General features: G+C 46.0%; 1 protein-coding gene across 1 annotated transcript; it reads right to left on the minus strand.

The window, feature by feature from the left end:
- Positions 1-8,538: 8,538 nt before the first annotated feature.
- Positions 8,539-44,733, minus strand: LOC122935583 (antileukoproteinase-like). The gene is made up of 3 exons (XM_044291346.1): positions 44,584-44,733; positions 10,244-10,399; positions 8,539-8,948 (listed from the first exon to the last, which is right to left on the minus strand). Exons 1-3 carry the CDS (start codon positions 44,672-44,674, stop codon positions 8,806-8,808), a joined length of 390 nt encoding a protein of 129 aa, XP_044147281.1. The 5' UTR covers positions 44,675-44,733; the 3' UTR covers positions 8,539-8,805.
- Positions 44,734-72,089: the final 27,356 nt, after the last annotated feature.

Genomic DNA, 72,089 nt, shown 5'->3' on the forward strand with positions numbered 1-72,089 from the left:
GATTTTTGCAATAGCAGAGGCCAGGTACTAATTTGGCAAGCCAGGGCCCACTACTGGAGGACGAGGAGGAGGAGGATGAGGAGGAGGATGGGGGTGAAGCATGTTCACAGCGGGGTGGCATCCAACGCAGCTCGGGCCCATCACTGGTGCGTGGCTGGGGGGATACGGAGGACGCTGGCGATACGCCTTCCACAGAGGACAGCTTGTCCTTACCTCTGGGCAGCCTGGCACACACGAGCGACTACATGCTGCAGTGACTGCGCAACGACAGCAGAGTTGCCCACATTTTAATGTGTGCTGACTACTGGGTGGCCACCCTGCTGGATCCCCGTTACAAAGACAATGTGCCTTCCTAAATTCCCTCACTAGAGCGTGATCGGAAGATGCGCGACTACCGGCGCATGCTGGTAGACGCACTTCTAAGAGCATTCCCGACTGACGCTGGGGGGCAAGTGGAAGCACAAAGCAAAGGCAGGGAAGGAGGAAGAGGTCACCAACGCAGCTGTGTCAGCGCCAGCACCTCAGAAGGCAGGGTTAGCATGGCCGACATGTGGAATAGCTTTGTCACCTCGCCGCAACAACAGGCCCCAACTGCTGATATGGAGCGTGTTAACAGGAGGCAGCATTTGAACAACATGGTGGAACAGTACCTGTGCACACGCCTACACGTACTGACTGATGGTTCTACCCTATTCAACTTCTGTGTCTCCAAATTGTCCACATGGCCAGAGCTTGCCCTGTATGCCTTGGAGGTGCTGGCCTTCCCTGCAGCCAGTGTATTCTCTGAACGTGTATTTAGCATGGCAGGAGGCGTCATTACAGACAGACGTAGCCGCCTGTCCACAGCCAACGTGGACAAGCTCACGTTTATTAAAATGAACCAGGCCTGAATCCCACAAGACTTGTCTGTACCTTGTGCAGAATAGACAATTCTAACAGCCTCAACCATCCATCCTTGTACTCAAGTGCACTTATTCCTTTTTATATATTTTTTATATGTCCCAATATTTTGGGGGATACCCCTATGTAAAAATGCTAAATAACACACATCTGTGTTGGCTACCTATTCCTCCTTCGCCATCCTTGCTTCTACCTAGACTGCCACGTGAGCCTACACGGCCACATCCACCCATTTACCGCCTCCTCAACCTTATCCTCCTAAATCATTCCTAATTATTATTTTTTTTAAGGTCTTTTATATTTTTTTTTATTAATTTCCCTATCCGCATTTGCCATGTTCTTAAGCACATGTTGCTGCCTTTTGCAGCCCTCTAGCTCTTTCCATGACATTTTTACAGCCAATTTAGTGCTCAAAAGTTCGGGTCCCTATTGACTTCAATGGGGTTCGGGTTCAGGTTCGGGGTCAAGTTCGGGTCAAGTTCGGGTTCCGAACCCAATTTTTTTTTTCAAGTTCGGCCAAACCTGCCGAACCCGAACATCTAGGTGTCCGCTCAACTCTACCCAGGTGCATTATCTTGCATCAATTTTAGTTGCCAGATTTTTGACCATTCTTCTAGTGTTCTTAAATCCTTTTCCATTTGGTGTATCCCTCCAGGAACAACAATCCTGTTACAAATCTTTGTGTCATCAGCAAAAAGACACACCTTACCATCGAGGCCTTCTGCAATTTCGCTGATAAAGATATTAAACAATATGGGTCCCAGAACAGATCCCTGAGGTACCCCACTGGTAACAGGACCTTGGTCTGAATATACTCCATTGACTACAACCCTCTGTTGTCTGTCCCTCAGCCACTGCCTAATGAATTCAACAATATGGGAGTCCAAGCCCAAAGACTCTAATTTATTGATAAGCCTTCTATGTGGGACAGTATCAAAAGCCTTACTAAAGTCTAGATAAGCAATGTCTACTGCACCTCCGCCATCTATTATTTTAGTCACCCAATCAAAAAAATCAATAAGATTAGTTTGACATGATCTCCCTGAAGTAAACCCATGCTGTTTTTCATCTTTCAATCCATGTGATTTTAGATATTCCACAATCCTCTCCTTAAGTATGGTTTCCATTAATTTCCCCACTATTGATGTCAGGCTTACTGGCCTATAGTTGCCCGATTCCTCCCTACTACCTTTCTTGTGAATAGGCCCAACATTTGCTAATTTCCAATCTTCTTGGACGACTCCTGTTACCAGTGATTGGTTAAATAAATCTGTTAATGGTTTTGCTAGTTCACCGCTAAGATCTTTTAATAGCTTTGGGTGTATCCCATCAGGCCCCTGTGACTTATTTGTATTAATTTTAGACAGCTGACTTAAAACCTCTTCCTCTGTAAAGACACATGCATCAAAAGATTCATTAGTCTTCCTCCCTAACGGAGGTCCTTCTCCTTAATTTTCCTTTGCAAAAACTGAACAGAAGTATTCATTGAAATACTTCCAGTCATTCTTGCTTCTGGAGTTAAATTGCAGTCTGTTGGTATTTGCTCTTTTTTCCTTGCAGTTTCTTTTAATTTACTGCATGTCGGACAGACAGGTGCCAGGCCCTTCTAATGGAACAGACAGTGGCCAAAATGTTTCTGGAGCAGGCAAAAGTACATAGCAGCAGAAGAATGGGTGGTGGCAGCAGAAGAATGGGTGGTGGCAGCAGAAGTTGCAGTAAGAGGCCTGAGCTGCCAGTGTCATTTAGCAGTCGTGTCTTGACCAGACACCCAACCGTCCTTGAATGGTTGACTCGGTCTTCTAATTTGTCGTAAGTTACATCAGACATCCCTAGCCAGGAGTCGGTGGGTTTCTCTGACACAAAGCTTAGTTGACATGGCCCAGAAACAAGCTCTATCCCCTCACCTGTCCTGAACCTTCCTCTGTCATTTTCAGTTCCCTCAGTGTGAGAAGTATCATATGCCATCAGCTCGGCTCGAATTTTTAGCGAGGATGAGATTCTAGAAGACAGTCAGCAGCTACTGCCCAGCCAAGATCTGGAGGAGACATCCAGTGTGATTGTGAGTGGTAAGGCACGCAGCACTGAGGCTGCTGAGGGTGACATCAGTGACGTTCAGACAGTCGTGCACGATGATGTGGCCTATCGAACGTGGGAGCTGGGTGAAGAGAGGGCTTCATTATCATCAACAGAAGAAGAGGGTGGCAGCTTGCACATTAGGTTGAGCCAGCAGGATGGTAGCGTGGCCATGAGTCAGCAGGGTGGTCGGGAGCCAAACGTGCCCAGGCTAGACAGCCCGCTATGCAGGAGCCTACCTGTCTTGAAAGAATTAGCTGTGCAGGGGCTCACAGAGGCAGCGGTAGCAGGAAGTCAGCGTGGAGAGGTGGGGAAAAATGTCATACTCAGCAGTGTGGCAATTTTTTATCAAGCCACTGGAGAATTGCAATGCCCCAGAGATGCATTACCACCTTTTGAGCCTCATCACTATCTCCAATTGTTAACCTAATGTCACCTTTACATTTATTTCATATTTTACAAAATGTATGTATTTATTTCAATTCAACTGTTGTATTAAATGTAATGTGCCTGGTTCACCAGCAGATGGCTGCATATACGGCAGAGCTAGTTTACATAGAATGGAACCTTCCCTTCCCTTCCAGCCCTCTTTAGTTAGGGGGAGGATTTCAGTTAGTGAAGGTCAGTTCAGGAGTGCCCCCTGCAGAGGGAGGTGGTGCTGTAGGAGCTCATCCATTCTGGACAAGACCTGTTTAGGCCAGCAGAGCACCATCAGCTCTGCCGGATCAAGAGGTTCCAGCTACAAGCCTCTGGAGCCAGGAGTAAAGTTACCTGGGTAAAGAGAAAGATAAAGACAAAGCCTGACTACAGAAAGCTGAGTTACAGCATACAGCAGAGAGGAAAAGTTCTTAAAGGCGTTATCCGACTTAAATAAATCTATTCTAATTGCTTTTATTGTAGACCAGTGAATGATTCTTAAAATCACTTCCATGACCTATCTATCACTATTTGGCCAGTTCAGCTCTGGGTCATGTGACCCCCGACGTCAGCAAGCCTGCTCTGCTGATGACGTTTCGTTTACAGGCTTCTCCTGCTTGAGGGAGTGTCCAGGCTCTGTAACCGAAACGTCAGAGCCTCTGGTGCCCTCCCCCTCCAGCTCTCCTCACTGCCTCGGCTCTGGTATGCGATCGCTCATGCGCAGTACATACCAGAGCCGAGGTGATCTCTTCTCCGGCAGCAGGGGATGTCATTCCCTCCTGCATTCACTGGGGCTAGAGGTGGCATTTTGTAAACGTTCCCCTCTGCATCTGGGGATCGTTATTATAGCCCTGTCCCCCCTGTCCCCCCACTAGTACACATTGAACACCCCCTGGGAAATATAAATAAATTATTGGCCATCATTATTATCATCATCATCATTATTATTCAGTTATATAAAATCCTCATCTGCCACCAATATATGTATTTATCTAAGCAATATCCATATTGAATATATATTTGAATAATATAGATATTGCTTAGATACAGATAATGCTAATGATATTTTCACACTAGCGGCAGGACGTATCCGACAGGCTGTTCACCCTGTCGGATCCGCCCTGCCGCTATTTGCCCGTGCCGCTGGACGGATCCGTTATTGCAATTCATTTCTAGACGGATCCGCACCTGGATCCGTCTACAAATGCTGTCCGTTGTCACACTGAGGCTACTTTCACACTTGCGTTCGGAGCGGATCCGTCTGATGTCTGCACAGACGGATCCGCTCCTATAATGCAAACGTTGGGATCCGTTCAGAACGGATCCGTTTGCATTATAGTTCAGAAAGAAAGTGTAAAAGTTAGTCAGACGGATCCGTCCAGACTTTACATTGAAAGTCAATGGGGGACGGATCCTTTTGAAATTTCACCATTGTGTCAACTTCAAACGGATCCGTCCCCATTGACTTACATTGTAAGTCTGGACGGATACGTTTGGCTCCGCACGGCCAGGCGGACACCCGAACGCTGAAAGCTGCTTTTGGATGTCCGCCTGCTGAGCGGAACGGAGGCCAAGCGGAGCCATCCTGATGCATTCTGAGCGGATCCGCATCCACTCAGAATGCATTGGGGCTCTACGGATTCCGTCAAACGGAACTCACAAGCGGAACCCCCGAACGCAAGTGTGGAAGTAGCCTGATCGGCGGATCCAGCAGGCACGCAGCTCCGACAACGGAGCTGCCTTGCGGATCCGGCATTGCAAAACAACTGAAGGACGGATCCGTCCTTCCGGTCTGCGCATGTACAAACCGGGAATACTGTGAAAAAGACTGACAGAGGGATCCATCCGCATGACAAGCGGATAGACGGATCCGTTATTGCAATGCATTTCTAGACGGATCCGCAACTGGATCCGTCTACAAATGCTGTCAGTTGTCACACTGATCGGCGGATCCAGCAGGCACGCAGATCCGACGATGGAGCTGCCTTGAGGATCCGTCCTTCCGGTCTGCACATGCACAAACCGGGAATACTGTGAAAAAGACTGACAGAGGGATTCTGGACTCCCATTTATTTCTTCATCTCACAATTCAATTCCCCTTTTCTGTAATGACTACAACGCTTGGGGTTTTCCAGAATATCCAGGTAGGAGCAACGTGACAAGTGCTACACCACTAAGGGACATTAGGCCCCCGTACACCACTCTGGCATTCATACCCTGGGTACCCATCACCAATACCATCTACTTAGGGGGACTCCGTCCCTCAAAAAACGACAAAAACTCTCATAACACCTAATATGGGTCCCCTAGCCCATAGTGCGGATGACGCAGAATGTCAACAAGACCAGTTTTTTCTGGCCACCTGCTTCTGCCACTATTCAGATGTTGACATCCGCCTAATTCCACACACGTGCTGCCATGTATTCCTACTGCCACCCACCATATTGTGCTGTTACTGCCAATGTTTTTGCTCCCCACCCTCCTCACTCCGTCACTGGGCCACTGTGTTGACTCCTCATGCGGTTGCCACCTCACCACTTTGTGATATCATGTGTCATCTCTCTTTTGGATCCCTTCCTGTTTTTTTTTTTGCCCTTAGAAGTAGCTGATGGATTACTGAGCAAATGCTGACCGAGTGAAGGCGGATGCTCCACAGACAGGATCAGTTTATTGTGGTTTATTGTAGTGAGGGATCAGAGGAAGGGCAAAATAATCAGTGACGTCAACACAAACTTACTGCTGACACCCTCTCCACTCTGTCGGGGGGGGGGGGGGGGGCTCTACTTGTATAAGTGTTTAATAGAACAGGTTCTGTAGACATCTATGTGGAATCAGCTGACGAGGGTGTAAAAGGAGTGCGCTTCTTCTTGGCCTCTAACATCGACCTGTAAGGCTGAGTTCACCCGTGAGTTATTTGGTCAGTTTTGGCCCCGTGACTGCCCTAATAAGTGAACTGTGCAGTGATTCTAAGAGCGACGCCTGTCATCTGCATGTCATACGGACTCACAGTATTGTTTCACCGCCACAGCAGACTCTCTATGTGTGTTACTGCAAGGCACAGTGTTCTACACAATTATACAGGCGCAGTGTTCTAAACCACTATACAGGCACAGTGCTCTACACCACTATACAGGCACAGTGCTCTACACCACTATACAGGCACAGTGTTCTACACCACTATACAGGCACAGTGTTCTACAGCGCTATACAGGCACAGCGTTCTACACCGCTATACAGGCACAGCGTTCTACACTGCTATACAGGCACAGCGTTCTACACCGCTATACAGGCACAGCGTTCTACACCGCTATACAGGCACAGCGTTCTACACCGCTATACAGGCACAGTGTTCTACACCGCTATACAGGCACAGTGTTCTACACCGCTATACAGGCACAGTGCTCTACACCACTATACAGGCACAGTGCTCTACACCACTATACAGGCACAGTGTTCTACACCACTATACAGGCACAGTGTTCTACACCACTATACAGGCACAGTGTTCTACATCACTATACAGGCACAGTGTTTTACACCACTATACAGGCACAGTGCTCTACACCACTATACAGGCACAGTGCTCTACACCACTATACAGGCACAGTGTTCTACACCCTATACAGGCACAGTGTTCTACACTATACAGGCACAGTGTTCTACACCACTATACAGGCACAGTGTTCTACACCACTATACAGGCACAGTGTTCTACACCACTATACAGGCACAGTGTTTTACACCGCTATACAGGCACAGTGTTTTAACACCGCTATACAGGCACAGTGTTTTACACCGCTATACAGGCACAGTGTTTCTACACCGCTATACAGGCACAGTGTTCTACACCCTATACAGGCACAGTGTTCTACACCAGCTATACAGGCACAGTGTTCTACAACCGCTATACAGGCACAGTGTTCTACACCGCTATACAGGCACGTGTTCTACACCATATACAGGCACAGTGTTCTACACCACTATACAGGCACAGTGTTCTACACCCCTATACAGGCACAGTGTTCTACACCACTATACAGGCACAGTGTTCCTACACCGCTATACAGGCACAGTGTTCTACACCGCTATACAGGCACAGTGTTCTACACCTATACAGGCACAGTGTTCTACACCGCTATACAGGCACAGTGTTCTACACCGCTATACAGGCACAGTGTTCTACACCGCTATACAGGCACAGTGTTCTACACCGCTATACAGGCACAGTGTTCTACACCGCTATACAGGCACAGTGTTCTACACCGCTATACAGGCACAGTGTTCTACACCGCTATACAGGCACAGTGTTCTACACCGCTATACAGGCACAGTGTTCTACACCGCTATACAGGCACAGTGTTCTACACCGCTATACAGGCACAGTGTTCTACACCGCTATACAGGCACAGTGTTCTACACCGCTATACAGGCACAGTGTTCTACACCGCTATACAGGCACAGTGTTCTACACCGCTATACAGGCACAGTGTTCTACACCGCTATACAGGCACAGTGTTCTACACCGCTATACAGGCACAGTGTTCTACACCGCTATACAGGCACAGTGTTCTACACCGCTATACAGGCACGTGTTCTACACCGCTATACAGGCACAGTGTTTTACACCGCTATACAGGCACAGTGTTTTACACCGCTATACAGGCACAGTGTTTTACACCGCTATACAGGCACAGTGTTCTACACCCCTATACAGGCACAGTGTTCTACACCGCTATACAGGCACAGTGTTCTACACCACTATACAGTCTCTCTGCAGCCCGGAAATAGACGTTTTTTTAAACACTATTCGTCACAAATAAATTTGGATCAAATATTTTTGTGAAATTTGTTGAACCATCTCTAGTGATGTTATCCAGTCACTGTATGGCGGTGTTATATAGTCATTGTATGAAGGTATTAGTATCTGTTCTGGGCTGTTTTCCAGATACTTGTACATTGTGCTCCGTCTGTATTTACCGATTCAGCACATGAGTCTGGTTGAGCGCAGTCCTCACCTCTGACCACCAGGACCTCGCCCGCTCTAGACTGCAGTGTCTAATGTCAGGGTCAATGAGCAGGAATTACATTTCTCGGCCACCAGTAATAATTTGATGCCTCACAATGGACGGTCAATGATACATCTCAGTCTCATTTTTCATCTTCTGCTTTATTACATTGATAAATGTCACTATGATCGCTGAGAAGGAGGAGAAATCTGGCTATAATGGGGGTGTATTCAGACTGAGCACCTGGGGCAGCGGATCCGGCCCTGAGTGTCTTCACCGCTGTCACCTCCCAGGGTTATCTGCAACTAGAGAAGGAAAAGCCTCGAGAAGAGAGAATTACTGAGGCTGATCGGCGATGTGTCCTCCGCTGTGAGGGACGGAGATGCATCCAGCCGCCTCACATCACTTATTACACATCGATGCACTGTTGTCTACATTTTATGTTACAGCATTTCCTGTTTCCTGTACAATCACTGTCCACAGTACATATTTTAAATGGCACATCATCATGTGGGCACACGAACCAGGGTGATGGGCATGTCCCGGGCTTCTCTGGAGAAAGAAAAGGTTATTGAATTAGATTTCCAGATGTAACTATAGAAAGACTTTTCCTAAAGTAACAACACTACATATCCTGAGTGACTGGAAGAGCAACATCAATGACACTGATATCAAGATAACGGCAGAATAGTGAGTGCAGCTCTGGAGTATAATACAGGATGTAACTCAGGATCAGTACAGGATAAGTAATGTAATGTATGTACACAGTGACTGCACCAGCAGAATAGTGAGTGCAGCTCTGGAGTATAATACAAGATGTAACTCAGGATCAGTACAGGATAAGTAATGTATGTACACAGTGACTGCACCAGCAGAATAGTGAGTGCAGCTCAGGAGTATAATACAGGATGTAACTCAGGATCAGTACAGGATAAGTAATGTATGTACTCAGTGACTGCACCAGCAGAATAGTGAGTGCAGCTCTGGAGGATAATACAGGATGAAACTGAGGATCAGTACAGGATAAGTAATGTATGTACACAGTGACTGCACCAGCAGAATAGTGAGTGCAGCTCTGGAGGATAATACAGGATGAAACTGAGGATCAGTACAGGATAAGTAATGTATGTACACAGTGACTGCACCAGCAGAATAGTGAGTGCAGCTCTGGAGGATAATACAGGATGTAACTCAGGATCAGTACAGGATAAGTAATGTATGTACACAGTGACTGCACCAGCAGAATAGTGAGTACAGCTCTGGAGTATAATACAGGATGGAACTCAGAATCAGTACAGGATTAGTAATGTAATGTAAGTACACAGTGACTGCACCAGCAGAATAGTGAGTGCAGCTCTGGAGTATAATACAGGATGTAACTCAGGATCAGTACAGGATAAGTAATGTATGTACACAGTGACTGCACCAGCAGAATAGTGAGTGCAGCTCTGGAGTATAATACAGGATGTAACTCAGTATAAGTACAGGATAAGTAATGTATGTACACAGTGACTGCACCGGCAGAATAGTGAGTGCAGCTCTGGAGTATAATGCAGGATGTAACTCAGGATCAGTACAGATTACATAATTTATGTGCCTAAAAGAAATGTACTTATTGACACTAGAAACATTACTTCTACATGAGCACAGAGAACCTTGTGGAGCTATCATATGATGACACCAGTGAAGCAGAATAGACCTCTGAGATGTGTTTGTATGAAATCAGGTTTTGACAGATCAGGTGGAGCTGGTCAGTTACCCACAGCTCTGTCAGACTCCTGCACCAGGTGCCAAATCCTGTCTAATAATCTGCTGCATCCACTTGGTTTGGTTTCTATTGTACTCACCAATGATGGGATCAATGATGGGAGCCGTGCAACTTTTATTGCATCCCTGCCTGCAGCACTTCAGGTTTCCGTCACATTCTTTGTCCGAGTTGCAATCATAAGGAGGAGGTGGATTACAAAATATTTGTTTAGATAGTGGGCATCTTCCTGGTTTCTCTGTAATTAAAGAAGTTGATGTGTCACAAGCTTTTCACACAGTTACGGACCTCATACCAACTAGGTTCAAAGAGTGAGATATTTCAGCTATCAGTTCGCTGGTCAGATTGTCTCTTCTGTGACCGGCTTTTCCTCTGGTGGAAAGATTTTCCTTCTATGGACAGAACTGTCTCCTCCAGAAGGATCCTAATTATAACAACGAAACCAAAACCTGAAGATCATGCTGTTTACATTTAGGACAGTAGACACCCCATAGCTTTGTCTATATGGCTTCCAACAACCACTGAACCCTCACCCTACTATGAAAGTGCTGGTTGAATATACATGTAATTCACTGACTTTCTCTTCTCTTGGATTGTACATGGGGCCATCAAGTGCACTAGTTCTGAGCAATGACACACTTGGTATATGGAGGGGAATAAAAAGAACTTTTGAATGCTGGTGTCCATTACTCCTGCTCCATAGGGTTTATTATGTCTGGAGTTAAAGGGCATGAATGTGTTGGCAGATGTCCACCACTAGGAATGTGACATCTACACATTTACATATGTCCTCACTGTTATTTCTCAGCATGTCTACCCTCTCCGTCTAAACTTTAACATGGTTATTATCTCAGTCTCCTCTAGTTGGAAAAGGCATGTGGGAATGAACAAGTGAGAAGACATACTGAAAAATATTGACCGTGACGTAGAACAGGTTGTCTATCTGTGACGGACCCAGCATATCAATGCTTTAGAAGGAGTGAGTATTGACTTTAATGACCAAGTGTGATGTTTCAGTTTCTTTATTTTTTATTTTTTTTTTAACAACTTTATTTCTGAATATAAGTTGATACATAAGATTATGCATAATAAAGTACAATGAGCGAACAAAGTCGAACAAGAACAAATACAGTATATAGGTAGATGTCACAGTCGTTCGAATACATACGAACAATTCGGCCAACATAAAAGTGATATGTATGACAGGAATAAAAGGAAACATTCCTATTTGAAGTTTCTATATCTTTCCCAAACCAACCAGTTGCTTTTAAATCTTGAATGGGATCTGTTTTCCCAGGCAGCAATCTCCTCAAATCTATAGATAGTATCTACTTTGTTTATCCAGAAATCTTCAGGGGGAGCATCTGGGGAAAGCCAAAACCTAGGAACCAAAAGGCGTGCAGCCATGATCAGTTTGTTAAATAGAAAGGGGGTCTTAACTGGTTTGCCACCTGTGTGACTACCCAGGAGGGCAATTTGGGGAGACATTGGAATGTTTGAATTGCATATCTTATTGCTTTTCATGAAGATCCCCTCCCACCATTTCTGTATAATTGGGCACGTCTACCAAATATGGTAGAAGGTACCCTTCTCCTGACTGCAACGCCAGCAGGTATCCAAATTTCCCTCTCCATATCTACATGTTATGTCTGGAGTCTTGTACCACCTAGTCAATACCTTATACCCATTTTCTTGAATCCTCACGCAGCGGGAGGAGGAGTGGGGAGCAATAAGAATGCGAGCTTGTTCACTGGAGGAGAAGCTACATTTAAGATCTTTCTCCCACAAATTAATGAAAGCTGGTTTTGGTGGTAAAATCGGTGAGTTAAGCTTTTTATAAAGTTGAGAAATGGTTTTAACAGTGGAGGATTGAGACTGGATCATATGTTCAAACCACGTGAGAGGTCTAAGTAGAGAGTGGTAAGGGATGAGTTTAATAATATGGGTCCTTAGGAAAGAGATAATGAGAGGATTAATGTGGGGGGAATTCAGGGCCAACAAAAGATCCTCACCTTCTAACAAATTCTCTGATTCAGAGAACAAAGAGATGATGGGGGTGACTGAAAAGCGAAGGGCTGTAGGAATATGTTGTTTCAGCTCTTTTGATGCAAAACCTAGCACATCTCTGATCTGTACAATCGGAGAAGGAGTGGGAATGCCCAAGTTGGAGTCCTGGAACCATTTCCATGCATCCAATGTAGCTTTAACAGAGGGACTAGCAGTTTGTTTCGGGGTAGGATAGCTGGGAGTATCCACTAAGAGACCTCTAAATGAGTATCCCGATTGGGACGTTTCCATACCCACCCATGATTTGTGGGGAGGTTGTCTAAACCAATCCAGGGCTCTCGCCAGAAGAATAGCTCTGTTATAAAGAAGCGGATTTGGGAGGCCAATTCCTCCGCAAGTTCTATGTCTCTGAAGAACTGACATGGAAATCCTTGACTTCTTTTTATTCCAAATGAAGGATCTAATTGCTTTAGTTAAGGAGATGTAATAATTTTTTGGAATAGGGACAGGGAGGACTTGCTGTAGGTAATTGAGTCTGGGGATGACAAGGGACATCACCATATTCTTACGGCCAAACCAGGATAAAAAGGGTGAGTGTAAATTGGTAAGTTGGTCTTGTATAGATTTAAGAAGTGGGATATAATTGAGGGAGTATAGTTTATCCACGTCATCTGATATTTTGATGCCTATATAAGAAAGGAAAGGGGTGTCCCAGTTAAAAGGGGAAATTTTAGCCAGTTTCAGTTTGACTGATGGCTTTATACCAATGGCTAGAACGTTGGATTTTTTTTAAGTTAACCTTGAAATTAGAGAGTAGGCTAAAGGTTTCTAGTATTTTATAGACAATGGGTAATGATGTTTCAGGATTTGTTGTGGTAATCATAAGATCGTCGGCAAATGCGGCAACTTTATGATCTTGACCCCCTAACTTGATGCCTTTTATTTTGTTTTCTTGGCGAATAGTTTGGAGAAGTGGTTCCATGATTAAAACAAACAAAAAAGGAGAGAGGGGACATCCCTGTCTTGTTCCATTCTTAATAGGAAAGGGAGAAGAAAGGGAGTTATTAACTAATACTGCTGCTGAAGCCTTAGTATACATTGAATTGAAAGGATTGCAGCTATATACTCTGGGGGTAGGCCAAATTTTCCCAACGTAAGGGTCATAAAGTCCCACCTGACCCTGTCAAATGCCTTCTCAGCGTCGGTGCTGAGAAGGACAAGGGGAGTAGAGTGTTTTTTGGCGTAGAACAGGGCATTTATTAGTCTAGCTGAATTGTCTTTACCTTCTCTCCCACTAACGAAGCCAGTTTGGTCTCTATGAACTAGCAGAGGGAGAAGCGGAGACAGGCGGTTGGCCATCATTTTTGCTAGGAGTTTTAGATCTAGATTCAGGAGGCAAATGGGGCGATAGCTTGAACAGAAGGCAGGGTCCTTCCCTTCTTTGGGGATGATAGTTATATGAGCTTTAGTCATTTCTGGGGACAGCGGGATATTCTGTAAGGACATATTACATATTTTTAATAAGTGGGGGGATAGAGTTTTACCAAAGATGCGGTAGTAGATGGCAGGGAGGCCATCTGGACCAGGTGCTTTGTTCTTAGGGAGGTTTTTAATAGTTGAAAGTAGTTCTTCCAGGGCGAAAGGGGCGTTCAACTTTTCTCTTTGGAGGTCATCTAGTTGAGGAAGAGGGATTTGGTCCAAGAATTGTTTAATTGGATGGGAGGGTGATGTGGGATCTACATCACAATTTGTTTGTGGGATATTATATAAGGCTTCATAATATTCTTGAAATTGTTGTGCAATCTCTTTAGTTGATATGGCTTGGCCTCCGTCTGCCTTGGTGATTTTATTTATATAATTAAGGGCTCTTCTCTTTCTAATCCTGTTCATCATGAATTTAGATGTTTTGTCGCCGTGTGCGAAAAATTTATATTGGGAGTGCAAATAAAACTTGGCTGATTGTGTGTTAAGGTAGTTTTTTAATTCTGCTCTCAGTTCACTAAGCCTAGACAACTGGGAGTCTTGGAGAGATTTCTTGTGAAGGGTTTCTAGTTTGCGGATCTCTAGCAAGAGAAGGTCCATATGTGCTTTCCTTTTCTTTTTAAGTATGGAACCAGCCCTGATAAACTGGCCTCTCACATAGGCTTTATGTGTGTCCCAAACTACGTGTGGGTAGGTTTCTGGGAGGGCGTTTAAAGTAAAGAATTCCTCCATGGATTTCTGTATGTCCAAAATCTGCTCTTTTGAGGATAAAAGTTGCTCATTGAGCCTCCAGTTGAAGGTTTTGGGGGACATTTGAGGTGTGGATATGATAGCCATCACAGGGGAGTGGTCAGATAAGTGGATAGAGTCAATCCAAGCTTTAGAGCAAAGGTGAATGTGCTCCCTAGATATCATGATATGGTCTATTCTGTGGTATGACCCGTGGACATGAGAGAAAAAGAAATAGTCTTTAGACTCTGGATTCAGGGATCTCCAAACATCCATAAGATCTAGATTATGGAACTGTTTTTTAATGGACACTAAAGCCTTGTGAGAAAGGGCTGATTTATGGGAGGTTGAATCCATCAAAGGGTCTAGGCTTAGGTTAAAGTCTCCGCCCATTATAGTAACGCCTTCTTTAAAGGAATCAATAATTGGGATGAGACTTTTAAACCAGTTCTGTTGGTTAATATTTGGGGCATAAATATTGATAAGCGTGTACATTTGATTAGCAATATAGCCCTTGATTAGGATGTAGCGGCCATCTGGGTCTTGTATATGGGAGCTTAACTGAAAGGGCACATCTCCCCTGAAGCCCACACTGACACCCCTGGAAGCTGAGGAGTTTGAGCCACAGTGGAACCACACTGGAAACTTTGAGTGGGATAGGTTCGGATAATGATTAAATTTAAAGTGCGTTTCCTGCAGCATCAGAATGGAGCACTCTTTTTTTTTGAGGAATGAGAGGATCTGGCATCTTTTGGAGGGCGCATTAAAGCCCTTCACATTATATGAGACTACAGTTAAATCTGCCATCTCCCTTCCATATTAATGAAGCTGCTAATTCTATTATCAAAATTGGGAAGGCTAGGGACCAGGGGAATAGATGTGCCCACCAGAGTACATTGACCACCCCGTCATCTGTAATCTTAGAAAGATATGTTACCAAGGTAGAGACAGCAGGACATCTACTCATACTGAGAACAAATATGAACATGAAACAACAGTACCACAATCTCATATGCTTTACATTCAGCATAATGGACAAGTGGTAGAAAATAAAAACAAAAATGTAAGCAAAAAGGAAACTAACATATAAAATGTGAAGTACTCCCGGAAGGACCGTGAGTGGGAAATGGGTAATTGGAAAGCAAGAAAGTATGGTTAGGGGGGAAAACAAGGAACTGTTTCAGTGCCCTTATTACATGATAAAGGTCCATATAGACCAGAAGGGGGTATATATGATAGAGGCAGGGAGAAGGGGATGGGATAGGATAAGGTGAATCTGGCGAAGGTGTTAGAGAAATATTTCAGAGAGAGGAGAGACAAAGAACATACGTGACATAATAAACGTCAGTGAGTTGGAATTTCACTCTCCCAGAGGAAGTCTTCTTGGAGTTGTTTTCAGGTTGCCTCTTCTGGATTTTTGCTGCTTGGGCGTGTGTTGTTTATCCCATGATTCAGCAGGGGGGAGAACAGGTAGACCGCAAAGCTCTTGTACTGGATCCCAGTCCTGTATATCCAGAGGGGCAATATTCAGGTGTTCATAAACTGGGTCTAAGTCCAGATATGAGGAGATGGTCATCCTGCGTCCCTCATAGACAAGCGAGAGGCCAAAGGGAAAGGTCCATCTGTACATGGTGTGGTTTCTCCTGAGCCAATCTGTTAGCGGTTTGAGAGCTCTTCTTTTCCTGAGCGTAGATTGTGCCAGGTCTTGAAATACTAGGACGTCATGGTCATCCCACTTCACTGACTGCATATCTCTGGCTTTTGTCATTACCGCTTCTTTCACTGGATAGCTCAGAAATTTAACAATGACATCTCTGGGTGGCGCTGTAGGTGCCGGCTTGGGCTTCAGGGCTCTGTGAGCTCTCTCTAAAAGAACCTCATGCACCGAATCGGGACCCAGTATGTTAAGGCAGATTTGCACTATAGTATTAGGGATGTCTCCCTGGGCGACCGTTTCTGGTATCCCTCTAAAGCGGAGGTTATTGCGGCGACCTCTGTTTTCCTGGTCTTCTATCGCGTTATATAGCGAATTCAGGTTTAGCTGGACTGCTTGCAATTTTTGCGTAACTGCCGCTTGGTGATCTAACAGGACGATTTGTGTGTCTTCTAGGGCCTCAACCCTGCGACCAATGTGACGGACATCCTGTTTAATCGTGCCTATGTCAGCACTTATTGGCTCTAACTAGAGTTGAGCGAACACCTGGATGTTCGGGTTCGAGAAGTTCGGCCGAACATCCCGGAAATGTTCGGGTTCGGGATCCGAACCCGATCCGAACTTCGTCCCGAACCCGAACCCCATTGAAGTCAATGGGGACCCGAACTTTTCGGCACTAAAAAGGCTGTAAAACAGCCCAGGAAAGAGCTAGAGGGCTGCAAAAGGCAGCAACATGTAGGTAAATCCCCTGCAAACAAATGTGGATAGGGAAATGAATTAAAATAAAAATTAAATAAATAAAAATTAACCAAAATCAATTGGAGAGAGGTTCCATAGCAGAGAATCTGGCTTCCCGTCACCCACCACTGGAACAGTCCATTCTCAGATATTTAGGCCCCGGCACCCAGGCAGAGGAGAGAGGTCCCGTAACAGACAATCTGGCTTCATGTCAGCAGAGAATTAGTCTGCATGTCATAGCAGAGAATGAGGCTTCACGTCAGCCACCACTGCAACAGTCCATTGGCATATATTTAGGCCCAGCACCCAGGCAGAGGAGAGAGGTCCCGTAACAGACAATCTGGCTTCATGTCAGCAGAGAATCAGTCTGCATGTCATAGCAGAGAATCAGGCTTCACGTCACCCACCACTGCAACAGTCCATTGTCATAAATTTAGGCCCAGCACTAGTGTTGAGCGGCATGTCCCATATTCGAATTCGCGAAATTTTGTGAATATTCGAAAGAATATTCGTAAAATATTCGCGATTATTCAAATTCGTTATTATTTCGCATATGCGATAATTCGAATTATCGCATAATACATATGCTATGCAAAATTCACATGTGCGCTAATGAAATCGCCTTACGAAGATTCGCAACTCAATTCAATCACTAATGTATGAATGCAATGCCCTTTGCCTCTGTTCTGGGACAAGTGTAGATATTCGCATGTGCGCTAATAAAATCGCCTTACGAAGATTCGCACCTCAATCACTTTCTAGGGAATGTGAGACTTTTGGGAATCAATCGAGATACAGTGGGGGGTGATGACAGTAGTTGACAGAGTACAGATCAATGTAATCTGTAAGGTGGAAAGTAAAATAAAAAATACGAATTTTCGTTAATCGAATTTTACGAAGTTCTACGTATTCGCGAATATGGTGCTATACTATATGAATGCACAGGCCTTTGCCTCTCTGTTCTGGGGACAAGTGTAGATATTTGCATTTGCGTTAATAAAATCGCCTTACGAAGATTCGCAGCTCAATTCAATCACTAATGTATGAATGCAAAGCCCTTTGCCTCTGTTCTGGGACAAGTGTAGATATTCGCATGTGCGCTAATAAAATCGCCTTACGAAGATTCGCAACTCAATTCACTAATGTATGAATGCAAAGCCCTTTGCCTCTGTTCTGGGACGTGCCGATATTCGCATGTGCGCTAATAAAATCGCCTTACGAAGATTCGCGCCTCAATCACTTTCTAGGCAATGTGAGTAAGATCTGAGCTGTTGGACCTTTGGGAAACAATCAATTATATGTGTACTGTAATTTTGTGGGGGGGGGGGGGAAAAACAAAAAACGAATATTCGTTTTTACGAATATATAGCACTATATTCGAAATATTCGCGAAATCGCGAAGTTGCGATATTCGCGAAAAAAATTTGCTTTTCGAATATTCGCTCTCAACACTACCCAGCACCCAGGCAGAGGAGAGAGGTCCCGTAACAGACAATCTGGCTTCATGTCAGCAGAGAATCAGTCTGCATGTCATAGCAGAGAATGAGGCTTCACGTCAGCCACCACTGCAACAGTCCATTGGCATATATTTAGGCCCAGCACCCAGGCAGAGGAGGGAGGTCCCGTAACAGAGAATCTGTCTTCATGTCAGCAGAGAATTAGTCTGCATGTCATAGCAGAGAATGAGGCTTCACGTCAGCCACCACTGCAACAGTCCATTGGCATATATTTAGGCCCAGCACCCAGGCAGAGGAGGGAGGTCCCGTAACAGAGAATCTGTCTTCATGTCAGCAGAGAATTAGTCTGCATGTCATAGCAGAGAATGAGGCTTCACGTCAGCCACCACTGCAACAGTCCATTGGCATATATTTAGGCCCAGCACACACACAGGCAGAGGAGAGAGGTCCCGTAACAGAGAATCTGGCTTCATGTCAGCAGAGAATCAGTCTGCATGTCATAGCAGAGAATCAGGCTTCACGTCACCCACCACTGCAACAGTCAATTTTCATAAATTTAGGCCCAGAACCCAGGCAGAGGAGAAAGGTCCCGTAACAGACAATCTGGCTTCATGTCAGCAGAGAATCAGTCTTCATATCATAGCAGAGAATCAGGCTTCACGTCACCCACCACTGCAACAGTCCATTGGCATATATTTAGGCCTAGCACACAGGCAGAGCAGAGAGGTCCCGTAACAGACAATCTGGCTTCATGACAGCAGAGAATCAGTCTGCATGTCATAGCAGAGAATGAGGCTTCACGTCAGCCACCACTGCAACAGTCCATTGGCATATATTTAGGCCCAGCACCCAGGCAGAGGAGGGAGGTCCCGTAACAGAGAATCTGTCTTCATGTCAGCAGAGAATTAGTCTGCATGTCATAGCAGAGAATGAGGCTTCACGTCAGCCACCACTGCAACAGTCCATTGGCATATATTTAGGCCCAGCACCCAGGCAGAGGAGGGAGGTCCCGTAACAGAGAATCTGTCTTCATGTCAGCAGAGAATTAGTCTGCATGTCATAGCAGAGAATGAGGCTTCACGTCAGCCACCACTGCAACAGTCCATTGGCATATATTTAGGCCCAGCACACACACAGGCAGAGGAGAGAGGTCCCGTAACAGAGAATCTGGCTTCATGTCAGCAGAGAATCAGTCTGCATGTCATAGCAGAGAATCAGGCTTCACGTCACCCACCACTGCAACAGTCAATTTTCATAAATTTAGGCCCAGAACCCAGGCAGAGGAGAAAGGTCCCGTAACAGACAATCTGGCTTCATGTCAGCAGAGAATCAGTCTTCATATCATAGCAGAGAATCAGGCTTCACGTCACCCACCACTGCAACAGTCCATTGGCATATATTTAGGCCTAGCACACAGGCAGAGCAGAGAGGTCCCGTAACAGACAATCTGGCTTCATGACAGCAGAGAATCAGTCTGCATGTCATAGCAGAGAATCAGGCTTCACGTCAGCCACCACTGCAACAGTCCATTGTCATAAATTTAGGCCCAGCACCCAGGCAGAGGAGAGAGGTCCCGTAACAGAGAATCTGGCTTCATGTCAGCAGAGAATCAGTCTTCATATCATAGCAGAGAATCAGGCTTCACGTCACCCACCACTGTAAGAGTCAATTTTCATAAATTTAGGCCCAGAACCCAGGCAGAGGAGAAAGGTCCCGTAACAGACAATCTGGCTTCATGTCAGCAGAGAATCAGTCTTCATATCATAGCAGAGAATCAGGCTTTACGTCACCCACCACTGCAACAGTCAATTTTCATAAATTTAGGCCCAGAACCCAGGCAGAGGAGAAAGGTCCCGTAACAGACAATCTGGCTTCATGTCAGCAGAGAATCAGACTTCATATCATAGCAGAGAATCAGGCTTCACGTCACCCACCACTGCAACAGTCCATTGGCATATATTTAGGCCTAGCACACAGGCAGAGCAGAGAGGTCATGTAACAGACAATCTGGCTTCATGACAGCAGAGAATCAGTCTGCATGTCATAGCAGAGAATCAGGCTTCACGTCAGCCACCACTGCAACAGTCCATTGTCATAAATTTAGGCCCAGCACCCAGGCAGAGGAGAGAGCTCCCGTAACAGAGGATCTGGCTTCATGTCAGCAGAGAATCAGTCTGCATGTCATAGCAGAGAATGAGGCTTCACGTCACCCACCACTGCAACAGTCCATTGGCATATATTTAGGCCTAGCACACAGGCAGAGCAGAGAGGTCCCGTAACAGACAATCTGGCTTCATGTCAGCAGAGAATCAGTCTGCATGTCATAGCAGAGAATGAGGCTTCACGTCACCCACCACTGCAACAGTCCATTGGCATATATTTAGGCCTAGCACACAGGCAGAGCAGAGAGGTCCCGTAACAGACAATCTGGCTTCATGACAGCAGAGAATCAGTCTGCATGTCATAGCAGAGAATGAGGCTTCACGTCAGCCACCACTGCAACAGTCCATTGGCATATATTTAGGCCTAGCACACAGGCAGAGGAGAGGTTCATTCAACTTTGGGTAGCCTCGCAATATAATGGTAAAATGAAAATAAAAATAGGATTGAATGAGGAAGTGCCCTGGAGTCCAATAATATATGGTTATGGGGAGGTAGTTAATGTCTAATCTGGACAAGGGACGGACAGGTCCTGTGGGATCCATGCCTGGTTCATTTTTATGAACGTCAGCTTGTCCACATTGGCTGTAGACAGGCGGCTGCGTTTGTCTGTAATGACGCCCCCTGCCGTGCTGAATACACGTTCAGACAAAACGCTGGCTGCCGGGCAGGCCAGCACCTCCAAGGCATAAAAGGCTAGCTCTGGCCACGTGGACAATTTAGAGACCCAGAAGTTGAATGGGGCCGAACCATCAGTCAGTACGTGGAGGGGTGTGCACACGTACTGTTCCACCATGTTAGTGAAATGTTGCCTCCTGCTAACACGTTGCGTATCAGGTGGTGGTGCAGTTAGCTGTGGCGTGTTGACAAAAGTTTTCCACATCTCTGCCATGCTAACCCTGCCCTCAGAGGAGCTGGCCGTGACACAGCTGCCTTGGCGACCTCTTGCTCCTCCTCTGCCTTGGCCTTGGGCTTCCACTTGTTCCCCTGTGACATTTGGGAATGCTCTCAGTAGCGCGTCTACCAACGTGCGCTTGTACTCGCGCATCTTCCTATATCGCTCCAGTGCAGGAAGTAAGGTGGGCACATTGTCTTTGTAGCGTGGATCCAGCAGGGTGGCAACCCAGTAGTCCGCACAGGTTAAAATGTGGGCAACTCTGCTGTCGTTGCGCAGGCACTGCAGCATGTAGTCGCTCATGTGTGCCAGGCTGCCCAGGGGTAAGGACAAGCTATCCTCTGTGGGAGGCGTATCGTCATCGTCCTGCCTTTCCCCCCAGCCACGCACCAGTGATGGACCCGAGCTGCGTTGGGTGCCACCCCGCTGTGACCATGCTTCATCCTCATCCTCCTCCACCTCCTCCTCATCCTCGTCCTCCTCGTCCTCCAGTAGTGGGCCCTGGCTGGCCACATTTGTACCTGGCCTCTGCTGTTGCCAAAAACCTCCCTCTGAGTCACTTCGAAGAGACTGGCCAGAAAGTGCTAAAAATGACCCCTCTTCCTCCTCCTCCTCCTCCTCCTCCTCCTGGGCCACCTCCTCTTCCATCATCGCCCTAAGTGTTTTCTCAAGGAGACATAGAAGTGGTATTGTAACGCTGATAACGGTGTCATCGCCACTGGCCATGTTGGTGGAGTACTCGAAACAGCGCAACAGGGCACACAGGTCTCGCATGGAGGCCCAGTCATTGGTGGTGAAGTGGTGCTGTTCTGTAGTGCGACTGACCCGTGCGTGCTGCAGCTGAAACTCCACTATGGCCTGCTGCTGCTCGCACAGTCTGTCCAGCATGTGCAAGGTGGAGTTCCACCTGGTGGGCACGTCGCATATGAGGCGGTGAGCGGGAAGGCCGAAGTTACGCTGTAGCGCAGACAGGCGAGCAGCAGCAGGATGTGAACGCCGGAAGCGCGAACAGACGGCCCGCACTTTATGCAGCAGCTCTGACATGTCGGGGTAGTTGTGAATGAACTTCTGCACCACCAAATTCAGCACATGCGCCAAGCAAGGGATGTGCGTCAAATTGGCTAGTCCCAGAGCTGCAACGAGATTTCGCCCATTATCACACACCACCAGGCCGGGCTTGAGGCTCACCGGCAGCAACCACTCGTCGGTCTGTTGTTCAATACCCCGCCACAACTCCTGTGCGGTGTGGGGCCTGTCCCCCAAACATATGAGTTTCAGAATGGCCTGCTGACGTTTACCCCGGGCTGTGCTGAAGTTGGTGGTGAAGGTGTGTGGCTGACTGGATGAGCAGGTGGAAGAAGAGGAGGAGGAAGCCGAGAAGGAGGAGGTGGCAACAGGAGGCAAAGAATGTTGCCCTGCGATCCTTGGCGGCGGAAGGACGTGCGCCAAACAGCTCTCCGCCTGGGGCCCAGCTGCCACTACATTTACCCAGTGTGCAGTTAGGGAGATATAGCGTCCCTGGCCGTGCTTACTGGTCCACGTATCTGTGGTTAGGTGGACCTTGCCACAGATGGCGTTGCGCAGTGCACACTTGATTTTATCGGATACTTGGTTGTGCAGGGAAGGCACGGCTCTCTTGGAGAAGTAGTGGCGGCTGGGAACAACATACTGTGGGACAGCAAGCGACATGAGCTGTTTGAAGCTGTCTGTGTCCACCAGCCTAAATGACAGCATTTCATAGGCCAGTAGTTTAGAAATGCTGGCATTCAGGGCCAGGGATCGAGGGTGGCTAGGTGGGAATTTACGCTTTCTATCAAATGTTTGTGAGATGGAGAGCTGAACGCTGGCGTGTGACATGGTTGAGACGCTTGGTGACGGAGGTGGTGGTGGTGGTGTTGGTGGTACATCCCCTGTTTGCTGGGCGGCAGGTGCCAACGTTCCTCCAGAGGCGGAGGAAGAGGCCGAGGCGGCAGCAGCAGAATAGGCCGAGGCGGCAGCAGCAGAAGAGGTAGCAGGGGGAGCCTGAGTGACTTCCTTGGTTTTAAGGTGTTTACTCCACTGCAGTTCATGCTTTGCATGCAGGTGCCTGGTCATGCAGGTTGTGCTCAGGTTCAGAACGTTAATGCCTCGCTTCAGGCTCTGATGGCACAGCGTGCAAACCACTCGGGTCTTGTCGTCAGCACATTGTTTGAAGAAGTGCCATGCCAGGGAACTCCTTGAAGCTGCCTTTGGGGTGCTCGGTCCCAGATGGCGGCGGTCAGTAGCAGGCGGAGTCTCTTGGCGGCGGGTGTTCTGCTTTTGCCCACTGCTCCCTCTTTTGCTACGCTGTTGGCTCGGTCTCACCACTGCCTCTTCCTCCGAACTGTGAAAGTCAGTGGCACGACCTTCATTCCATGTGGGGTCTAGGACCTCATCGTCCCCTGCATCGTCTTCCACCCAGTCTTGATCCCTGACCTCCTGTTCAGTCTGCACACTGCAGAAAGACGCAGCAGTTGGCACCTGTGTTTCGTCATCATCAGAGACATGCTGAGGTGGTATTCCCATGTCCTCATCATCAGGAAACATAAGTGGTTGTGCGTCAGTGCATTCTATGTCTTTCACCGCTGGGGAAGGGCTAGGTGGATGCCCTTGGGAAACCCTGCCAGCGGAGTCTTCAAACAGCATAAGAGACTGCTGCATAACTTGAGGCTGAGACAGTTTCCCTGGTATGCATGGGGGTGATGTGACAGACTGATGGGGTTGGTTTTCAGGCGCCATCTGTGCGCTTTCTGCAGAAGACTGGGTGGGAGATAATGTGAACGTGCTGGATCCACTGTCGGCCACCCAATTGACTAATGCCTGTACCTGCTCAGGCCTTACCATCCTTAGAACGGCATTGGGCCCCACCATATATCGCTGTAAATTCTGGCGGCTACTGGGACCTGAGGTAGTTGGTACACTAGGACGTGTGGATGTGGCAGAACGGCCACGTCCTCTCCCAGCACCAGAGGGTCCACTAACACCACCACGACCATGTCCACGTCCGCGTCCCTTACTAGATGTTTTTCTCATTGTTATGGTTCACCACAACAACAAATATATTATTTGGCCCAATGTATTGTATTCAAATTCAGCGGGATATAAATTTGAGGCCTAGTATTTAGGCGCTGGGTCACCGGTATGGATTTAGTGACAGAATTAGACTTGGAAATGCACAGAAGCGTGTGTGTGAAGTTATTCTGAATGACCCTATGTGCACCTTGAATATTATATACCCTTTTAGGGATAGATTTCAAATAGCTCTGATATAGCAGGAACCACTAAATTATGAAATTGCTAAATTGGGAATTGTACTTCAACCCAGAACAAAAAATGTGCTTTGACGGGCACTAAATAACTTTCCCAGCTACAACAGGACAACGGTAACGAGAGATTTAGAGGGATTTAAATTTGAGGCCTAGTATTTAGGCGCTGGGTGACAGGTATGGGTTTAGTGACAGAATTAGACTTGGAAATACACAGTAGCGGGTGTGTGTGAAGTTATTCTGAATGACCCTATGTGCACCTTCAATATTATATACCCTTTTAGGGATAGATTTCAAATAGCTCTGATATAGCAGAAACCACTAAATTATGAAATTGCTAAATTGAGAATTGTACTTCAACCCAGAACAAAAAATGTGCTTTGACGGACACTAAATATCTTGCCCAGCAACAACAGTACAGCGGTGGGTAACGAGAGATTTAGAGGGAATTAAATTTGAGGCCTAGTATTTAGGCGCTGGGTCACCGGTATGGATTTAGTGACAGAATTAGACTTGGAAATACACAGTAGCGGGTGTGTGTGAAGTTATTCTGAATGACCCTATGTGCACCTTCAATATTATATACCCTTTTAGGGATAGATTTCAAATAGCTCTGATATAGCAGAAACCACTAAATTATGAAATTGCTAAATTGGGAATTGTACTTCAACCCAGAACAAAAAATGTGCTTTGACGGACACTAAATATCTTGCCCAGCAACAACAGTACAGCGGTGGGTAACGAGAGATTTAGAGGGATTTAAATTTGAGGCCTAGTATTTAGGCGCTGGGTCACCGGTATGGATTTAGTGACAGAATTAGACTTGGAAATGCACAGAAGCGTGTGTGTGAAGTTATTCTGAATGACCCTATGTGCACCTTCAATATTATATACCCTTTTAGGGATAGATTTCAAATAGCTCTGATATAGCAGAAACCACTAAATTATGAAATTGCTAAATTGAGAATTGTACTTCAACCCAGAACAAAAAATGTGCTTTGACGGACACTAAATATCTTGCCCAGCAACAACAGTACAGCGGTGAGTAACGAGAGATTTAGAGGGATTTAAATTTGAGGCCTAGTATTTAGGCGCTGGGTCACCGGTATGGATTTAGTGACAGAATTAGACTTGGAAATGCACAGAAGCGTGTGTGTGAAGTTATTCTGAATGACCCTATGTGCACCTTCAATATTATATACCCTTTTAGGGATAGATTTCAAATAGCTCTGATATAGCAGAAACCACTAAATTATGAAATTGCTAAATTGAGAATTGTACTTCAACCCAGAACAAAAAATGTGCTTTGACGGACACTAAATATCTTGCCCAGCAACAACAGTACAGCGGTGGGTAACGAGAGATTTAGAGGGATTTAAATTTGAGGCCTAGTATTTAGGCGCTGGGTCACCGGTATGGATTTAGTGACAGAATTAGACTTGGAAATGCACAGAAGCGTGTGTGTGAAGTTATTCTGAATGACCCTATGTGCACCTTCAATATTATATACCCTTTTAGGGATAGATTTCAAATAGCTCTGATATAGCAGAAACCACTAAATTATGAAATTGCTAAATTGAGAATTGTACTTCAACCCAGAACAAAAAATGTGCTTTGACGGACACTAAATATCTTGCCCAGCAACAACAGTACAGCGGTGGGTAACGAGAGATTTAGAGGGATTTAAATTTGAGGCCTAGTATTTAGGCGCTGGGTCACCGGTATGGATTTAGTGACAGAATTAGACTTGGAAATACACAGTAGCGGGTGTGTGTGAAGTTATTCTGAATGACCCTATGTGCACCTTCAATATTATATACCCTTTTAGGGATAGATTTCAAATAGCTCTGATATAGCAGAAACCACTAAATTATGAAATTGCTAAATTGGGAATTGTACTTCAACCCAGAACAAAAAATGTGCTTTGACGGACACTAAATATCTTGCCCAGCAACAACAGTACAGCGGTGGGTAACGAGAGATTTAGAGGGATTTAAATTTGAGGCCTAGTATTTAGGCGCTGGGTCACCGGTATGGATTTAGTGACAGAATTAGACTTGGAAATGCACAGAAGCGTGTGTGTGAAGTTATTCTGAATGACCCTATGTGCACCTTCAATATTATATACCCTTTTAGGGATAGATTTCAAATAGCTCTGATATAGCAGAAACCACTAAATTATGAAATTGCTAAATTGAGAATTGTACTTCAACCCAGAACAAAAAATGTGCTTTGACGGACACTAAATATCTTGCCCAGCAACAACAGTACAGCGGTGGGTAACGAGAGATTTAGAGGGATTTAAATTTGAGGCCTAGTATTTAGGCGCTGGGTCACCGGTATGGATTTAGTGACAGAATTAGACTTGGAAATGCACAGAAGCGTGTGTGTGAAGTTATTCTGAATGACCCTATGTGCACCTTCAATATTATATACCCTTTTAGGGATAGATTTCAAATAGCTCTGATATAGCAGAAACCACTAAATTATGAAATTGCTAAATTGGGAATTGTACTTCAACCCAGAACAAAAAATGTGCTTTGACGGACACTAAATATCTTGCCCAGCAACAACAGTACAGCGGTGGGTAACGAGAGATTTAGAGGGATTTAAATTTGAGGCCTAGTATTTAGGCGCTGGGTGACAGGTATGGGTTTAGTGACAGAATTAGACTTGGAAATACACAGTAGCGGGTGTGTGTGAAGTTATTCTGAATGACCCAATGTGCACCTTCAATATTATATACCCTTTTTGGGATAGATTTCAAATAGCTCTGATATAGCAGGAACCACTAAATTATGAAATTGATAAATTGGGAATTGTATTTCAACCCAGAACAAGAAATGTGCTTGAACGGACACTAAATAACTCGCCCAGCTACAGCACTAGGGACAGATTTAGCTGGATATAAATTTGAGGCCTAGTATTTAGGCGCTGGGTGACAGGTATGGGTTTAGTGACAGAATTAGACTTGGAAATGCACAGTAGCGGGTGTGTGTGAAGTTATTCTGAATGACCCAATGTGCACCTTCAATATTATATACCCTTTTTGGGATAGATTTCAAATAGCTCTGATATAGCAGGAACCACTAAATTATGAAATTGCTAAATTGGGAATTGTATTTCAACCCAGAACAAGAAATGTGCTTGAACGGACACTAAATAACTCGCCCAGCTACAGCACTAGGGACAGATTTAGCTGGATATAAATTTGAGGCCTAGTATTTAGGCGCTGGGTGACCGGTATGGATTTAGTGACAGAATTAGACTGGGATATGGCCAAAAAATAAACAGACTATTGCTGGTTAAATGCACTTGGTGTGACAGCTTCACCCTGATGTAGGCTTTAGCCAAAAAACAACCACACCATTGAGGGTTAAATGCACTTGGTGACAGGCGCAGCTTGCCCCTGATTTTGTATATGGCCAAAAAATGAACAGACTATTGCTGGTTAAATGCACTTGGTGTGACAGCTTCACCCTGATGTAGGCTTTAGCCAAAAAACAACCACACCATTGAGGGTTAAATGCACTTGGTGACAGGCGCAGCTTGCCCCTGATTTTGTATATGGCCAAAAAATGAACAGACTATTGCTGGTTAAATGCACTTGGTGTGACAGCTTCACCCTGATGTAGGCTTTAGCCAAAAAACAACCACACCATTGAGGGTTAAATGCACTTGGTGACAGGCGCAGCTTGCCCCTGATTTTGTATATGGCCAAAAAATGAACAGACTATTGCTGGTTAAATGCACTTGGTGTGACAGCTTCACCCTGATGTAGGCTTTAGCCAAAAAACAACCACACCATTGAGGGTTAAATGCACTTGGTCGCAGCTTGTGCTGGCGCACCACAAGACACAAAATGGCCGCCGATCACCCCAGAAAAATGAGACTGACAAACGGTCTGTGCAGCCTAAAAACAGTGAGCAATTGAGGATCAGCAGCTCAATGATCCACAGCTGCAGATCGATCAGTTAATCAAGTCCTTTGGAGGAGTTAATCTGCCTAATCTCGCCCTACTGTCGCAGCCGCAACCTCTCCCTACGCTAATCAGAGCAGAGTGACGGGCGGCGCTATGTGACTCCAGCTTAAATAGAGGCTGGGTCACATGGTGCTCTGGCCAATCACAGCCATGCCAATAGTAGGCATGGCTGTGATGGCCTCTTGGGGCAAGTAGTATGACGCTTGTTGATTGGCTGCTTTGCAGCCTTTCAAAAAGCGCCAAGAAAGCGTCACAAAAGCGCGAAGAAAGCGACGAACACCGAACCCGAACCCGGACTTTTACGAAAATGTCCGGGTTCGGGTCCGTGTCACGGACACCCCAAAATTCGGTACGAACCCGAACTATACAGTTCGAGTTCGCTCATCCCTAGCTCTAACGCCATCGCTAGAGAGGCGGTCAGAGTGTCTCTGAGGTAAGAGCGGGATATCGGGAGGGAGTCAGATTCATCCTCACCTCCCTGAGCTCCAAGAGAAGGTTCTCCCTGTTTTCGGCTGGCAGCATGTGGAGACGCCGGCGCCATCTTGGCCTCCCTGCTAGCGTAGGTGGCAGCAGCCTTTTTTATAAATTTATCCATAGCGCCGCTTGAAGTGGATGTTTTCGGATGAGCGGCAGGTTCCCCCGCTTTAGAGCCTCCGATTTTCACCATTCCGGACCTGTTCAGGCAGAAATCCAAGCTGTAAGGGCACTTTTCAAACGGAGCTCCTGCTTCACACAGCCATTCAGCTCGTCCGCAGGCTCCGCCCCCCATGTTTCAGTTTCTTTTGACAGTGAAGTTATACAATAGATCTGCACACTTGCGGTGAGGTTCTCTTGTAGATGACAGCGGATCACTGAGGGTCCAAACAGGTTATTTGAGATTCTTCTAACATGAAAGTATTGTTGAATAGTGATATCCCGAACTATTCGCCGGCGAATAGTTCCTGGCGAACATAGCTTGTTCGCGTTCGTCGATGTGATGTTCGGTCCGCCCCCTATACATCATCATTGAGTAAACTGTGACCCTGTACCTCACAGTCAGCAGACACATTCCAGCCAATCAGCAGCAGACCCTCTCTCCCAGACCCTCCCACCTCCTGGACAGCATCTATTTTAGATTAATTCGGAAGCTGCATTCTTAGTGAGAGGAGGGACAGTGCTGCTGCTGCTGCTGCTGATTCAATAGGGAAAGCGTTAGCTAGGGCAGTGTTCTGTGTCCACAGACTCATCTGCTGTAAGGACAGCGTCCTGACAGCACCTCAAATATCCCTTTTCAGGGCTGGTACATCAGTCTGCTTTTTTTATTTGTATATATATATATACTATATATATACAGGGAGTGCAGAATTATTAGGCAAGTTGTATTTTTGAGGATTAATTTTATTATTGAACAACAACCATGTTCTCAATGAACCCAAAAAACTCATTAATATCAAAGCTGAATATTTTTGGAAGTAGTTTTTAGTTTGTTTTTAGTTTTAGCTATTTTAGGGGGATATCTGTGTGTGCAGGTGACTATTACTGTGCATAATTATTAGGCAACTTAACAAAAAAACTAATATATACCCATTTCAATTATTTATTTTTACCAGTGAAACCAATATAACATCTCAACATTCACAAATATACATTTCTGACATTCAAAAACAAAACAAAAACAAATCAGTGACCAATATAGCCACCTTTCTTTGCAAGGACACTCAAAAGCCTGCCATCCATGGATTCTGTCAGTGTTTTGATCTGTTCACCATCAACATTGCGTGCAGCAGCAACCACAGCCTCCCAGACACTGTTCAGAGAGGTGTACTGTTTTCCCTCCTTGTAAATCTCACATTTGATGATGGACCACAGGTTCTCAATGGGGTTCAGATCAGGTGAACAAGGAGGCCATGTCATTAGATTTTCTTCTTTTATACCCTTTCTTGCCAGCCACGCTGTGGAGTACTTGGACGCGTGTGATGGAGCATTGTTCTGCATGAAAATCATGTTTTTCTTGAAGGATGCAGACTTCTTCCTGTACCACTGCTTGAAGAAGGTGTCTTCCAGAAACTGGCAGTAGTACTGGGAGTTGAGCGTGACTCCATCCTCAACCCGAAAAGGCCCCACAAGCTCATCTTTGATGATACCAGCCCAAACCAGTACTCCACTTCCACCTTGCTGGCGTCTGAGTCGGACTGGAGCTCTCTGCCCTTTACCAATCCAGCCACGGGCCCATCCATCTGGCCCATCAAGACTCACTCTCATTTCATCAGTCCATAAAACCTTAGCAACTTGAGATATTTCTTGGCCCAGTCTTGACGTTTCAGCTTGTGTGTCTTGTTCAGTGGTGGTCGTCTTTCAGCCTTTCTTACCTTGGCCATGTCTCTGAGTATTGCACACCTTGTGCTTTTGGGCACTCCAGTGATGTTGCAGCTCTGAAATATGGCCAAACTGGTGGCAAGTGGCATCTTGGCAGCTGCACGCTTGACTTTTCTCAGTTCATGGGCAGTTATTTTGCGCCTTGGTTTTTCCACACGCTTCTTGCGACCCTGTTGACTATTTTGAATGAAACGCTTGATTGTTCGATGATCACGCTTCAGAAGCTTTGCAATTTTAAGAGTGCTGCATCCCTCTGCAAGATATCTCACTATTTTTGACTTTTCTGAGCCTGTCAAGTCCTTCTTTTGACCCATTTTGCCAAAGGAAAGGAAGTTGCCTAATAATTATGCACACCTGATATAGGGTGTTGATGTCATTAGACCACACCCCTTCTCATTACAGAGATGCACATCACCTAATATGCTTAATTGGTAGTAGGCTTTCGAGCCTATACAGCTTGGAGTAAGACAACATGCATAAAGAGGATGATGTGGTCAAAATACTCATTTGCCTAATAATTCTGCACTCCCTGTATATTGCAGTTGCCTGGCTGCCCGTGTGTGAGAGGCTGCGGGCTCAGTCACAGACAGCATTCATACAGGGTGAGACAGAAAATCCATTGCAGATAAAAACAAAATTATATTTAATATTTTTCTGTGATCTAATCACATCAGCAAGTCCGTGTGTGTCAGGCCCACACATACTGTATACTGCTAGAGGCTAGGCCTGCACTCATACCGTTACAGGGTGTCTGTCACGGCTGAGGATGGGGGAAACCCTCAGCCGTGCGATGCCCAAATGATGCTAGGCTGCTAGGCCAGGAGAACAGGATTAGGGAGCAGGTCATCTCCTACAGCGTCCCTAACCTGACCCTAACTCCTACCTGCATGGGCCGACCTTGATGGTAGGAGGACCCATGCTCAGGAACCTCGGAGCCCTGACTTACCCTCCGCAGATCCCTGAGCTAGGAGCTGAGTAGACACCCTGTTCCTCCTGGATACGGACGGACAGGGGTCTCAATGGCCAAGCTGCTGGGAAATTAACATGAACCGCCTATGGATATGGCAGGAGGCTGAAGAAAACTTCCACACCTACCTGCCACAGACACACAGACTGATCCCGTGCAATACAGCAAGTGTCCACACCCAAACACCAGTGGACACAGCACACACACAAACACACAGGAACCCAGATCCATAGGTGCAAAACATAACAGGGAAAAGATCAAGTGGACATAACATAAACTAGAGAATCACAGATTGTTTATGACCACAGGGGTGGCTCTCACTGGCAGGTAGCATGCACAGGAGGCTGCTCCAGCAAAGCATGACTGAAGCAACCTCCTGAGCCATGCCAAACACCAAGGCTATATAGGCCTAAGTGGCCACACCCACAAAGACACACCCAGTGTCTCACACACACACTGGGAAGGGAGTTAACCCTTCCAGCACCAAAGAAGGGAAAAACACCACTAAAAGGGAAGTGCACACAATAAATAAAACACAGTTTACACCATACACACACACCGAACATAAAGGAAGTCAGGTGAGACCGCACGCCAAAGCAGCAAGCTGCCTAGCACCGCTCAGACTGCTCTGCTGACAATTAAGAACACAACTAGTTGCCCGCGGCAACCACAAGTGAGGCCCCAAACAGCGACCCTCACCTATGGTTGAACACACAAACTAAACCGCAGGCAACCGCATGCAGTAAGGAGTCACGGACATAGCCATGGCCGTGACAGTTTCATTCACCCAAATACCTTTCAGAAAAAAATATTCTATTTAAAATTTAACTGTGATCTAATCACATTTGCAAGCCCGTGTGTGTCAGCCAGGCCCACACAGACTGTACTGTGCCCACTGCCCACCACTTATATAGAGTGGCACAGTACCTTGCACGCATAGTAACACTTATCTAATAAAAAATGACAGGCAGAGGCAGGCCACACCGCAGGGGCCGTCGTGTTTGTGGTGCTGAGATTTCCACTGGCCCTGGACTAATGCCCAGTGTTCAGAGGCCACGTACCCTGAACCCAAAAAATTCTGAGAAAATAGTTGACTGGCTTACACAGGACACCCAATCTTCAACAGCTTCAGCTAAGAACCTTGACGTACCATCCTCCTCCAGCTCAGCTTTGGTCACCTGCTCTCAAGTTATTACTCTCCCGCCGCCACCACCACCACTACAACCACAGCCACCACAGCCGCTTCACTTGATCCCTCAGAGGAGTTATTTACACATCAGCTGGATGAAATTAGTGATGCACAACCATTATTGCCAGGGGATGTAGATAACAGGGATATGCCTCAGTCAGGCAGCATTACACACATGGACGTACAGTGTGATGATGATGATGATGATGTTGTACCCGCTGCTGCTTCCTTTGCTGAAGTGTCAGATACAAGTGAAGCCGTTGATGATGATGATGTCTCCGTAAATGCCACGTGGGTGCCTGCTCGAAGAGAAGAAGACGAGGGGGAAAGTTCAGAAGGGGAGACAGAGAGAAGGAGGAGACGATTTGGAAGCAGGGGAGGTCGTCGCAAGGAGCTAGTGGCACAGTCAGACAGCATGTATCGGCACCCGGGGTCAGCCAGACATCACGACAATCAACGCATGCTGTTGCCACCACCAGAATGCCGTCATTGCAAAGCTCAGCAGTGTGGCATTTCTTTTATGTGTCTGCCTCTGACAACAGCGATGCCATTTGCAACCCGTGCCAAAAGAAACTGAGTCGTGGGAAATCCAACACCCACCTAGGTACAACTGCTTTGCGAAGGCACATGATCGCACATCACAAATGCCTATGGGATCAACACATGATGACGAGTAGAAGCAGCACACAAGCTCAAAGCCACCATCCTCCTCTTGGTCCAGCATCTTCAGCCACGTCAACCACTGCTGTCCTCCTTGCCCCCTCTCAACCACCCGCCACTCCGCCTCTCACCTTGAGCAGTTCCATCTCATCTGCCAGGTGTCTGTAAAGGAAATGTTTGAGCGTAAGAAGCCAATGTCACAGAGTCACCCCCTTGCCCGGCGTCTGACAGCTGGCTTGACAGAACTCTTAGCCCACCAGCTTTTACCATACCAGCTGGTGGAGTCTGAGGCCTTCAAAAAATGTGTTGCTATTGGAACACCACAGTGGAAGGTACCCGGACGAATTTTTTTTTCTAATAAGGCAATCCCAAACCTCTACTCGGTGATTGAAAAGGAAGTCATGGCATCTCTGGCATACAGTGTTGGGGCAAGAGTCCATCTGACCACTGATACCTGGTCTGCAAAGCACGGTCAGGGCAGGTATATCACCTACACTGCGCATTGGGTCAACCAGCTGACGGCTGCCAAGCATGAAATGCGTGGCTCTGCAGCGGAGTTGGTGACACCGCCACGACTTGCAGGCAGGTCTACTGCCACCTCCTCTACTCCTCCTACTCCATCCTCTTCCATAACCTCCTCGGCTGAGTCCTCTTCTGCTGCGGCGTCTGGCTGCACATCAACTGAACCCCCCCAGCTCCCCAGGGGCTATTTTACATCCCGGATACGACAGTGTCACGCTGTCTTGGAGTTGACTTGCCTTAAAGCAGAGAGCCACACCGGACCAGCACTACTGTCCGCCCTGAACACACAGGTGGATCAGTGGCTGACCCCGCACCAACTGGAGATCGGCAAAGTGGTGTGTGACAATGGAAGCAATTTGTTGGCGGCATTGAATTTGGGCAAGTTGTCACATGTGCTATGCATGGCACATGTGTTGAATCTCATCGTACAATGCTTTGTGTCTAAGTACCCAGGCTTACAGGACGTCCTCAAGCAGGCCAGGAGGGTGTGTGGCCATTTCAGGCGTTCCTACGCGGCCATGACGCACACATTCAGCGCTGAAACAACATGGCAGTGAGGCGCTTGATTTGCGACAGCCCGACATGTTGGAATTCAACACTCCTAATGTTCGACCGCCTGCTCCAACAAGAAAAAGCCATCAACGAGTATTTGTATGATCGGGGTGCAAGGACAGCCTCTGCGGAGCTGGAATTTTTTTTGCCACGTTACTGGACGCTCATGCGCAATGCCTGTAGGCTCATGCGTCCTTTTGAGGAGGTGAAAAACCTAGTCAGTCGCACCGAAGGCACCATCAGCGACCTCATCCTATTTGTTTTCTTCCTGGAGCGTGCCCTGCGAAGAGTACTGGATCAGGCCGTAGATGAGCGTGAAGAGGAAGAGTTGTGGTCACCATCACCACCAGAAACAGCCTTGTCATCATCGCTTGCTGGACCTGCGGCAACGCTGGAAGAGGAGTGTGAGGAAGAGGAGTCAGAGGAGGAATGTGGCTTTGAGGAGGAGGAAGACCAACCACTGCAGGCATCCCAGGGTGCTCGTTGTTGTCTCCTATCTGGGACCTGTGGTCTTGTACGTGGCTGGGGGGAAGAACAGACCGTCAATGACATCAGTGAGGAGGAGGAATGGGAAATGAGTAGCTCGGTATCCAACCTTGTGCAAATGGGGTCTTTCATGCTGTCATGTCTGTTGAGGGACCCTCGTATAAAAAGGATGAAGGAGAACGACCTGTACTGGGTGGCCACGCTACTAGACCCCCGGTATAAGCAGAAAGTGGCGGAAATGTTACCAAATTACCGGAAGTCAGAAAGGATGCAGCAGTTCAAAACCAAACTACCTGATCAATACAACATCATACCTGATCGAATACACACACTGGATGTTTTAAACCACGTTGTTCAAAAAAAACATTGGATTGTTAGGTGATTTATGCCCTTTATGGATTAAAATCCAACTCTGCGTCAACTATGTAATTTTCCATGGGAGTTTTGCCATGGATCCCCCTCCGGCATGCCACAGTCCAGGTGTTAGTCCCCTTGAAACAACTTTTCCATCACTATTGTGGCCAGAAAGAGTCCCTGTGGGTTTTTAAATTCGCCTGCCTATTGAAGTCTATGGCGATTCGCCCGTTCGCGAACATTTGCGAAAAATCGTGTTCGCTGTTCGCGAACGCAAAATTTTATGTTTGAGACATCTCTATTGTTGAAGGCATACAACTTTTGTGGACAGTAGTCATAAAGAACAAAAGGGGTTGTCCAGGTGGGAAAATTCATTGGAAAGGGCTCAGAGTTGAATTAAAAAGAGGACATACACTCGCACTCTGACACTTCACTAACCTCTAATGGTCTCAGCTTCCTACTAAAGAAATTCCAGGCAAAGCTTGCTTAATGAATGAGGTAGATCATTATTGTTAGAAGTGATTGAAGGAGCAGGCATGTCCAGGCATTTCGCAGCATAGAAACATCAGACTGGGAAGATTGGACCAGTGGGAACTAGTTAAATGTCAGAACAGGAGGGTTGGGAATCAGCAAGAATAAAACCCCTCTCAGGCAACCTCGTGAACCTTTATTTCTAACATCCATTAGGCCCCTTTCACACGGGCGAGTATTCCACGCGGATGCAATGCGTCAATTGAACGCATTGCACCCGCACTGAATCATGACCCATTAATTTCTATGGAGCTGTGCACACGAGCGATGATTTTCACGCATAACTTGAGTGTTGCGTGAAAATCACGTAACGCATTTTCACGTAACGCAGGCCCCATAGAAATGAATGGGGTTGGGTGAAAATCGCAAGCATCCTCAAGCAAGTGCGGATGCGGTACGATTTTCACGCACGGTTGCTAGGAGACGATCGGGATGGAGACCCGATCATTATTATTTTCTCTTATAACATGGTTATAAGGGAAAATAATAGCATTCTGAATACAGAATGCATATTAGCGCTGATTGCAGGAAAAGGACCTGTGGTGACGTCACTCCGGTCATCACATGGTCCGTCACATGATCTTTTACCATGGTGATGGATCATGTGTTGAATCATGTGATGACCAGAGTGACTTCACCGCAGGTCCTTTTCCTGCAATCAGCAAAGAAGGAGACAGAAGTGATGCCGGGCTGCGCGATCAAGTGGATTAAGGTGAGTTTAATTATTTATTTATTTATTTTAACCCCTTTAGCCGTATTTTACTATGCATTCTGTATTCAGAATGCTATATTTTTCCATTATAACCATGTTTTAAGGGAAAATAATACAATCTACAGAACACCAATCCCAAGCCCGAACTTCTGTGAAGAAGCTCAGGTTTGGGTACCAAACATGCACGATTTTTCTCATGCGAGTGCAAAACGCATTACAATGTTTTGCACTTGTGCGGAAAAAACTTGCATGTTCCCGCAACGCACCCGCACCTTTTCCCGCAACGCCCGTGTAAAAGAGGCCTTAGAGAGGTTGCAATGCTTTCAACAATACTTTTTGTTGTTGGAATGGCCACCAAAAAATAACTATTGGTTGGACTCCAGACATATCAAAAATCATCATTTCAATGGCAAAAATATGCGTGAATAGTTAGACTGGTCAGACACATGGTATCATTCCTGATCTAGCTAGAACAGACCCAAATAATGACCTGTTAAAGGTTAAATGGTGGAGTAGACTTGGAGACATAACAGGGTAGGAGTACATGAAAATGTCTAGAGGTCTATGACCCTCATGCCGGGCACCTGCCAATGTGGCCTCAATTAACTTAAAGGCTATTTACACATTCAGAGACAATTTTTGTTTATGATTGTGTTTTACTCATTTTTGGCTAAAATCATATTTTCAAATTTCAAACTGATACTTTCACTTTGTGCCGGCATCTAATAACTAGGGATGAGCGGACCCGTGGATATTCGGGTTCGACAGGTTTGGTAGAACTTTAGAAATTGACCCGTACTCAAACCGAAATCCCATAGTAGTCAATGGGGTCCTGAACTTTAATGCTTTAAAATGGCTAAAAAAAGGGCCTCAGAAAGGGCTAGAGGGCTGCAAAAGGAAGCAAAATGGGGGTAAGAGCAGGACAATTAACCTGCAAACAAATGTGGATAGGGAAATCACAAATAACATAGAAGAGATACAAAATAAATATTGAACCAGAAGCAATATATTGAACTCTGCCAAAGGTACGGACAAGCCCTGTGGGATCCAGGCCTGGTTCATTTTTATGAATGTGAACTTTTCCACGTTGGCTGTATACAGGTAGATGCGCCTGTCCGTTATCACCTCCTTTTCCGTGCAAAACGCACATTCTGACAACACACTTGCCACAGGGCAGGCCAGCACCCCCAAAATGTAAAAGGAAAGCTCAGGCCATGTGCCCAATTTGGAGATCCAGAAATTAAATGGGGCAGACCCAACAGTCAGTATGTGCAGATGTATGGATGCGTACTCTTCCACCATGTCCTGCTAAGTCCGGGGCTATCACAAGCGATCCAAAACGAATCAGTTTGCATTCTAATGCATTCTGAATGGGAAATTATCCACTCAGAATGCATCAGTTTGCCTCCGTTCAGTCAGGCCGGACAGGAGCGCAGCGGTGGGGGAGGACGCGCATGAAGTGGCTTGGCGGCGAGGGACAGGTGAGGAAAGGGTTAAAATTTGTGGGGGGCGGTATCGGGTGGAGGTGCGAGTTGCCGGAGCAGCGGGGGGTGCGGCCGGAGCGGAGAAGGAGGAAGTGGGCGGATCGGAGCGCAGTGTGGCCAGGAGACTGAAACGCCCACCCACCCGTCCCTGTTGGAGGTGGAGGTAGGGGAAGTGTTGGTGTTTTTTGTTTTATGTGGCGCGGCAGTCATGGAGGCGGGGGAGGTCCTTGAAGTGGAGGAATATGGTGGTACCTGAGGATGGGAGGGCCCTGCGGGAGGGGCTGGACTCTCATTGAGGAGCTGGTAGGAACTAATTACGCGTCCATCAGTTGCTGCCTCCGAGCTGGGTTTAAGGGCTGGGGGCAAGATGGTGACGTAGGTGTTCCAGTGTTATTAAGTTATTGGGGCTTCTAGGACCTCCCTCGTCATTAGTTAACTTATGTTATTTATTTTGTATTTATTCAATAAATGGCTGCTGTGGCCGATTAAATCCAAGCAGTGGTGTGGTGTGTTTATTTCTTTGGGTTTGGGGGGAGGGGCTGTGAGTAAGGTGTGGGGTAATTTAGTAGGACTGAGCTATTAGCCAATGCCCTCTTCAAGTCTACATTCTGCTTGCAGCGCTTTGGTGTCTGTCTGAAGACACTGAGCCAAACTGATCCGTCCTGGCACACAATGTTAGTCAATAGGGACGGATCTGTTTTCACTGACACAATCTGGCACAATAGAAAACAGATCCGTCCTCCATTGACTTTCAATGGTGTACAAGATAGATCAGTCTTGGTTATGTTAAAGATAATGCAAACGGATCCGTTCTGAACGGATGCAGAGGTTTGTAATATCTGAACGGATCCGTCCATGACGGATCCGCATACAACGCGAGTGCGAAAGTAGCCTAATATGGTCCGTATCAGACGGTGGTGCTGGATGTTGTGGCCTGCTGACGAAGGTTTTCCATGCTAACCCTCCCTTCTGAGGTAGTTCCGGTTCCCCGGATGTGTTGGTGACTTCCTCCTCCTCCTCAGTGTGCTTCCACTGAGCCCCTACTGTCTAGTAGGAATGTCGTCAGTATCGTGTCTACCAACGTGCACTTATATTCACACATTTTCCAATCATGCTCCAGTGACAGAAGTAAAGATGTCATGTTGTCCTTGTAGTGAAGATCCAGCAGAGTGGCCACTAAGTAATCATCACTGGTAAGAATGAGGGCAACTGAGACACTGCAGCATGTAGTCACTAATGTGTGCCAGGCTGCCCAGAGACAACGACAATCTGTCCTTGGAGGGAGGTGTATTGTCTGTGTCCTCTGTATCCCCCAGTCACGCTCTAGAGATGCCCATGAGCTGCTTTGGGTGCCACCCTGCTGTTCCTCCTCCTCCTGCTTATTATCATCATCCTCCAAAACTGTGCTCTGGCTGGATAGTTGTGTACCTGACCGCTGTTGGTGAAGGAACCCACCCTCCAAGCCACGTGTGGACAATTTGCCTCATAACCATAGGAATGATCCCTGTTCCTCCTTCCTACCACCTCATCCATCATCGCCATAAGCGTTTTTTCAAGGAGACATGGAAGTAGGATAGTAACGCTGATGATGGTGTCATCAGCACTGGCTATGTTGGTGGAGTACTCGATGCAGTGCAACACGGCACAGAAGTCCCACATGGAGGCCCACTCGTTGGTGGTGAAATGTTGCTGTTCCGCAGAGCGAGTCACCCTTGTGTGCTGCAGCTGAAACTCCACTAACACCTAAATATTTCTGCTCGCACAGTCTCCCCAGCATGCGCAAGGAAGATTTCCAACTTGTGGGCACATTGCTTATGAGGCAGAGAGCAGAAAGGCCAAAGTTGCGCTGCAGCAAAGACAGGCAAGCCGCAGTTTGAGAATGTTGAAAATGCACTCAGATAGCCAGCACTTTCTGCTGCTGCTCTGAGATAGCGGGGTAATTCTTCAGTAACCTCTGTAATACCCCAGAGTGGTGTTACCACTTCTGTACCTTATTATTGTCTTTATTGGTCTAACCTCATGTCATCTTATGCATTTATTCTAGGTCCTCCCCACTGTGGATTTCTAATGTTATGAAACTGTTCATGTAATGTGCCTGGTTCACCATCAGGTGGCAGCAAATATGGCAGAGATGTACTTAGATTGAATGGAACTTACCATTCCATTCTAACCCCCCTCTGTAGAGGAGTGGGCCATTCCTACTTCCTGCAGGAAGTGTAGGGACCAGTTAGTTCCAGTCTAGCTTACCCCCAGCTAGGGGAGAAGTCTGCTGGACGTGCCAACGCCAGCCAGAGCACCCTAAGCTCTGCTGGCCATGGAGGCCAAAGCTTAAAGCCTCAGGAGCCAGGAGGAAAGTTCCCTGGCATAACCTAGAGTCAGACTACAAAGTGAAGTGCAGCATACAGAAGAAGCTGAGTTATACAGCCAGGGTGTCAGTACAGCAGAGTCAGAGAGAAACAGATATAGCAGAGTGGAGTTTGCCTGCCAGTTTCAAGCTAAAGCCTGCTGGAACCAAGACAAAGCCTTTAAACCGTTTTTGGAGAAACGTTTATTCAAGTAAAGCTGCAATTGAACTTCATCTCAAGGTCTGAACTCAAATTATTCTTTTATTCCTCAATTATTCCCCCTATTTATTGCTTCGGAACCAAAGCCTGGGGTCCAGCGGTATCCAGGTAGGAGCACCATAACACACATAAAGAGACATTTGGGACACACCATTACACCACTCTGCATTTCCTTCACCTGGGATGCATTTTATAGAGGGCCCCAGGGGGAATCGCCCGTTGCACCTCTACACCACCAAATTCAGCACATGCGCCAGGCAAAGGATGTGCTTCAAACCCGCTAGGTCCAGAGCTGTTATGTGATTATGCCAGTTTTCGCACACCACCAGGTCTGTTGTTCCAAGCACGTCCACAGCTCACGTACGTGGTGTGGTTTTTTCCCCCCAAACAGATGAGTATCAAAACAGCCTGCTGTTGTTTACCCCTGGCTGTGCTCAAGTTGGCGTTGCAGGTGTTAAGCTGACCGTATGAGGAGGCAATAGAGGAGGAAGCAGAGTCAGAGGCAACAAGAATAGTCCAGCACTCCTTGGTGGCAGTAGGACATGTGCCAAAATGCTTTCCGCCTCAGGCCCTGCTGCCACTACTTTTACCCAGTGGGTAGTTAGGGTGATATAACATCCACGTATCAGTGGTTTTGTGTATTTTTCCACTGAATGCATTGTGCAGAGCACACCTGATTTTGTCCGCCACTTTTTCATTCAGGGCAGGGATGGCCCGCATGGAAAAGTAGTGGAGGCTTGGAACCAAGTAATGTGGGACAGCCAGCGCCATAAGGTTTTTAAAAGTGTCTATCTCCACCAATCAGAATGGCAGCATTTCAAATTCTGGCATTCAGGCCCAGAGATCGTGGCTTTGTAGAGGGGTACTTCCTCCTTCTCAGCTGAATGCTTCCATGGGATAGTGTGGAGATGCTCGGTAGCACTGGTGGTGGTGGTGGTGGTGGTGCTGTCACATCCTCTCTTTGCGGGGAGCCAGGTGGCCCTGTTGCTCGAGAGGGGAAGTAAGAGGCCAAGACCACAGCAGAAGAGGGAGCAAGAGGAACTTCAGATCTTTAATGTTTTTTTAGGTGTCTACTCCACTGCAGCTTGTGCTCTGCATTTAGTAGCCTGGCCATGTAGGTGGTGCTTAGGTTTAGAAAATGTATGCCTCGCTTCAGGCTCTGTCTGCACAGCATGCAAACCACCTGTGTCGTCAGCACATTGCCTGAACTGCCACATCAGGGAACTCCTTTGAGCTGGCTTTGGTGTGCTCAGTTCCTCGGCGTAGTGGGCAGTAGAAAGTGTACTGTCTAGTGGCTCAGGTTTAGAACATTTATGCCTCGTATTGTGACCATCACCTCTTCCTCTGAACTGCACACATCACTCGGATAACTGTGATTCCATGTGGAGTCGAGAACCTCATCATCCTCCACATCATCCTCCACCTACTCCTTACGTCTGCCTTTCTTGCCGGTCAGCACACTGCAGAAATCCTCCCACATCCTCTTCCTCAAATGAAAGTGGTTGGGCATCATTGAACTCAATCTCTTCCACTTCTGGGGCAGGGCTAGGTGAATGGCCCACCGAACCCCCGCCAGAAAAGTCAACAAAAAGTGACTACTGCATAACTTGGGGTTCAGAAAGATGTCCATTGGCCATTGGTGCCAACTTTGCGCTTTCAGCAGGGGACCGGGTGGAAGACGCTGTAAAGGAACTGGAGGCACTCTCAGCCATCCAATCTGCTACTCACCATTTGTACAGCAGTTCTAGGGCCTACAAAATGATGCAGAATATCCTGTCACCTGCACCAGAGGAAGGTATATCATTTGGGCACATAGCTGGCACAGATAGTGTATTTCTGTGTCATGGGTGCAAATGAGGTGTATCTCACCCAAAAATAGCTATACAGTAGGTCAGACACAGAATTAACATCTAGATGAGCAATATTATTTCTGTGTCATGGATGCAGAGCTTTACAGTATTTTAGACTGCACCCAGAGCCTCATTGCCAATTACACCACAGCCTTATTGCCTAACTGATCCTCACTCTGGCTGCATCCTGTCTCTATACTAGTTAGAGCAGAATGGCAGCGCCACGCGTGATCCGTCATTTATACAGGCTATGTCACGTGCTGCGTCGGCCAATCACAGCCATGTCAATACTAGGCATGACTGTGATGGTTTTGGAGTGCCCACAGCTAAAAAGCTTGTTGATTTCAACATCCTTTAGGCTATTTTCGCACTGGCGTTTTGGTGTCCGTTTGTGAGAGCCGTTTCAGGGCTCTCACAATTGGCCCAAAATGAATCAGTTTTGCCCTAATGCATTCTGAAAGGATCCGTTCAGAATGCATCAGTTTGCCTCTGTTCCGCATCCATTCCGCTCTGGAGGCGGACACCAAAACGTCCGCCTAACGATGCGGAGGAAAACAGATCCAGACACACAATATAAGTCAATGGGGACGGATCCGTTTTCATTGACACAATATGGCACAATAGAAAACTGAATCCGTCCCCTATTGACTTTCAATGATGTTCAAGATGGATCAGTTTTGGCTATGTTACAGATAATACAAATGGATTTGTTCTGAACGGATGCATGCGTTGTATTATCTGAATGGAAGCATTTGTGCAAATCCATGACGGATCCGCACCAAACGCGAGTGTGAAAGTAGCCTTATTCAGCATCCGAACATGGACTTTAGTGACAAAGTCCGTGTTCTGGTGTCTGAACCCTAAATGTTCAATATGAACCTGAATTTTACAGTTCAGGTTTGCTCATCCCTACTAACAACCCTTATCTCTGAACTTCTAAGAATTAATAAACACTTATTTAAGTCGCATTCTTTTCAGTAAGATAAGGATTGAGCTATAAAGAGTGTTTTTAAGGTCAGAGATCAGAGATAAGGAGCCTGCCAGCTCCCCAACGGAAAAAAAGAGAAAATCCAGAAGCTGCCACTAGAGCATCTCAGCTCTGTACAGAAAAAAGGCTCCATATTTCTAATAAAGACCAATTGAAATGACCAAGTGATTTTTAGCTCAACATAAGTTCAATACAAAAATTTTAAAAAAATACCTCCAAAGGTGTACAACCAGTGGAGTCTTGATCATGCCAAGAAAAAAATTGTTCATGTTAGGGTTAGGGTTAGGGTTATGTCCTCCATCTTCAGAGCCACATTCTGATCCCAGTCACATGAGTGATGCATGAACACTAAGACAATTGATTGGCAGCAGTGGTCATGTGTATTGTGAATATGATAATATTGTGAAATTATTTCCTGTAATTTATACAACCCCCTGCTCTGAGCCAAGTTTATAAAAATCCTTGAAACTCTCCTTTACACATTTTCACATATATTCACCCCCCATCCCCAACTCCATTTTCCCAGAGTACACAAGCCCTCAATGGGAAAGTGATGGCACAACTGACCCTTTAGCTTCCTTTGGGGGGGGGGGTTATTTTGCGTCTAGAAGCATCAGTTTCACCACTGGACATCTTCCTATGCAGTCTACATTTCTCAGTGCAGCTATGGACATCAGACAGGACCTCAGCCTGGTCATCAGTTATATCCAGCACAAGAAAGTAGCCAGACACAACTGAAATATGTGAAACAGCCATTAGATGTCACTTAGAAGGTTCTCCATTCATCCCTATGACTTGTCAGCATGCTTAGTAGGATTACCTGATGGTTGTGGTGGTTTGTCATGGTTGTCTGCTAATGCTCCTGCACAGCACAGAATGAGAAGAATGAGAGAGCCGGTCACCGGTGCCATATCTGCTTAGCAATGGAGATATGAACAATCTAGGTGACGGACTCACCATTTATAGAGATGTAGAAGGAAGGGAGGAGAAGATACAGGGTGAGACATACTTTTCCGCAATCTTGGGTTTCCAAATCTTTAGTATCATATGAACATATTACTGTAATTATGACTGGCTGATAATTATTGCCAGGAACATCTTGCATCTTTGGTGGCGGAAGAACATTTTTAATTTACACTTACAAGACAATATATTGTGACAGTGGAGCTGCCAGAGGGCCATATGAGGACCATTAAAATAGTGTATCTCACACAGAGGAAGCTGGGTGAGAACAAGAAAGGCAGGACAAATCGGTTTTTCACACTGTCTGCAGCATCTAGGCTGGTAATTAAGATAATTAGCAGCCGGCTGAGTAGCTCAGGTAAAGGTGGGCTGAGCTCCTCAATCAGGGCTCCCAGTCCGAGGAAGGAGCAGGCTGTGCAAGGCCTGTGGGAGCCTGGACCCTCTGTGTGGGGTAAGCACTGAGTTGTGCTTTGGGGAGCTGGGTGGTAGACCCAGATCCCGATAGAGAGAGAGAAAACTACTGTGTAGTCAGTGGCCAGACGGCCGAGGATTTATGTTTATGATTTGTTTGGACTGCTGTAAAAGTGACAATAAAGCTTGTTGTAGACAGTTTGCACCCAAATCTGCAGTGTTGGAGTGGCTTCTTGATGTGTGCCAACCGTCTATGCGGAGAAGACGGCTATCCGGGAGAGCTAATTGACCCTTAGTTGTCACACTATATATGAGATAAGAAGGAATAAGAATATTTGAATCAGCTCACCTCCACAGGTAGCACGGTGCATGAACACAGGGCTGGGTCCCAGGAAACACTATAGGTAAAGCGAGGTCTGATCAGCACTCGTTATAAAATACATAAAATGTCTCTCAGGAAATAGGAAGATTAAAATCATCAAGCCGATGCATTGCTGGAAAATATAAAAGAAACAGTAGGTTTAAGTACAAAAAGAAGCAAGAGATGAAGGAAAACAGCAAGGTAGAAAACCCGACCTAGAAACGTGGATTGTGCATATATGAGCCATACAGCATACAAGGGATTGTAAGAATTCCAATACAGGACCGCGCTGCTCTCAATTTTGCAGAAGATATCCTTCACTAGGTTATGTCAGCAACCAGATTTGGATATAGGCAAACATCGGTGGTCCACAGCAAGCTCCCAAAGCTCGGGTCAATTTTTCTGTGGATACCAAAAAGGTGCTCAAAGATAGTGAAGAACCACCAACAGCAGAATAAAAGGCATATCATATAGGTGATCACCCTCGTGGTGTAGCCCGACCTAGGTTTCACTTTCGCTTCGTCGGGGACGTATATTCCACCCCAATTAGGGTGTTCTATTTATATGTTCACATACTCAAAGGGCAACCCCCTTAAGGGATAACTGCCCTTTATCCATTATTGCACATATATATTAAACAAATACAAGCATTTAAACTACCCCATTATAAAAACATTAACCTCAAATTTTATCTTTTTAGTCAAAACCTCCTCCTCACAATATTACTAAATCCTGTTAATAACATAAAATGAAATATAAAATAAAAAATAAAGTTAATAAAAAATGGTGAGGCGGTGACTCATTGGCAAAAAATATTTAAGTGTATTTACAAATTAAAAACACAGAACCACACAGACTTAAAGGGAAACTGTCCCCTGTATTTTGTGTATAGAGCTGAGGACACGGGTTGCTAGCAGATCCGCAATACCCAGTCCCCATAGCTCTCTGTGCTTTTATTGTGTCAAAAAAGCCCAAGTTCATACCGAACTTTAGTATTTTTCGGGTTCGGGTTCAGTATTCAGCGATTTAATGGCGCTTTTTGAGAGGTTGAAGAGCAGCCAATAAACAAGTGTTTAACTCGTGTGCCCTTAGAAGCCATCACAGCCATGCCTACTAATGGCATGGCTGTGATTGGCCAGTGCAGCATGTGACCCAGCCTCTATATAAGCTGGAGTCATGTAGCGCTGGCGTCACTCTGCTGTTACTAGTGTAGGGAGAGGATGCTGCTGCTGTGAGGGACAGAATAGGAAAGAATCTTTAATCAGAAGTGCTTGTTAACTCAGCGATCTACGTAGATTTTGATTTGTTGGTGCAGTGCACAATATTTTTACTCTGCCCTAAGCCCAGTGACACAGAAAAATAACTTTTTTTCGTCTGTTAGGTAGGTGGGCGGCGGCAGCCATTTTATGCAAGTTCAGTGCACCAGCACCGCATACGTGCATTTGTGACAGTCAAATAGTAAACTTGAAATTCTGCAATAATAATCTGGGTTTAAAAAAATCAAGATTTTTGGCAATACCCTACATCTGGGGCACAGCAGATAAGGGAGCAGGGTGCAAAAGCGGAGCGGCCGTCCCCTAGACAGTACGCCTGCTACTGCCCACCGCAGAAAGGGACCGAGCACACCAAAGCCAGCTCCAAGGAGTTCCCTGGCGTGGAAGTTCTTCAGACAATGTGCTGACGACAAGACACGAGTGGTTTGCACGCTGTGCAATCAGAGCCTGAAGCGAGGCATAAACGTTTTCAACCTGAGCAGAACCTGCATGACCAGCCATCTAAGTGCAAAGCATGAGCTGCAGTGGAGTAGACACCTCAAAAACCAAGAGAGGTCTCTGGCTCCTCCTGCTTCCTCTTCTGCTGCAGCCTCTGCCTCTTCATCCACCTCTGGAGTGACAGTGCCACCTGCCACCCGCAAACAGAGGATCTGCCAGCAACACCACCACTAGTGTTGATCACGAATATTCAAATTGCGATTTTTTATTGCAAATATCGGCACTTCGAGAATTCGCGAACATTTAGAATATTCGATTTTTTTTTTATCAGTACACATGATTTTCGTAATGCAAATTTTCGTAATGAGAATCAAAGAGATCGTGAAAACTCAGATCCGATGGTATATTCTAACCTCCAGGTGTTCCCATGGTGACGGGGACGCTTGTCGGGGAGAAGTATGCCAAAGTGGAACAACTGTACAGCTAAAAAAACTAAAACATATTAGTTTTTTTTTTTCATAAAATTCTAAAACAAGAATATATAGCAATATAGCGAATATTTTTAAAAAAATTAATGTAGAACAATTTAGCTGAGAAAAAAATTTGAACTATTAGACAAAGATTATAGCACTATATTAGCTAAATTGCTCTATATTCATTTTTTTTATATTCGCTATATTGCTATATATTTGTTTTTTTAGAATATTCATAATATTCTAAAGCAACAATATATAGCAATATGGCAAGTTATAATATTACAAAAATTTGCATTATGAAAATTTGCAATCAACACTACTCCTAAAATCAAAGATATTGCAGCCTGCTGTGACTTCTCCTGCTGTAAGATTGCTGTGACGCCTCCCGCTCTCCCTCCCTCCCCTCTCCTCCTGCTGTGACGTCTCCTGCTGTAAGATTGCTGTGACGTCTCCTGCTCTCCCTCCCTCCCCCCTCCTCCTGCTGTAACATTGCGATATTACAGCAGGAGGAGGGGGGAGGGAGGGAGAGCAGGAGACGTCACAGCAGGAGGTGGGGGGAGGGAGGGAGGGAGAGCAGGAGACGTCACAGCAGGAGGAGGGGGGAGGGAGGGAGAGCAGGAGACGTCACAGCAGGAGGAGGGGGGAGGGAGGGATAGCAGGAGACGTCACAGCAGGAGGAGGGGGGAGGGAGGGATAGCAGGAGACGTCACAGCAATCTTACAGCATGAGGAGGGGGAGGGAGGGAGAGCAGGAGGAGGGGGGAGGGAGGGAGAGCAGGAGGCATCACAGAAGATTATGAGGCGGCGCTGGGCACGAACGGCAGCAGGTGCGGGCGGCAGCTTGGAGCCATTTACATCCCCTTGGGCACCTTATTTTTATGAATGAAAGGTTAGTAATAGCGTATTTTTAGCAAAATTAGTTTACAGATTACATTTATAAGACCACATTAGGAATGGTTAAAGCTCCCTGAACATAACCATATTTTTATCTGGAGGGGGTAAACCTGGTGACAGAATCCCTTTAAGAAACTACACCCCTCAAGATATTAAAAACTGATTTTACAAATGTTATTAACCCTTTAGGTGTTTCATAAGAGTTATTGGCAAATGGAGCTGGAATTTCAGAATTAACATTTTTGGGCAAATTTTCCATTTTTATCAATTTTTTCCAGTAACAAAGCAAGGATTAACAGCCAATCAAAACTCTATATTTATGGCCCTGATTCTGTAGTATACAGAAACACCCCATATGTGGTCGTAAATTGCTGTATGGGCACACGGCAGGGCGCAGAAGGAAAGGAATGCCATACGGTTTTTGGAAGGCAGAGTTTTCTGGACAGTTTTTTTTTTACACCATGTCCCATTTGAAAATCCCCTGATGCACCCCTAGAGTAGAAACCACCAAAAAGTGACCCCATTTTAGAAACTACGGGATAGGGTGGCAGTATTGTTGGTACTAGTTTAGGGTACATATGATTTTTGGTTGCTCTGTATTACACTTTTTGTGAGGCAAGATAACAAGAAATAGCTGTTTTGGCACCGTTTTTATTTTTTGTTATTTACAACATTCATCTGACAGATTAGATCATGTGGTATTTTTATAGACCAGGTTGACACGGACGCGGTGATACCTAATATGTATACTTTTTTTTATTTATGTAAGTTTTACACAATGATTTTATTTTTGAAGCAAAAAAAAATCATGTTTTAGTGTTTCCATAGTCGAAGAGCCATCATTTTTTAAGTTTTTGGGCGATTACCTTGGGTAGGGTATGATTTTTGGTTGATGAGATGACGGTTTTATTGGCACTATTTTGGGGTGCGTATGACTTTTTGATCGCTTGCTATTACACTTTTTGTAATGTAAGGTGACAAAAAATTGTTTATTTAGCGCCAGTTTTTATTTTAATTTTTTTACGGTGTTCATCTGAGGGGTTATGTCATGTGATATATTTATAGAGCCGGTCAATATGGACACGGCAATACCTAATATGTATACTTTTTTTTAATTTATGTAAGTTTTACACAATGATTTCTTTTTTTTTAAGCAAAAGAAAATCATGTTTTAGTGTCTCCATAGTCTGAGAGCCATAGTTTTTTAAGTTTTTGGGCGATTATCTTATGTAGGGTCTAATTTTTTGCGGGATGAGATGACGGTTTGATTGGCACCATTTTGGGGTGCATATGACATTTTTATCTCTTGCTACTACACTTTTTGTGATGTAAAGTGACAAAAAATGGTTTATTTAGCACAGTTTTTGTTTTTTATTTTTTACGGTGTTCATCTGAGGGGTTAGGTCATGTGATATTTTTATAGAGCCGGTCGATACTTAGAGTACATTGTTTATCGGCAGCACAACATTCACTGGGCATCTTTGCACAAGGTGAGCTGACGTTCCACCGATCGTCCGCCTGTGAAAAATGGCCTTAAGTGTGAATGATTATCTCAACACTCACCTGCTCAGGATAACGCATATTGTTTGAGTAGGTAGGTACAGAAAAATGGTCCAAGATATCTGCTGCAGCTTGGAACTGCATGGATATGAAAATTAACCCTCCAAGTACCAGCCTGACTGCAGATAACTAAAACCCAACCGCTTAACATGTCTTCCCCGCCTAAACCAAATAACGACAGAGGCACATGTTTTGTGGAGTGAGGATCGGTCACAGCTTTATTTATCTTTTTTAACCATTTTCTTCACCAAAAACACCAAACTCTTATCACCAGAAATCACTTCCAGGAGTATGAGAAGCGATATGCCCCACGAAAACCACAATGGGCAAGTCCGCCTACTCCTCCGGTCTTAGTAATTTATTTCCACCGACCTCCAGCTGTGACTTAAACCATGACAACTGTAACAGAAAGAAATGTAAGAAAAACCATCATAGAGAAAACAATAAAAGGGGCGGGAAAATTCCTGTTGAAGGTGTCGGTGAAAAGAGACAGAGATGTGATAAGCCCTCCTATTTATTAACTCTAGGGGGAGGAAAAGGAGAGACCATCTGATCTGAACCTGAGAAAAAGCAGGGGGGAATAAGGGAGTGAACCAAATACTCAAACAGGCAGGCACAGTGCTAAAGGAAACACCCCCTCTCTTCAGGAGAAACCACAATGCCGGCAGAAGACATGAGAGATTTAACCCATGAGCTGCCAACAGTATCTGCAGTCAAAAATGCCCTCGCTATATGCTGTGGCGTTAACTAGATCTGTAGGAGAAAGTGATAATTTGTTAATCAATAACCTTCCTTGTTGTCCTATCATTAAAAAACAAACCAGCATAAATAATATTAAAAATAACAACTCATTGTTTCACTCCCCCACCGGTTCTTCTTTACAGGCTGCCAGTGATCACTGCTGCCTGAGCTCCAATAGTAGAGTCAAAATAAGGCTGAGGCCACTGATTGGCTGCAGCAGTCACATGCCAGATTGCTGGCAGCTGGAAACTACAGTGGTGACTAGTGTTGCTTTATCTTCTTTTATAACATTTGCACCTTTTAAGTCCACCACCCTGTGCGCCATCACAACTTCTACGTCTGTCACTTGTTGGAGTTGAATATAGTGCTGGAGAGATGATTTCACCTTTAGGCCTCATGCGCACAGCCATTGTGTGGCCATTCCGTGCATTGGGGACAGCAATTTAAAGGGATCCTCTAGCTTTTTAGCAAATATTGTGTCTTCCTGCCAGACCTTTGAAGAGAAGCATGTTTACTTGCTGCACGGTTATGGTTTGTTCAGGCCCCAACTGAGTATGCCGAGCTCTGGTCCTCACTTGTAAACTTCCAGAATGGACAGTGGTCACCTCTGCCTCAGTGACAATGATTGACCAGAGAGGTGACGTGTCCCACAAGTGGCACGTCACTGGATCACGTGCAGCTTGAGGAACATTCCATTGTTGCGGTCAGTGATAGCTACAGAGACAGACATGATCCTAGCCTGTCCTGGAAGTTTAGCAGAGACCGCAGGACAGGAAATGTAGCTATGGAGCGAAGGAGCTGAAACTGAGGTGAGTAGGCTCCAGGTCCAGTGGAGAGAACCAAAATTTGTTAAGCTGAAGTACCCCTTTAAGGAGTGGTACATGTCTAAGAAGATTATTTGTCAATGCCTCAGGCAAGTGGCACATTTAGATAAATAAGACAGATGGGTTCACCACTTGTAGATATCCTGTGATCTGACACCTTCTAATTAATAGGTGTGCTCCACTATAAATATTACAGAGGAATAGGAAGAGGAACAGCCCAGAGGGTAGGGAAGGATCTGTGTCATCCCTAATTACTCAGCAGTCATCGAGATAGCTTGCTCAGTTCCACTTCACTGCTCTGTTTTTACCTTGTCGTCTTAAGTTTGCACCCATAAAGCCAATTGTTACTAAGGACTATCTGTGGATAGCTGGGTGTCCAGAATCATCACAGTGGGGTTCAAAGTAAAGTCTTCTTTATATCCCTATGCAGTGAGCTACTGGGGAGTGTGTAGAGGATGGGAATGGTAGTTGTGACTTTGAAGAAGGCAGTAGTACTTAAAATTTGAAGTCTCTCTTGGGTGAAGTAGCTAAAGGACACACCCTTTCTTCCTTTGAGACACAGACCCCAAAAATGCGCAACACCGGGATCCAACCTTGTCCCGAGCCTGGGAAAATGTGCTAATAATAGATGGTGAACCACAACAACCAGGGGCAGAGTCGGTGTTCCCCCGTTTTTTGGTCCATCAGGAGATGTTGTATCGGGTAAATCAGCTGCAAGGTGAATCCGTTGAACAGTTGGTGGTGCCTCAGGCTTATCGCAAACTCGTGTTAGAGTTAGCACACCAGCATGTTCTCGGGGGTCATCTGGGAATGCAGAAAACACAGGACCGGATACTACAACGGTTTTACTGGCCCAGTGTGTTTAAAGAGGTGGACGAGTTCTGTAAGTCTTGCCCGACCTGCCAGGCAACTAGCCCCCAGCACCTTTTTCGCAGTCCCTTGGTACCCCTCCCGATCATTGATGTACCGTTTGAGCGAATCGCTATGGACCTAGTAGGTCCTGTACCAAAGTCCGCCAGGGGACACCAACACATCTTGGTTGTCCTTGATTACGCTACTCGGTACCCGGAGGCAGTGCCACTGCGACATACTTCTGCGAAACTTATAGCTTAAGAGCTAATGGAGATGTTCTCCCGAGTGGGGCTACCTAAAGAGGTCCTGACTGACCAGGGGACCCCTTTTATGTCCAAGGTCATGAGGGAACTCTGCAAGTTGCTGCGTATAAAACAGTTACGGACGTCCCTGTACCATCCACAAACGGATGGACTAGTGGAAAGGTTTAATAAAACTCTAAAAACCATGTTAAAAAGGGTGGTGACCAAAGATGGAAAAGATTGGGACCTTCTTCTGCCTTATCTCATGTTCGCAGTACGAGAGGTGCCCCAGGCCTCTACTGGGTTCTCGCCCTTCGAATTGCTATATGGCAGACATCCTCGTGGCTTGTTGGGCGTAGCCAAAGAGGCATGGGAACAACAACCCACTAAGCATAAAAGCGTCCTGGAATACGTTACCAAGATGCAACAGCGGATAGAGACCGTTTTGCCTCTTGTCAGAGAACATATGGAGGCCGCTCAGCGAGCCCAGAGTCGGATCTATAATCGGCAGGCTCGGGTCCGGAACTTTAACCCGGGTGATCGGGTTTTGGTTCTGGTGCCGACAGTGGACAGTAAGTTCCTAGCCAGGTGGCAAGGGCCCTACGAGGTACGTGAAAAAATAGGAGGTAAATTACAAAGTACACCAGCCGGGGAGGCGTAAGCCGGAGCAGGTTTACCATGTTAATTTGCTAAAACCTTGGAAGGATAGGGAAACCTGTACGGAAGACAGTCCACGGCCGGGCTTTCTTGGACAGAAGATTCCGGCTCCTAAGTCTGATGCAAGGGAAGCGGTTGCCACAATAAAAATTGCTGACAGTCTCTCCTCTAAACAGGCTCAGGAAACCAGGGAGTTCGTTAGTCGGAACACGGATGTGTACTCAGACCTCCCTGGACGCACTTCCATAATCCAACATGACATTGTCACTGAGCCTCAGGCAAAAATCCGGTTAAAACCATACCGAGTACCCGAGGCTCGGCGAAAAGCCATCTCGGAGGAAGTGCAACTCATGTTGCGGCTCGATGTCATTGAGGAGTCTAAAATGAGTGGGCCAGTCCGATAGTATTAATACCCAAGCCAGACGGGACATTGAGGTTCTGTAATGACTTCCGCAAACTTAATAAGGTGTCCAAATTTGACGCGTATCCCATGCCCCGAGTGGATAAGCTTATCGAAAAGTTGGGCCAAGCCCGGTATTTTTCTGTGTTGGACCTCACCAAAGGGTACTGGCAGGTACCCTTGACAGAGGCTGCCAAAGAAAAAATGGCTTTTGTCACGCCAGAGGGGCTGTATCAGTACAAGGTATTACCCTTTGGTCTACATGGCGCTCCCGCCACGTTTCAAAGGCTAATGGATATTGTACTCCGTCCACATCATCGATACGCTTCGGCGTACCTGCACGATATCGTTGTCCATAGCACCGACTGGGAAAGTCACCTACCTAAAGTACAGGCTGTAGTGGACTCCCTTTGAAAGGCGGGACTAACAGCTAACCCAAAGAAATGTGCAATAGGGTTAGAGGAGACTAAATACCTTGGGTATGTCATTGGGCGCGGAGTCATTAAACCCCAAGTGAGCAAAATAGAGGCAATACAGAATTGGCCCTGACCTGCAACCTCTAGACAAGTAAGGTCATTCCTTGGAATGGTGGGCTATTGCACGAGGTTTGTTCCCCATTTTGCCACTTTAGCGGCTCCGTTGACAGGGCTTTTAAAGGGACGGAAGTCCGTGATAGTGTCAGCACCAGACATCTGAGAAGCTCTGACAGACGTCTAGAACATCCTCCTTGAGGTTCCTTTTTTTGCTTTCATTTTCTCATCTCGTTAACCTCTCTCAGCTGTCATGTAGTTGCACTGATTGCATCCCTTTAAATCCTTTCCCATAGTGCATCACTTTGCGGTTTATATTCCTTCCTGGAGTGTGTGTGCATGCTGTTCCTACTTCTGAGTCTTCTACAAGATAAGTTTTGTTCATTCATTTGTGTTTTTCTGTTTGCTGGATCCCAGGTGACCCTGACTCCCTTCGTATCTAGTGTAGGGAGCCGGTGGTCGTGTCCCCTCATTATTATAGGGTGTTCAGGTGTTATACAGTCGAGGTACAAGGATATGCGATCATCTACCATTGTGATTTTCGCATAGGCTGAGCAGTAAAGGAGAGAGCCAGGTCTGATGCAGGGCTCTCCCTTTTTGTTCCTTAGTTTTGGATCCAGTCAGTCGTATATTCATTTTGTGTTTTCTAGTTTCCTGCACACCTTCCGTGACATTATAAACCGCCAAAACCGTCTCAAGCATGGATCCGGTTTCACTTTTGACTGAACGCATGCAGGGTCTTTCATTGGAGGTAGCAGATCTCCGTAAGACTCTTTCTCAGTTTCAAGTGACCGGTTCAGCTTGCGTTCATGGAGTTTGTTCTGAGCCTAAGATCTCGCTCCCGGATACGTTCTCCGGGGGGAGTGAGAATTTTGTGCGTTTCAGAGAGGCTTGCAAACTCCATTTTCGCCTACTTCCCCATTCCTCTGGTGATGAGGAACGGAGGGTGGGGATCATCATCTCGCTGCTCAGGGATAATGCTCAGTCCTGGACCTTTTCGCTGCCGGTGGGGGCACGGCCCCTCCGTTCAGTGGATGAATTCTTTTTAGCCCTGGGTCAGATATATGATGATCCGGATCGTATTGCTCTTGAGTCTAGACTACGTTTTTTATGTCAGGGTAAACAATCCGCAGAGATATACTGCTCAGAATTTCGGAGAGGGGCAGCTGATACTGGTTGGAATGATGCTGCACTCCGAAGTCAATTTTGCCATGGTCTTTCAGAGGGATTGAAAGATGCATTTGCCTTTCATGAGAGACCTACCTCCTTGGACTCTGCCATGTCTCGGGCCGTTCGTATTGACAGGCGTCTTAGAGAGAGAGGAGAGATCACTCCTTCCTGTCATACTCAATCCCAGGACAGTGCGGCGGTCTCATTCAGTGCACAGGGGTCTCAGTCGCTGTCAATCCCTTCTGAGCAGGAGCCCATGCAGCTGGGTTTGATTGCCTCTGACAATAGAAGATTCAGCCCTCATAGGAAGGTTTGTTTCTGTTGTGGAGGTATAAATCATTTGGCAAATGTTTGTCCCTCTAGGAGATTCAGGCAGTTTTTTGAGAGTAATAAAGAAACAAAAAGGAAAAAATCCTTTAAAAATGTTCCATCTGTTACCATTGGCAAGGTTGATGCGGAAATTGAAGGTTTTCCGTTTGCTTGTAGTTCCCGATTTGTCCTACCTGCCAGGGTGGCGCTAGAGAGCAAGAACATTTTTTGTGAGATTTTTGTAGATAGTGGAGCAGCTGTCAATCTCATTGATAATCAATTTGCTATAACTCATGGTTTCCAGGTATGCACTTTGGGAAAGGATATACCTGTTTTTGCTATTGATTCCGCTCCACTTTCTCAGAAATTGTTAAAGGGCATAGTTCACAATATCCGTTTGATTGTGAGTGATGCTCATGTTGAGGATGTGTCATGTTTCGTCCTTAGCGGGTTGCCTACTCCTCTAATGTTGGGGCTACCCTGGCTCACTAAACATAACCCCACCATTGATTGGCAAGCGAGGCAAATAAATGGTTTGAGTGACTTTTGCAGAGAGAATTGCCTCACTGCTTCTGAGGTTTCTACTAAGACTGTAATATCTTTTCTCTCTGAATTTTCGGATGTCTTCTCTAAAAAGTGGTGTTCAGGACTTGCCCCCGCACAGGGAGTACGATTGCCCTATTAATCTCACCCCAGGCGCCAAGCTGCCTAAATCTCGTTTATACAATCTCTCCCAACCTGAAAGGGTCGCTATGCGTGCTTAAATCTCTGAGAGCCTGAGAAAGGGACACATACGACCCTCGAAGTCACCTGTTGCCGCTGGTTTTTTCTTTGTTAAGAAAAAAGATGGTTCTATAAAACCATGTCTGGATTTCAGGGAGCTAAACAGTATCACAATTCGTGACCCTTATCCGCTTCCTCTGAACCCGGACCTGTTTAACCAGATTGTTGGGGCTAAAGTTTTTTCCAAGTTGGATCTAAGAGGGGCATACAACCTGGTCAGGGTCAGAGAAGGAGACGAATGGAAGACGGCCTTCAATACCCCTGAGGGCCATTTTGAGAATTTGGTTATGCCTTTTGGTTTGATGAATGCTCCAGCCGTCTTTCAGCATTTTGTGAACAGCATTTTTTATCATGTAATGGGGAAATTTGTATTAGTGTATCTAGATGACATTTTGATTTTTTCTCCTGATTTCAAAACTCATAAGGACCACCTACGGCAGGTCTTGCTCATCCTGCGGGAGAATAAATTGAACGCTAAACTGGAGAAATGTGTGTTTGCGGTTCCAGAAATTCAATTTCTGGGGTTTCTTCTCTCCGCTTCTGGTTTTCGCATGGACCCCGAGAAGGTCCGCGCTGTGCTTGAGTGGGAGCTTCCTGAGAATCAGAAGGCGCTGATACGTTTTTTGGGCTTTGCCAATTATTACAGGAAGTTTATTTTGAATTATTCCTCTGTTGTTATACCACTCACTGATATGACCAGAAAGGGGGTAGATTTTTCTTCCTGGTCGGTAGAGGCGCGTAAGGCCTTTTCTAATATCAAGGAGAGTTTTGCTTCCGCTCCCATCTTGGTACAACCTGATATTTCTCTACCCTTCATAGTTGAGGTTGATGCTTCTGAGGTGGGTGTGGGTGCGGTATTGTCTCAGGGTTCCTCTCCTGCCAAATGGCGACCGTGTGCCTTTTTCTCGAAGAAACTCTCCTCCGCAGAGAGAAATTACGATGTGGGAGATAGAGAGTTCTTGGCCATCAAGTTGGCTTTTGAGGAATGGCGCCATTGGTTAGAGGGAGCCAGACACCCTATTGCCGTGTTTACTGACCATAAAAATCTAGCCTACTTGGAGTCAGCCAAGCGTCTGAACCCGAGACAGGCCAGATGGTCTTTGTTCTTTTCAAGGTTTAATTTTGTTGTCACGTTTCGCCCTGGGGTTAAGAATGTGAAGGCAGATGCCCTGTCACGTTGTTTTCCGGGAGGTGGGAATTTTGAAGACCCGGGTCCCATTTTGGCTGAAGGTGTGGTGGTCTCTGCTCTTTATCCTGAATTGGAGGCAGAGGTGCAGGTAGCCCAGTCAGAGGCTCCTGATCTTTGTCCTCCTGGGAGGTTGTTTGTGCCTCTCGCTTTAAGACACAAGATTTTTAAGGAACACCACGATACGGTCCTTGCTGGGCACCCGGGGGCAAGAGCCACAGTGGATCTCATCGCTCGGAGATTCTGGTGGCCTGCGCTTCGTAAGTCGGTTGAGGATTTTGTGGCAATCTGCGAGACCTGCGCTCGTGCCAAAGTCCCTCATTCACGGCACGTTTTAGCAAAATGGTGCATTTCATCCCTTTTCCTGGCTTGCCCAATGCTAAGACGCTGGCGCAGGCATTTATTGACCACATTGTCAAATTGCATGGTATTCCTTCAGACATAGTCTCTGATAGGGGCACGCAGTTTGTTTCCAGATTCTGGAAGGCTTTCTGTTCTCGCTTGGGGGTCTCGGTTGTCATTCTCTTCTGCTTTCCACCCGCAGTCGAATGGCCAGACAGAGCGCGTCAATCAGAATCTGGAGACATATCTGCCCTGTTTTGTGGCGGAGAATCAGGAGGATTGGTGTTCTTTTTTGTCCCTTGCTGAGTTTGCTTTAAATAACCGTCGTCAGGAGTCCTCTGATAAGTCACCATTTTTTGGTGCATATGGGTTTCATCCGCAGTTTGGGACATTCTCGGGAGAGGGGTCTTCTGGTTTACCTGATGAGGACAGATTCTCCTCGTCTTTGTCATCTATTTGGCAAAAGATTCAGGATAATCTAAAGAGCATGAGTGAGAGATATAAGCGTGTGGCGGATAAGAGACGTGTGCCTGGTCCGGACCTGAATGTTGGTGATCTGGTGTGGTTGTCTACTAAGAATATCAAATTGAAGGTTCCCTCCTGGAAGTTGTGTCCTAAGTTTATTGGGCCTTACAAAATCTTGTCTGTCATCAATCCTGTTGCCTACCGTCTTGATCTTCCTCAGACTTGGAAGATCCATAATGTTTTTCATAAGTCCTTATTAAAACCTTATGTCCAACCCATTGTATCCTCGTCTTTGCCTCCTCCTCCGATTATGGTTGATGGTAATCTTGAATTTCAGGTCTCTAGGATTGTGGATTCTCGTGTTGTCCGCAGTTCTCTCCAGTACCTCGTTCATTGGGAGGGTTATGGTCCTGAGGAGAGGATGTGGGTCCCAGTGACGGACATTAAGGCCACTCGTCTCATCAGGGCTTTCCATAGGTCTCATCCTGAGAAGGTGGGCTCCGAGTGTCCGGAGTCCACTCGTAGAAGGAGGGGTACTGTCACCACCAGACATCTGAGAAGCTCTGACAGAAGCCTTTCAGAACCTCCTCCTTAAGCTTCCTTTGTTTTGCTTTCAGTTCCTCATGTCGTTAGCCTCTCTCAGCTGTCATGTAGTTGTACTGATTGCATCCCTTTAAATTCCTCCCCATAGTGCATTAGTGTGCGGTTTATAGTTCTTCCTGGAGTGTGTGTGCATGCTGATCCTACTTCCCAGTCTTCTACAAGATAAGTGTTGTGCATTCATTTGTGATTTTCTGTTTGCTGGATCCCAGGTGACCCTGACTCCCTCCGTATCTAGTGTAGGGAGCCGGTGGTCGTGTCCCCTCACTATTATAGATGGTGTTCAGGTGTTATACAGCCGAGGTGCGAGGATATTCCATCATCTACCATTGGGATTTTCGCATAGGCTGAGCAGTCAGGGAGAGTGCCAGGTCTGATGCAGGGGTCTCCCTTTTTGTTCCTTAGTTTTGGATCCAGTGAGTCGTATATTCATTTTGTGTTGTCTTGTTTCCTGTACACCTTCCGTGACAACAACTCAGTCAGCAGTGCAAACAGCGGCACCTGGGTATTACTGGTACATGGCCCCTCACAACACACAGCTCAGTTCAGCAGACTGTGGTCCCTGGGTAATAATGGTGTAGGGCACCTCAAACATGGCAGTTCAGTAGCATTTATTTCAGGCCTCCAGTAGTTCAGTGACGGATCTGATGACCGAGCAACATGCCCAGATCTACCAGCTGATCTTTATGACGACTTCAGGCATGAAAAATAAAATTATGAAAATGATATGTAAAACTGACATCTGATATTGTTATGTGACAGTGACATATTATATTTAAAATGTACCTTATATATATTTTTTAAGTATACATAATGGCTGTGCTTCATTGTACACTAATAACTGTGAAGGAACAGTTCATTTTAGGCTTCCCTAATATCTTTTTCAGCCATATTAATCCCTGCTTCAGCTGCACAACTAGATGCATTTCACTCAGAAGCTGGGAGTGTTTTACTTCTTTCAGCATTGTACTGCTAAGACATCCTTTCCCTTACATCCCACTATGTTTGTTTTCAGCTCGGGAGCTCACAAAACAGATACAGTAAGGAGGGATAAATCACACAGACACACAGAAGGCTCCTGTGATGTTCCGAAGCTTTGTGGAAGATGCTTTGTATAGAAGATTAGTGTTAAGCGAACCTGAATTGTAAAGTTCGGTTCTGTACCGAACTTTGCGGGTTCGGGTATCCGGCACCAAACCCGAACTTTGATGGAAAATATTGAGTTCGGTATTCGGGCATTTAATAAAACTTTTGAAAGGCTGCAGGGCAACCAATCAACAAGCTTTTAAGCTGTGGGCACTTAGAAGCCATCACAGCCATGTCTAGTAATGGCATGGCTGTGATTGGCCGGCGCATCATGTGACACAGCCTCTATACAAGCTGGTTCATGTGTAGCACTGCCCATCAGCTCTGAGTAGTGCAGGGACAGGAAGCAGGCAGCTGAAGCGAGGGAGAGTATTAGGGATCTGGCTATTTGCTTTGTGGTTTACCTATAATGATTTGTTGTGGCTTCAATACACCAGCCTTGCACCCCTGATACAGAAATATAATAATAAATCTGGCTGTTAATTCTGTGGGTGACCTATAGCAACTTTTTGTACCCCTGACACAAAAATATAATAGTTAATCCGTCTGTTAGTTCGATGGATGACATATTTCCATTTTTGGTGTGAGGTACGCCTGCGCTGCATACGTGACATGGTTACTATGGTTTCCATGGTTAAGCAATCATAACCCTACCCCACAGAAATCGATTGGCAAGAGAGACAGATTCTTGATTGGAGTGATTATTGCATCGACAACTGTCTTAGCACTTCGCTTTCTGTGGTAGCCACTAAAGTTATACGTTCATTTTTTTCAGATGCATTCTCTGAAAGGGGAAACCAGGAGTAACCTCCACATCGGGAGTATAATTTCCTCGGCAACCTTGTTCCCGGAGCTAGGTTGTCCAAGTCTCGGTTGTATATTCTTTCTGAAGCCGAAAGAGCAGCCATGCCAGAATATATAACCGAGAGATTGTCTAAAGGTCATATTAGACCATCCAAATCCCCAGTGGATGCAGGGTTCTTTTTTGTAAGAAAAAGGATGGAACTCTTAGGCCATATTTGGACTTGCATGTGTTTAATCGCATTACTGTCCGTAATCCTTATCCCCTTCCTTTGATCCCAGACTTGTTCAATCAGAATTTCGGTGCCAAGGTGTTCTTGAAGTTGATTTGAGGGGGGCATATAATCTGATAAGGATCAAGGAGGGGGGCGAATGGAAGACGGCCTTTAATGACCCTGAGGGTCATTTTGAAAATATGGTCATGCCTTTTGCGTTAACCAATGCTCCTGCGGTTTTTCAACATTTCATCAATGACATCTTTCATCATCTGGTAGGCAGGTTTGTTGTGGTGTTGCTGGATGATATTCTGATTTATTCTTCTGAAATGGAGTCGCATCAGGATGACGTGAGACAAGTGTTACAGACTAGGAAAGGTTCGGATGTCTGGTCTGATGAGGCATTACAAGCCTTTTAAGCTGTGAAAGAATGTTTTGCTTTGGCTCCTATACTGATGCAACTGGATGTGTCACAGCCACTCATTGTGGAAGTTGACGCATCAGAAGTAACTGTAGGAGCAGTGTTTTTCACCTAGTAAATGGCGCCCATGTGCTTTCTTCTTGAAGATGCTCTCTGCCGCTGCAAAAAATTATGACGTGGGGAATAGAGAGTTGCTGGCCGTTAAGTAAGCTTTTGAGGAATGGCGGGAGCAATTCATCCTATTACGGTAATTACCGATCACAAAAATCTGGCTAATCTGGTCTGCTAAACACCTAAACCCAAGACAGGCCAGATGATCATTGTATTTTACCAGATTTATTTTCATTGTCACCTATCGCCATGGGGTTAAGAATGTCAAGGCAGATGCTTTGCCGCGTAGCTTTCCTGGGGGGGAGGGGGTTGATTCGGAAGATCCTGCTCCGATATTAGCTTAAGGGGTGGTAATATCCGCCCTTTATACCAACCTTGAGGCAGAAATGTTGGAGGCCCAGGGATATGCACCGGATTCCTGTCCTCCGAGTAATTTGCTTGTTCCTGCCGAATTGCGGCACAAGGTATTCGAGGAACATCACTATATGGTTCTCACAGGACATCCTGGGAGCAGATCCATTGCCGATCGCATTTCTCGTAAATTCTGGTGGCCGTGATTGCGTAAATGTGTTGAGGGTTATCTGTCAACTTGTGGTACTTGTGCACGTGCTAGGGTGACACATACTCAGCCTTCAGAATCTGTACTTCTGTTGTCCATCCCGTCCTGACATTGGACTTATTTGTCCATGGAGGTTATCACAGATTTGCCAAAATTCCTCAGTTAAAACTATGATTCTGATGGTTGTTGAATGCGTCAGCAAGATGTCGCACTTTATAGCATTATCAGGTCTGCCTAATTCTAAAACTCTCGCACAAGTGTTTATCGATAACATTGTGAAGCTACATGGTATTCCTTCTGATGTAGTGTCAGCTAGGGGTGCTCAGTTTGTTTCCAAGTTCTGGAAGGCGTCCTGTACTCGCCTGGGGGTACAATTGTCCTTCTCTTCGACCTTTTATCCTCAGTCAAACGGACAGACTGAGCGTACTAACCAGAATCTGGAAACATATTTGAGATGCTTTGTTATGGAGAATCAGGAGGAGTGGTCTTCATTTTTGTCTTTGGCCGAGTTTGCCATAAATAACCGTAGGCAGGAGTCCACTGATAAGTCGCCATTTTTTGTGGCATATAGGTGCCATCCGCAATTTGGCACATTTTCTAGTGCTGAGACTTCTCGTATACCTGAAGAGGAAAGAATTTCCTCTTCTTGGTCTTCAATTTGGCGGAAAATTCTAATAATTTATTAAAGATGGGCAACAAGTATAAACGTACAGCTGACAAGAGATGTATGAGTGGTCCGGACCTGAGAGTGAAAGATTCTGTGTGGGTGTCCACAAGAAACATTAAGTTGCAGGTACCTTCTTGGACGTTGGATCCAAGGATTATTGGTCCATATAAGATCTCTGCCATTATTAACCCGGTAGCCTTTCGTCTTGAACTTCCGCAGGCTTTAAAAATTCATAATGTTTTCCACAAATCATTGCTGAAGAGATAAGTCGAACCTGCTGAACCGTCCTCCTTGCCTCCCACTCCTGTCATGGTGGACGGTAATCTTGAATTTCAGATCTCCAGGATAGTGAACCCAGAATGTGGGTTCCAGCGGCTGACGTCAATGCTAATCGCCTTGTGAGAGACTTTCACAGGGCTCATCCTGATAAGGCCTGTTCTAGGTGTCCGGAGGTCACCCGTAGAAAGGGGGGTACTGTCACAATCCCTCCCATGGCAGTGGTTAGAAGATCTGAGAGACTTGCGTGATGCAAGTGAGGTTATTTGACAGTCTCTTGGTTTCACTTTGCAGTGTTGTTGTTGGTATGACCACACCTCTTGTTTCAGGTGTAGCTTGTGGTCATTACTATTCCTCTATTTCGTCTGGACTCACACTTCCTACCATGCGGTTGATATTTTCTGCCTGGAGTTGGGAGAGCTGGTGTGTTGTCCTATTCTGAGTTCCTGCTCATCCATTTTCTATTGAAGGTAAGTGTTCTCCCCTTTGTATTTTGTTTTCCTCTTTTGCTCATTGTTTCCTAGGCCTCAGGGAGATGCTGGTTCTTTTATCTGGGAAGGAATCAGTGGCCTCAGACCCTGTCACTACACCTAGGGATTTTCAGGGTATCTAGGGCTCAGGTATACGGTGTATGAATATTCCCACCTTCAGGGTCTATTCATACTGACAGGAGTCAGGGCTAGGTTTAGGGATTTCCTAGGTGACCTTTTCATTTCCCTAGCCGTGTGGCCTAGTTTCTGGTTATTTTCCTTCTGCTGTCATTCTGGATGTTCCTTCATTCCCCCTACATTGTGACAGTTCGGCCGGTGACATATACCTATTTTTGGAGTGAGATATAGTGTGGATGGAGAACCGAAGTGCTCAAGTATTTGGGTGCTTGGATGCTGGAAGTCAATTAGAGAACTCAAGCATTAAACCAGGCACCCCCTACTCTGAAGAGGTTAGGGTGTCTGGTTCAAAGGAAAAGGTCAGAAATTAATGGAAACACCACTGAAATGGTTCAGGAACAGCATGGGGAGGATGTCTGGATGCATCTTGGACTCCCAGATCGCTGCTGGGAACCATGTTGTCCGAGTAGTGCACCACTTTTACAGACTGACAATAATACGCGCAAAACAGAAGATAAAATAGATTTTAGAGGAAAAATTGTTAGGAAACATTCTTTCCTGTATATTTACTTGTATACAAATTGCAAGTGCAGCCAAAAATTACAAGGAAGAGGCCCTCTGATACAACCTGTATATCACATAAAGGAGGGCCTCATTCACATTGTGGTACAATTGTTCAGGTAGTGGGACTCCTACACTCATAAAGCATATGCACTAAGTGAAAGGGCTGCCAAAAACTGCACGGAAACGGCACTACAATACACCCTTTATTACACATAAAGGAGGGCATCATACACCCTTGAAAAATTATGATTGATGGCCTGCTGGTGACCCTCAAAAACATAAGGATCAAGGGCCTACTGGTGACCCTCTAAAACATTACGTGCGACGGCCTGCTGCTGTGCTGACCATCTACAATATTAGGGTTGAAGGAATGCTGCAGAGCCGACTCTCTAAAACATTAGGGGCAAGTGCCTGCTGCTTATCTGAGCATCAAAAAAATTCTGGCCGAGTGCCTGATGCTGAGCTGACCATTGAAAAAATTTAGGGGCGAGGACCTGCAGGTGAGCAGAACCTGTAAAACATTATGGTTTAGGGCCTGCTGGAGAGCTGACCCTGTAAAACATTACAAGCAAGGTCCTGCAGGGGAGCTGACCCTGTAAAACATTATATGTGAGGGCCTGCAGGTGAGCTGACCCTCTAAAACATTATATGCGAGGGCCTGCAGGTGAGCTGACCCTCTAAATGATTGTAGGTAAGGGCCTACTGGTGAGCTGACCCTTTAAAACATTTTATGGGAGGGCCTGCAGGTAAGCTGACCCTCTAAAAGATTGTAGGAGAGGGCCTGCTGGTGAACTGACCATCTAAAACATTACATGCGAGGGCCTGCAGGTGAGCTGACCCTTCAAAAGATTGTAGGTGAGGGCCTGCTGGTGAGCTGACCCTCTAAAACATTACATGCGAGGGCCTGCAGGTGAGCTGACCCTCTAAAACATATATGCGAGGGCCTGCTGGTGAGCTGACCCTCTAAAACATTATATGCAAGGGCCTGAAGTTGAGCTTACCCTCTAAACAATTGTAGGTGAGGGCCTGCTGGTGAGCTAACCCTCTAAGACATTACATGCAAGGGCCTGCAGGTAAGCTGACCCTCTAAAACATTATATGCAAAGGAAAAACTCACTTTTGTGCTAGATAGTACATTTGTGGACTGCGCTGCATTTGTGACAGTCCAATAAAACCAGTGAAAGAAAAGACCGGCACTCACTTTATCTTCAAAAGTTTTTCTCTTTATTCGCCACACATAAAATATTCGGTGACGCGCGTTTCGGCTTTCTCAAACCAATGGCATATAACAGAGTCACACAATATACGTGATTTAAATAGACCGCCACAGCGGAAATGACATCATGTAGTCATGGTAATTTAAACAAACAAAATGGAGTAAAAAGAAAAAAAGAGAAAGAGCAAAGGGGGAGGGAACAAAAGGAAAAAGGGAAAAACAAAGTAACGATTTAAATAATCAGATACACGTGAGAAGCAACCCAATCGCAACAACATCAATGAAAATAGTAGCAATCATAGATTCTTATGAAATTCTCTAGATAATCGTAATAGCTTGCAATTCAGATGATGCGGTTGGGGAGTTCCTCACGTTTTCTGTAAAAATACAAGAAAACAAAGTATAAGCTTGACATACACTTAAAGAATACAAACATCTACAGGAAGCTATGGAGATCATACTCCCGGTTTAACCCCATGGGTTCCAGTGTCTGAAGTGTATGAATCCAATAGGATTCACGCTTCTTTAACATTTTTAAACGATTACCACCTCTTCGAGGTTGTTGTACCTGCTCGATAATTTGAAAGCGCAATTGCGCAATATTGTGCTTACAGCGATCAAAATGGTGAGGAACCGGTAGGAGTAAATTGTTTTTTCTAATAGTGGACTTGTGCTTGGAGAAGCGGTCCTTCATTCGCATGGATGTTTCACCTATATATAACAACCCACAAGGGCACTTGAGTAAATATATGATAAAACTGCTATTACATGTGAAAAGGCCTCGAACTGGAAAGCGCTTGCCTGTATGGGGATGCGTAAAATATTCCCCTTTAATTACACTTGAACAGTGTATACACCCTAGGCAAGGGAATGTGCCCTTTCTAGGAGTAGATAAAGTCTTCTGGCGCTTTTCAGTTTGAGCACTGCCCACATCTGCCCTCACTACCATATCGCGAATGTTTTTATTACGTTTATAACACAATAATGGAGGATTTTTAAACTCCTCAATAGAGGGATAAGCTCTGGACAAAATGTTCCAATGCTTAGAAAAAATAAAGCGACACCTATTAACCCATGGATGGAACTTAGTAACAAATGGTATACGTAACCCCCTGGACTCCTGTTTAGGGGTCAAGGAGGTGACCCTACCCCTCTCACTATTCAGCAGTGCTGTGGGATACCCTCTATTCTCAAATCTCATAGACATTTCATCAAGACGTTTTTCTTTCACTTCAGTATTGGAAACAATCCTACGTACCCTTTGAAATTGGGAATGGGGTAATGCTTTTTTTACTGTGGGAGGATGATAGCTTGAGAAATGGAGAAGAGAATTTTTATCGGTATTTTTGATATACAAATCAGTCACAATTGACCCACCTGCACCCTTAATGACCAGGGTGTCCAAAAAATTAATCTCATGATCACTATAATGCAGAGTAAACTGCAGCTCGGGCCAAATCGAATTTAAAAATTCTGAAAAGGCACGAAGGGATCGAATGCCGCCCCGCCATACACAAAACACGTCATCGACGAATCTTCGCCAAAAAATACAATGGATTTTAAACAGATCATTGCTGTAAATATATTTGTCTTCAAACCATGACATGTATGAATTTGCATATGGCGGTGCGGCATTCGAGCCCATCGCGGTCCCACAGCACTGCTGATAGTAGGTGTCCTGAAATAAAAAATAATTTTCAGTTAAAATAATTTCAAGAAGTTTCAGGAAAAATTCTTTAGCACCTTCACCATGAGAGGAGAAGGATAGAAGCCACTCTACAGCCCGTATACCCTTCCAATGAACAATAGAAGTGTACAGAGAACAAACATCAAAGGTTACTAATAAATCATCATCCTGTAACACCAGGGTTCCAACCTCACGCAAAAATTGATTCGTATCAAGCAGGAAAGATGGCATATTTTTAGTCAGGGGTGTCATAACCTTTTCAAGTAAAATAGCTGGTGGAGACAAAATAGAGTCAGTCAAGGCCACAATAGGCCGACCCGGTGGCTGAGACAAAGATTTGTGCACTTTGGGCAGTGTATAGAACACCGGTGTTACAGGATGATGATTAATCAGATATTCCCCCAATTTGGGGTCAATAATCTGCTGTGAGATAAATATATCAACCAAAGTACACAATTTCTTTTTAATACTGTATACCGGATCGCCATCCAGTGGACGATATACATCGGTATTGGCCAGCTGGCCCAGAATCTCATTGACATAATACTCCTTGTCCATCAGGACAAGAGCACCCCCCTTGTCAGCAGGCTTGAAAATCAGGCTATCGTCCCCCAATAGGTTATCGATAGCCTGCTTTTCAAGACGCGACAAGTTGTGGTTTACATGGAATCCACTCTGTCGTATCTCCTGCAAAGATTTTGACATGTCACGTTGGACCAATAAAATAAACGTTTCAACAGGATGATAGCATTTAGGCGGTTGAAAATGACTCCTAGTTCTCAGTCCAAAATCCTTCAATAATAAACAAGTGTCACCGGTCGTTGCTGTACTTGCGCTTTTTTCAACACTGGTGGATTGCAAGCCTGAGAAATGTGCCTTAAGTCGGAGATTCCTAAAGAAGCGCTGGCAGTCCATGTCAAACTCAAAACTGTCGAGCGGACTAGTAGGACAAAATGATAGTCCAATAAAACCAGGCAATACTGCTGTTACATTGTTGGTTGACAAATTCTCATTTTTTGTGACTGTGAAATAATTGTATGAAATTCGCCTGTCACACTGTTGGGTGACCTCAAGAAGTGTTTTCTCTTTATGACACCAGCACAGCCTTACTGTCAGTAAACTTAATTGTTGACTATTGGCGGTTACATTGTCGCCTGACATAAACCATCTGTTAGTTTGGTGGGTGAACGCAAAGAATGAGGAGAGCGTCAAAAAATGGACGTGGCCCTGGTCGTGGTGCTGCTGGTGTTGGAGGAGCTCCTGTTGCAGGGATAGGACGTGGTCTATCTGTGCCAGCTACATGCACAAGGGGCGAGTAGGCGACAAAACCTTCAGCGTTATTTGGTAGGCCTGAATGCCAGAATGAGGCCAGAACAAGTACAGGCGATAGTAGATTGGGTGGCTGACAGTGCCTCCAGTTCCTTCACATTGTCTCCCACCCAGTCCTCTGCTGAAAGATCAGAGTTGGCACCTGCATCCCATGGCCATCTGTCTTTCACCTCACCCCCTTGCAAATCAGCCAAGCAGTATGAGCCCCAAGTCATGCAGCAGTCTCTTATGCTTTTTGATGACTCTGCTGGCAGGGTTTCCGTGGGCCATCCACATAGCCCTGCCCCAGAGGTGGAAGAGATTGAGTGCACCGATGCCCAACCACTTATGTTTCAGGATGAGGATATGGTGCAGACTAACAAGGAGGGCAGGGGTGAAGAACGGGTGGAAGATGATGTGGAGGATGATGAGTTCCTAGACCCTACATGGAATCAAGATCATGCGAGTGACGTGTGCAGTTCGAAGAAAGAGGCGGTGGTCGGGTCGCACAGAGGCACCAGCATAGCAATAGAGGGAGCAGGGTGCAAAAGCAGGGCGGCCGTCCCCTAGACAGTACGCCTGCTAATGTCCACCACACCCAGGGACCGAGCACACCAAAATTCCTGGCATTTGAAATGCTGTCATCCTGTTTGGTGGAGACGGACAGTTTTAAAAACCTGATGGCGGTGGCTGTCCCACAGTATGTGGTTCCCAGCCGCCACTACTTTTCCAGGCGAGCCATTCCTTCCCTGCACAACCAAGTGGCGGACAAAATCAAGTGTGCACTGCACAACGCCATCTGTAGCAAGATCCACTTAACCCCTGATACGTGGAACAGTACGCACGGGCAGGGACACTATATCTCCCTAACTGCACACTGGGCAAATGTAGTGGCGGCTGGGCCTGAGGCAGATAGCAGTTTGGCGCATGTCCTTCCGCCACTGAGGATTGCAGGGCATTTCTCTTTGACTCCTGTTGCCTCCTCCTCCTACTCCGCATCCTCCTCCTCATCCTAACACCTTCACCACCAACTTCAGCACAGCCAGGGGTAAACGACTGCAGGCTTTTTTGAAACTCATGTGTTTGGGGGGAAAAACCAACACCGCACAGGAGCTGAGGACGAGCATGGAACAACAGACCGATGAGTGGTTGGTGCCACTGAGCCTCAAGCCGGCCTGGTGGTGTGCGATAATGAGTGAAATCTCGTAGCAGCTCTGGGCCTAGCCGGTTTGACGCACATCCCTTGCTTGGCGCAAGTGCTGAATTTGGTGGTGCAGAAATTCCTGAAGAACTACCCAGATATGTCAGAGCTGCTGGAGAAAGTGCGGACCATCTGTGCGTGCATTCGGCATTCTCTCCCTGCTGCTGCTGCTCGCCTGTCTGCGCTGCAGCGTAACTTCGGCCTTCCCGCTCACCGCCTCATATGCGACGTGCCCACCAGGTGGAACTCCACCTTGCATATGCTGGCCAGACTGTGCGAGCAGCAGTAGGCGATAGTGGAGTTTCAGCTGCAGCACTCACAGGTCAGTCGCACTGTGGAACAGCACCACTTTACCACCAATGAGTGGGCCTCCATGCAAGACTTATGTGACATGTTGCGCTGTTTTGAGTACTCAAACAACATGTCCAGTGCCGATAACGCCGTTCTCAGCTTTACTATCCCACTTCTATGTCTCCTTGAAAAATGCTTCGGGCGATGATGGAAGAGAATGTGGCACAGGAGAAAGAGGAGGAGGAAGAGGGGTCATTTCCACGGTTATCAGGCCAGTCATTCACAAGTGGCTCGGAGGGTGGGTTCCTGCACCAGCATAGGCCAGGTACACAATTGTCCAGCCAGGGCACAGTTCTGGAGGATGAGGAGGAGGAACCCTGTTCACAGCAGGGGGGCATCCAACGCAGCTCATGGGCATCACTGGAGCGTGGCTAGGGGGATATGGTGGACACAGACGATACACCTCCCACAGAGGACAGCTTGTCCTTGCCTCTGGGCAGCCTGGCATAAATTAGCAACTACATGCTGCAGTGCCTGCACAATAACTGCCGAGTTGCCCACATTCTAACTTGTGCTGATTACTCAGTTGCCACCCTGCTGGATCCCTGTTACAAGGACAACTTGCCGTCCTTAATTCCCTCACTAGTAGACACACTGCTGAGGTCATTCACAACTGACACCGGGGGCTCAGTGGAAGCACAAGGCAAACGGAGAGGAGGACGAAGAGGTCGCCAACGCAGCTGCGGCACCACCAGCACCTCAGAAGGCAGGGTTAGCATGGCCGAAATGTGGAAAAGCTTTGTCACCACGCTCCAACAACCAGCACCACTAGCTGATATGGAACGTCTAGCAACATGGTGGAACAGTATGTGTGCACACGCCTATATGTACTGGATGATGGGTCTGCTACCTTCAACTTCTGGGTCTCCAAATTGGGCACATGTCCTGAGCTTGCCCTTTATGCCTTGGAGGTGCTGGACTGCCCTGCAGCCAGTGCATTGTCTGAACGTGTATTTAGCACAGCAGGGGCGTTATCACAGACAAGCTCAGCCACCTTTCCACAGCCAACGTGGACAAGCTCGCGTTTATTAAAACAAACCATGCATGGATCCCACAAGACTTGTCTGTACCTTGTGCAGAATAGACATTTATACCGGCCACCTCACCCAGCCATTGTTATACTCAAATGCACTTATTCTTTGTTTTCTTTTTTTATATGTCCCAATATTTTGGGGGCTACCCCAATTATAAAAACAAAAAAACAAAACTGTGTTGGCTACCTCCTCCACCGCCGCTTCCACCTACACCACCACGGTCACTGCCTCCTTAACCTCCTACTGCACATCCACCTCCTCCTCCTAGTTTAAGATTATTATTTTGAATTTATATGTATTTTATGTTATTTTAAGTTATTTCCCTATCCACATTTGTTTGCAGGGCACTTGTCCTACTCTTACCCCCATGTTATTTCCTTTTGCAGCCCTCTAGCCCTTTCCAGGACTCTTTTAGAGCCATTTTAGTGCCCATAAGTTCGGGTCCCCATTGACTTCAATAGGGTTCGGGTTCTGGGTTTAAGTTCGGGTCCCGAACTCAAACTTTTTTGCGAAGTTCGGCCGAATCCGGTGAACCCGAACATCCAGGTGTCCGCTCAACTCTACTAGCTAGGACTTTTCTCTGTTATCTTGCTGGGACAATGGTTGTAACACTCTCCTGAGCATTACTGTGACATCTAGGAATAGAATCATATGGTTCTATTTTCTCACTTAGTTCTGAATTAGGTGAGTCCCTTTCTTTATCTTTTCTGGTAGAGATAGAGGGTAAATCCACACTCCTTTTTC

Source organism: Bufo gargarizans, chromosome 4 (assembly GCF_014858855.1).
Source record: "Bufo gargarizans isolate SCDJY-AF-19 chromosome 4, ASM1485885v1, whole genome shotgun sequence".
In the NCBI taxonomy this organism is placed as follows: domain Eukaryota; kingdom Metazoa; phylum Chordata; class Amphibia; order Anura; family Bufonidae; genus Bufo; species Bufo gargarizans.

Bases quoted from the DNA above. Each gene is read 5' to 3' on its own strand.
- LOC122935583 (XM_044291346.1), bottom strand. From the start codon at position 44,674: ATGGCACCGGTGACCGGCTCTCTCATTCTTCTCATTCTGTGCTGTGCA. The intron at 10,400-44,583 runs GTAATCCTACTA...CTTTAATTACAG, and splicing joins CAAACCACCACAACCATCAG to AGAAACCAGGAAGATGCCCA. The intron at 8,949-10,243 runs GTGAGTACAATA...TTCTTTCTCCAG, and splicing joins CATCATTGATCCCATCATTG to AGAAGCCCGGGACATGCCCA.